The sequence below is a fragment of the Bufo bufo genome, chromosome 2, assembly GCF_905171765.1.
Source record: "Bufo bufo chromosome 2, aBufBuf1.1, whole genome shotgun sequence".
Taxonomy (NCBI): Eukaryota; Metazoa; Chordata; class Amphibia; order Anura; family Bufonidae; genus Bufo; species Bufo bufo.
In genome coordinates this window covers 429,755,804-429,827,892 of record NC_053390.1, presented here as the reverse complement: position 1 = coordinate 429,827,892, position 72,089 = coordinate 429,755,804, and the positions used below count along the sequence as shown (strand labels likewise).

Below are 72,089 nucleotides of genomic sequence, written 5' to 3'. Positions count from 1 at the left end.
TATACAAAGTTGGCATTTGACCAAGATATTTATCTCACCCAGCATGGGTATATGTAAAAAGACACCCCAATACACATTCCTCACCTTCTCCTGAATACAGAGATACCAGATGTGTGACACTTTTTTGCAGCCTAGGTGGGCAAAGGGGCCCATATTCCAAAGAGCACCTTTTGGATTTCACTGGTCATTTTTTACAGAAACTCCTTACCACACATTTGGGCCCCTAGAATGCCAGGGCAGTATAACTACCCCACAAGTGACCCCATTTTGGAAAGAAGAGACCCCAAGGTATTCGCTGATGGGCATAGTGAGTTCATGGAAGTTTCTATTTTTTGTCACAAGTTAGTGGAATATGAGACTTTGTATGAAAAAAAAATCAAAAAAAAATCATCATTTTCCACTAACTTGTGACAAAAAATAAAAAATTCTAGGAACTTGCCATGCCCCTCACGGAATACCTTGGGGTGTCTTCTTTCCAAAATGGGGTCACTTGTGGGGTAGTTATACTGCCCTGGCATTCTAGGGGCCCAAATGTGTGGTAAGGAGTTTGAAATCAAATTCTGTAAAAACTGACCAGTGAAATCCGAAAGGTGCTCTTTTGAATATGGGCCCCTTTGCCCACCTAGGCTGCAAAAAAGTGTCACACATCTGGTATCTCCGTACTCAGGAGAAGTTGGGGAATGTGTTTTGGGGTGTCATTTTACATATACCCATGCTGGGTGAGAGAAATATCTTGGCAAAAGACAACTTTTCCCATTTTTTTTATACAAAGTTGGCATTTGACCAAGATATTTATCTCACCCAGCATGGGTATATGTAAAAAGACACCCCAAAACACATTCCTCAACTTCTCCTGAATACAGAGATACCAGATGTGTGACACTTTTTTGCAGCCTAGGTGGGCAAAGGGGCCCATATTCCAAAGAGCACCTTTCGGATTTCACTGGTCATTTTTTACAGAATTTGATTTCAAACTCCTTACCACACATTTGGGCCCCTAGAATGCCAGGGCAGTATAACTACCCCACAAGTGACCCCATTTTGGAAAGAAGAGACCCCAAGGTATTCGCTGATGGGCATAGTGAGTTCATGGAAGTTTTTATTTTTTGTCACAAGTTAGTGGAATATGAGACTTTGTATGAAAAAAAAATCAAAAAAAAATCATCATTTTCCACTAACTTGTGACAAAAAATAAAAAATTCTAGGAACTTGCCATGCCCCTCACGGAATACCTTGGGGTGTCTTCTTTCCAAAATGGGGTCACTTGTGGGGTAGTTATACTGCCCTGGCATTCTAGGGGCCCAAATGTGTGGTAAGGAGTTTGAAATCAAATTCTGTAAAAACTGACCAGTGAATTTCGAAAGGTGCTCTTTGGAATATGGGCCCCTTTGCCCACCTAGGCTGCAAAAAAGTGTCACACATCTGGTATCTCTGTATTCAGGAGAAGTTGAGGAATGTGTTTTGGGGTGTCTTTTTACATATACCAATGCTGGGTGAGAGAAATATCTTGGTCAAATGCCAACTTTGTATAAAAAAAATGGGAAAAGGCAAAGTTGGCATTTGACCAAGAGATTTATCTCACCCAGCATGGGTATATGTAAAATGACACCCCAAAACATATTCCCCAACTTCTGCTGAATACGGAGATACCACATGTGTGACACTTTTTTGCAGCCTAGGTGGGCAAAGGTGCCCAAATTCCTTTTAGGAGGGCATTTTTAGACATTTGGATACCAGACTTCTTCTCACGCTTTGGGGCCCCTAAAATGCCAGGGCAGTATAAATACCCCACATGTGACCCCATTTTGGAAAGAAGACATCCCAAGGTATTCAATGAGGGGCATGGCGAGTTCATTGAAAAAAAAAAATTTTGGCACAAGTTAGCGGAAATTGATTTTTTTGATTTTTTTCTCACAAAGTCTCCCTTTCCGCTAACTTGGGACAAAAATTTCAATCTTTCATGGACTCAATATGCCCCTCAGCGAATACCTTGGGGTGTCTTCTTTCCAAAATGGTGTTATTTGTGGGGTGTTTGTACTGCCCTGGCATTTGAGGGTCTCCGCAATCATTACATGTATGCCCAGCATTAGGATTTTCTGCTATTCTCCTTATATTGAGCATACGGGTAATGAGATTTTTTTTTTCCGTTCAACCTCTGGGCTGAAAGAAAAAAATGAACGGCACAGATTTCTTCATTCGCATCGATCAATGTGGATGAAAAAATCTCTGCCAAAAAAAGAAAAAGGAGGGGAAAGGCGTCTGCCAGGACATAGGAGCTCCGCCCAACATCCATACCCACTTCAGCTCGTATGCCCTGGCAAACCAGATTTCTCCATTCACATCAATCGATGTGGATGAATAAATCATTGCCGGGATTTTTTTTTTTATATATACAAAGTGTTTGCCAAAGTATATGAACACCGCCACCTCCTCAGCTCATATGCCTCGGCAAACGTATCTTTTACTGCAGAGGAGAAATCTCGTCTTGCAGCGCCGCATACACCGACTTGCGTGTAATCTGACAGCAGCGCAATGCTTCTGTCAGAATGCACATCAGTGCTGCAGCTAGTTGATCGGTTGGTCCACCTGGAAGGTAAAAAAAAACAAAACAAAAAAGAAAAAACCAGGCCGCAAAGCAATAACTTTATTAACTTTAGAACAGAACATATTAACTTTTTTAAACTTTTTTAACTTTTTTACTTACCGGTAATTTTTTTTTTGTTTAGTTTTTTTTACCTTTATAGAGCAAACCTCTCCTTCCCCATGGGACAATGTGCAAAGCGCAAATCGCCCAAAGATGTGGCGAAGTACGTTATGCACTTTATCCCAGGTGAAAGGAGAGGTTTGCAGCAGCTGAGAGTAAAAGGGCCCTAATAGCCCTGTGTGCCTGTCCTGTTAGATGCAATCCCTATGCTAGGTGTACCTGTGTGTGGTACTTCCGGAAACACTCACCAAAGCATAGGGCAGGGTGGTCAGCACAGTCAGGACAGAAATAGCGGGTGTCACGCCTTATTCCACTCCTGCTACAGACACGACATCTTTTTCGGGGTGACGGTTGGGTTGAGGTACCAGGAACGACACTGGGGAAATGTCGCTCGTGTAGACGGCTAACTACACTGGTGGATGGGGCCACGGAACCTCCTGGATATAGGAGGTTCTCGATGATCTCTTCCTGGAATTTGAGGAAGGATCCTGTTCTCCCAGCCTTAATGTAGAGAACAAAACTATTGTAGAGCGCCAATTGAATTAAATATACAGACACCTTCTTATACCAGCGTCTGATTCTGCGGGAAACTAAATACGGAGACAACATCTGGTCATTGAAGTCCACCCCTCCCATGAGCGCATTATAGTCGTGGACACAGAGGGGCTTTTCAATGACACGGGTTGCTCGCTCAATTTGGATTGTCGTGTCTGCGTGAATGGAGGAGAGCATGTAAACGTCACGCTTGTCTCTCCATTTCACCGCGAGCAGTTCTTCGTTACACAAGGCAGCCCTCTCCCCCCTTGCAAGACGGGTGGTTACAAGCCGTTGGGGGAAGCCCACGCGACTAGTTCGCGCGGTGCCACAGGCGCAAATCCGTTCTAGAAACAAATGCGTAAAAGAGGGCCACACTTGTGTAAAAATTGTCCACATAAAGATAGTACCCCTTGCCGAATAAGGGTGACACCAAGTCCCAGACTGTCTTCCCACTGCTCCCCAGGTAGTCAGGGCAACCGACCGGCTCCAGGGTCTGATCTTTTCCCTCATAGATCCGAAATTTGTGGGTATAGCCTGTGGCCCTTTCACAGAGCTTATACAATTTGACCCCATACCGGGCACGCTTGCTTGGGATGTATTGTTTGAAGCCAAGGCGCCCGGTAAAATGTATTAGGGACTCGTCTACGCAGATGTTTTGCTCGGGGGTATACAAATCTGCAAATTTCTGGTTGAAATGGTCTATGAGGGGCCGAATTTTGTGGAGCCGGTCAAAAGCTGGGTGGCCTCTGGGACGGGAGGTGGTGTTGTCGCTAAAATGCAGGAAACGGAGGATGGCCTCAAATCGTGCCCTGGACATAGCAGCAGAGAACATGGGCATGTGATGAATCGGGTTCGTGGACCAATATGACCGCAATTCATGCTTTTTTGTCAGGCCCATGTTGAGGAGAAGGCCCAAAAAAATTTTAAGTTCGGAAACTTGGACTGGTTTCCACCGGAAAGGCTGGGCATAAAAGCTTCCCGGGTTGGCGGATATAAATTGTGTGGCATACTGGTTGGTCTCTGCCACGACTAAGTCCAAGAGCTCCGCAGTCAAGAACAGCTCAAAAAATCCCAGGGCCGAACCGATTTGAGCCGTCTCAACCCGAACTCCAGACTGGGCGGTGAAAGGGGGAACTACAGGTGCGGCTGAAGTTGGTGACTGCCAATCAGGGCTTGCCAGCACCTCTAGGGGCTCTACGGGCCTGTCTGTGCGGTGGCTGCGACGGGGTAACTAGTGCACGTGCCACCGTACCAGCTTCAACTGCCCTTCTGGTGCTCGCCACGTCACCATGTTGTACGGCAGTGCTGGTACTAGGTCCAGGGAGGGCTGCGCTGCTGGTGTATGCCTCACCACGTGATCCGGCAGCGACAGCCCCACTCTGCTGCTCTTGAAGCGGATCCTGCATAACCTGTGGTCTAGCGACACGGGGCCGGGTACGCCTGGTGCTGCCAGGGACCTCAACCTCCTCGTCCGAACTTTGGGTCAGAGAGCCACTGCTTTCCACAGGTTCATATTCTGACCCGCTAGATTCGTCAGATGAGGGTTCCCACTCCTCATCCGACTGGGTCAGAATCCTGTAGGCCTCTTCAGAAGAATACCCTCTGTTTGACATTTTGGACTACTAAATTTAGGGGTATTCCCTGAGACTACCCAAGAAAAAAAGCAAGCCTGTCTTACAAAGGGGAGGCTAGCGAAGTACCGGAGGCCGCTGCGGTTGATAAAAAATATCAAAACTGATTTTTTTATCGCCGCAGTGCGTGTAAAATGAATGTGCAGTGATCAAAAAAATATATATTTTTTGTCACTGCGGTGGGGAGGGCGTGGGTGAACGCACGTGTGGGCGACCGATCAGGCCTGATCGGGCAAACACTGCGTTTTGGGTGGAGGGCAAGCTAAGGTGACACTAATACAATTATAGATCTGACCGTGATCAGTTTTGATCACTTACAGATACTATAAAAGTACAAATGCTGATTAGCGATACGCTAAACAGCGAATAAGTGACTGCGGTGCGGTGGGCTGGGCGCTAACTCACGCTAAACTACCTAACCAAGGGGCCTAAACTATCCCTAAAACCTAACAGCCAATACTAGTGAAAAAAAAAAAGTGACAGTTTACACTGATCACTTTTTTTCCTTTCACTGGTGATTGACAGCGGCGATCAAAGGGGTGATCAAAGGGTTAATTGGGGTGCAGGTGGGTGATCTGGGGCTAAGGTGTAGTGTTTGGTGTACTTACAGTTCAGTCTGCTTCTCTGCTGGATCCAACCGACGAAAAGGACCAGCAGAGAAGCCATATAACAGATCATATTTATTAATATGATCTGTTATATGACTTGTGATTGGATTTTTTGAAAATCGCCAGCCTGCCAGCCAATGATCGTTGCTGGCAGGCTGGTGACGAAATTGTTCTTTAACTTTTGCTGGCCCGCGATGCGCATGCGCGGGCCGGCTCGGAGCGAAATCTCGCGTCTCGCGAGATGACGCGTATATGCGTGATTGTGCGCAGAGCTGCCACCTCCGGAACGCGAATCTGCGTTAGGCGGTCCGGAGGTGGTTAAAGTGGTTTTCTGGGAGTTTTATACTGATGTCCTATCCTCTGGATAGGTCATCAATATCTGATCAGTGGTGGTCTGACATCCGGGACCCTCGCTGATCAGCTGTTTGAGAATGCAACAGACCTTCTCACAGTTTATCAATCAGAGCGCTGTACATTGTATAGAGCTGCGCCTAGGCCATGTGACCAATGAATGTGATGTCACATGGCCTAGGGAAAGCTGAGAGAAAGCTGTGGCACTACTGCCTTCTCAAACAGATGATCGGCGGGGGTCCCGGGTGTAGTGATGAACGAAGAGCCAATAAAAGTCACAAATTTTTGCGCAGTTTAAGCGATTGCGCAAAAATTTGCGACTTTTTCACTCCATTATTCTGACTTGAGCTAATGATAAATCTGGCCCTTTATCTCTAGACCTCCATACATTTCCATGGGATTAAGTGATTTGCTTGTGTGAAGATTGGTGCTTATCTTATTAAACAATACCACAATGGCCCAGTTGACCCAACATCTGGTATTAGCATAATTGAATTGGATCAAAAAATAGATGTTCCTATCACCACACAGCCTCCCAGATTCAGCTGATTCTGTTGACTCTTGGTTTCTCCATCTGGGACGCTGGTCTGGGGCTTGTATCCTGAAAGCCTCTTGCCTTAACTATCAGCCTGGCGTCCACCAGCATGCCACGCAGATAGTAAGACTGTTGTAACCGTCTCTGTGTGGTTGGTGATTGAACCTGCTTGGTCGCTGCATCATAAATTTTGGTGATGCTATGGCTACTGTGTGTTTAATCCATAAAGTCGAGTTCCTATAGAAGCACAGAAAAGCATAGTAAATATGTGGTTGGAAACCAACTGTTTCAGATTGATAGACAAAACCTGCCCTGCTGGGTAAAATATCTGCCCATTAACGGCATATCCATATAAAAAATGTCACATCCGAAAAGAGCGGAGCTCGCCTACTAAAGTGAAAGGAGAGAGCAGCCCAACGTCGGCCACTTCCCCCTTTCCTGGCTGTGTGTGACAGGGTCCCTTTCTTGGAAATTTTGGAAATTTTACTGCAGATTTTGCTGACATTTCACAGTGGATTTCGGTGCGGATTTACCAAAGATCTAACCCTACGCATTGCAAACGGTGAAATATACAGTGGAAATCTGTAGCATAAATTGAACCAATCAGATTCTATCTTTTATTTTGGACAGCCCCTTTGGAAAATGAAATGAGGAATCTGATTGGTTGCTATGGGCAACTAAGCCAGTTCTACTTTACACCAGTTTGATAAATGACCCCCTTAATTCTTCTCTGTACCAATCCTGATTCCTATTCGTTTTAAATGTATACTCTTTGTGGAAGCTTCCATGATGATTTTTTTTAGATGAGGTATTGGTCATTTCAAAGACAATGTATAAGAAACTGGTTATACTAAAATCTTGTTAATGTGATAGTTTGGTCGATCGCTACTTATTGCCACCAAAAGAAAAGTCCACTGGAATCTGTGTAAATTCAGATGTAGCAAATGGACCTGAGGGCATGGGTGTGCATATTACACCTCAAATCTGTCATTACACTCCCTAACTTACTATTGATAGGGCAGCTTTTAAATGCCATAGTGATTAGGGGCCTTTCTAGTGACAAGTATATTGTAGAGTCTCCAGTCAGTCAAGAAAGGGTTAATACTTGGGACCACTGTGGCTGTCTTCACAGTTAAAGTGCATGAGGTAGGTATCAATAATAAGCCCCTGTAGTAACTATGGCAACTGTGCTGCTGATGTCATAGATGCATAGGTCTATGACATAAAGAACCCACAGATGAAGGTCCCATAACAGAAGGAAAAAAGGGCATTTGCCGAGCAATGCTTGATGTGTCTGGAGACCTGGAGCTTCACCATCTGTAGAGGGAGGGAGGGGATGCCCGCCTAGCCAGCCAGATCAGCCCTATCGCCTAACCAGCCAGACCAAGTCCAAAAAGTTGAGAGGTATGCTGACACGTGAATTAGGCTTAAAGGGGTTGTCTCACTTCAGCAAGTGGCATTTCTTATGTAGAGAAAGTAAATACAAGGCACTTACTAATGTAGTGTGATTCACCATATTACCTCCTTTGCTGGCTAGATTCATTTTTCCATTACATTATACACTGCTAGTTTTCATGGTTACGACCACCCTACAATCCATCAGTGGTGGTGGTCGTGCTCGCACACTATAGGAAAAAGCACTAGCCTATGTTAGGTCTTACGGTACCAACCACCAAATATGTAGGTCAGCACTTTTCCCTATAGTGTGCAAGCACGGCCACCACTGATGGATTTCAGGGTGGTCATAACCATGGAACAGAGCAGTGTATAATGTGAAATGTGGAAAAATGAGTCCAGCCAAACGAAGCAATATGAATAATGACAATAAATTAGTAAGTGGTTTGTACTAACTTCCTCTACATAATAAATGCTATTTGCTGAAGTGAGACAACCCCTTTAAGATGACCGTGGTCAGGCCGGGAAATACAAAGAAAAAAGTATACTATTAGACTCTGCCATAGGTGCTATTACACTTCTGCACATGTCTGACCTGGAGGCCTTTGTTAATGGCACTACACAATTTTGTTGCAACGTGCTGACATAGGAAGCCCCTTTCGTCTCTTAAACTCCTTAGATATAACTTCTAAGGGCATCCATCCATTTTTCTTCTGTGAAAGAAAAAAGCTCTTTTTCCCACTTTCCTCTGGCTGGTATTATGATCTGTTCTTTCTTTAGATTCGTCAAAATTCTATATCTTTTTGCCGTAATTCCACTTTTTTCCACTCCATTAGTAAATTTATATATTCTATCTGAATGTTCTTTTCTATATATATCCGAATTCACTGATGACCTAACGGCATTTTTAAGCTGTAGATATTTATAACTATCCTTTTGATGGATCCCAAACTCCCTTTCCAAGGTAACTAGATCCTTCATTTTATCTTGCAATTAAAGTGCCTACATTTTGTATAATTTTAGGATGGGCCCTGGCATTTACCCAGAATTATAATGTACTCAGAGTGGATCCAGAAACATAACTAGGTGGGGAAGAAAAATGGTCACACCCTCTCATTACTACCTTAAATATGTATATCATATGTTCCATAGATGAGGAACATAAAAACACCTAATCACACAGTCAGGTACTAATGTTCATTAACACTACAAAATAACTGTTCATTCTGGGCTTTGAAGTCAACGAGGCGATCCTATCAGTGACTAGGGATGAGCGAATCGACTTCGGATGAAACATCCAAAATCGATTCGCAGAAAACTTAGTTTCAATACTGTATGGAGTGAGCGTTCTGTACAGTATTAGAATTGGCTCCAATGAGCTGAAGTTATTACTTTGCGTAGTCTCGCGAGACTTCGCGTAATAACTTCATAAATTGATTTCTACTGTAAAAAAACATTTCCCGAAGGAAAGGTTTGGTTCCAAAGTACCACTTACATGTTTTTTTACAGTAGAAATCAATTTATGGAGTTATTATGCGAGGTCTCACGAGACTTCGCGAAGCAATAACTTTGCTCCGTACAGTATTCTAACAAAGTTTTATGTGAATCAACTTTGGATGTTTCATCTGAAGTCAATTCGCTCATCCCTATCAGTGACTGACAGCCTTCCCTCTATGACTGTGTATATACTGTACATTTAGCTGTCAATCACTGATAGGACTGCCTCCTTGACTTCAAAACTCAGAATAATCAGGAATTTAAATGATAAATTAAGATATTGGGTTATTTGGAAAGTCAGAGTGCTGGTCACATGACACAGCTGAGTATCAGAAGGAAAGGCGATAACTCACAAATACAGTCACTAGTAAGAAGATTACATTCACTACAGTTTACAGCATGTACCTCTCTAAGGCTACATCCACACGACCATAGTGTTTTGTGGATCCGAAAAACACGGATACTGGCCTGTGTGCGTTCTGCAATTTGCGGACCGCACATGCTGCCGCTATCATAGAAAATGCCTATTCGTGTCCGCAATTGCGGTCAAGAATAGGACATGCTCTATTCTTTTGCAGGGCCATGGAACAGAACTACTTTTATGGCCCCATTAAAATGAATGGGTCCGACCTGTTCTGCAAAATTGCAACAGATGCAGACTCCTTCATACAGTCGTGTGAATGTAGATTTAGGCCTCATGCACACGAACGTATTTTGTTTCCGTGTTCGTTCCATTTTTTTGTGGATAGGATGCAGACCCATTCATTTCAATGGGTCCGCAAAAAATGCGGACAGCACACTGTGTGCTGTCCGCATCAGTATGTCCGTTACGTATCCCCGCAAAAAAAATAGAATGTCTTTTTCTTGTCCGTTTTAGGCATTGTTACGATGGATCCACCAAAAAAAAACGGATGGCATACGGATGTCATCAGTTTTTTTTTGCGGATCCACAATTTGCGGACCGCAAAACACATACGGTCGTGTGCATGTAGCTTTAGTCAGAGAGTAAAACTTTTTGTGGGAGTGCTTCTTTAAGGAGAGACAGCACACTACCAAAGCTGCAGTCTTGTGGCTAAAACCTTTATGTGGAGTCATAATGCCACCTGCTGGTTAAACTAATGAACAGTAATGAATACAACTACAGCATCAGGATTTGAGTCCTGATAGTAGAGATTTTTATTTTACATATGGCAATATTCAAGTGTGTAACGTTTCGGCCCGCAGGCCTTCCTCAGACACTATGCCGCAGTGATGAAGAAGAACAAGATGAGGTAGAACAAGAAGGACGCGGTGCAGGCGTAATTATGTAAAGTCACATGTGTACAGAAGAAGCATCTCTAAACTAGTGAACAGCAATGTAACGGCATACAAGGCAATGCTCCAAACTCCGAACGGAACCTCACGAATAGCTGCTAGCAGACGAATAGGAAACACACCCAAGCGGCTTACACTCCTAGCAATCAGTCTCTAACAGCATACAGTGAATCCCCCCAAGAACGAGACGAGGCTCCGTGTTGAGGGTCAAGCAGCGGTCACCCAGAGCTGTGCGTTTTATTGATCTTATATAACACTGGTACACATCAGTACCACCCACAGGCTTTTGTAAAAAACAACCAATAACCACGTACAATACAGTAAAAGACTCCCACACAAAATCCTCCCCTCTGCCTGTGATATAATTATGGTACAATGGGTTGATGTAATTATCACAGGCAGGAGAATACACAATGTCCTCTGTCCTGGAGACAACCGAGGAGTAAGTCAATTATCTCTCAGGACAAAGGGAAATCGCCAATACACATGTGGAGACAATAGGATAGACATCACCACTCAAACATACAATGTCCCACCCATTACAGTAACATAGACATTTAACATATCCCAAAATGGCACGAATTAGACCAGGGGTTCAAAAGTTAGTAAAAGTCCTTTGTGAACAAAGGAAGCATGGCTGATGAGAGGGCCCATAATCCTGGGGCAAGAGGCTGGCAACCCGGCCCCTCCAAAACCCAGTGGCGAGGTTAGTTTCGCCACAAGCAATAATACAAAAAATATTGCTACATATTTTATTGTTTTTTTGGCTGTTTGTCAATCGTCATTCCAAACATATTACAAGCTAATGCTACAAAATAAAGACAGTCACACAGTTTTGTACAGCAGTTTTCTTGTACCACTGAAACCATTTAAATATATTCTGCATGTTTTGCCCTTAAAGAGGACCTTTCACTTGTAAAAACTATGTGAACTAAGTATGCTGCCATGTAGAGCAGCGCCCGGGGATCTCACTGCACTTACTATTATCCCCGGGCGCCGCTCCGTTCTCCCGTTATAGTAGGCGGGTCTTCCCTTGTCCTGTGGGCGTCTCCTTCTCCTAGGCTGCAGCGCTGGCCAATCGCAGCGCACAGCTCACAGCCTGGGAGGTTTTTTTCTCCCAGGCTGTGAGCTGTGCGCTGCAATTGGCCAGCGCTACAGCCTAGGAGAAGGATACGCCCACAGGACAAGGGAAGACCCGCCTACTATAACTTAAGGAGCAAAGGTACCGGAGGGCATAACGGGAGAACGGAGCGGCGCCCAGGGATAATAGTAAGTGCAGTGAGATCCCCGGGCGTCGCTCTACATGGCAGAATACTTAGTTCACATAGTTTTTACAAGTGAAAGGTCCTCTTTAAGTCAGTCAGCCATGTTGGGAATTTTGCCATGTAGGAAACTTTTCTATTTCTTAGTTTTATTGTTTGATACAACTTAAGCTGGCTATATATGTTAGATGGTTATCCAGTCCTACCAAAATTGACAAATTCAGCGGACAGTAATCTAAAGGGATTGAAGGGATTGTTCAGCTTTTTTTAAATCTGTACCCCAACTAGCTCGATACTTCAATACTTACCTGCTCCCCACCGCTCCTTTCCGGCTCCTTTCACTGGTCTTCCAGTCCTCGTCTGTCAACTTCCCAACGGACCAAAGGCACCACTGCAGCCAATGACTGGCCTCTGTGGTGACCTGTCCCCATGCAGCATGCCACTACTGGATGACATGCCGCTGGGATTTGTCTTTCTTTGTCCATTCGGAAGTTAACAGATGGGGACTGGAAGACCAGGGAGGAGAGCGAAGGAGCCTTAACAGAGAAGTGGGATAAGTATTAATTATCCAATGGGTACAGAATTTAACAGAAAAAGCTGGAGAAATCTTTAATGGCTATGCCCACCCCTCATTTTCCTTATGTTCCTGGTTTACTTGAGGAAATGCTTGACATATGCAAAAAGAATGTCCCTTTGGCATACTTTCGGGCAGTATAACATGGCATACCTTCTCTTGCAGCGGGCACTTGTGGGAGTCGGTGTGGAGGATGGGAGTCGCAGTGCGAATGGGAGTTATAATGGTCTTGTTGTCCTACCTCAGGCCGTTGCTCCCAGGCGTCCATTGCGGTGATAGTGATGGAGTAAATTATAGTGTGGTGAAGGCAATCGCCACTTACAGTCCTGATCAAAAGTTTAAGACCACTTGAAAAATTGCAAAAAAATCATATTTAGCATGGCTGGATCTTAACAAGGTTCCAAGTAGAGCTTCAACATGCAACAACAAGAAATGGGAGTGAGACAAAACATTTTTTGAGCATTCAATTTAATGAAAACAACGAATAAACTGAAACAAGCTGTTTTTCAGCTGATCAAAAGTTCAGGACCACACCTCCAAAAAAAAAACTAAACCCCCCAAAACAGAAATCCAACTTCCAAACATGAACTTAGTAATAAGTAGCTCCGCCGTTATTGTTTATCACTTCCAAAATTCCTTTCAGCATGCTTGATGCAAGCGTTTCCATGAGGTGTGTGGGAACATTTCTCCAAGTGGTGAAGACGGCCGCACGAAGGCCATCTACTGTCTGGAACTGTTGTCCATTTTTGTAAACTTCCCTTGCCATCCATCCCCAAAGGTTCTCAATTGGATTTAGATCAGGGGAACACGCAGGATGGGCCAAAAGAGTGATGTTATTCTCCTGGAAGAAGTCCCTTGTCCTGCGGGCATTGTGTACTGTAGCGTTGTCCTGTTGAAAAACCCAGTCGTTACCACACAGATGAGGGCCCTCAATCATGAAGAATGCTCTCTGCAACATCTGGACATAGCCAGCGGCCGTTTGACTCCCCTGCACTTCCTGAAGCTCCATTGTTCCACTGAAGGAAAAAGCACCCCAGACCATTATGGCGCCCCCTCCACTGTGGTGCGTAGAAAACATCTCAGGTGGGATCTGCTTGTCATGCCAGTAACATTGGAAACCATCAGGATCATCAAGATAAAAAAAAATCTCATCAGAGAATAAAACTTTCTTCCACCTTTGAATGTCCCATGTTTGGTGTTCTCTTGCAAAGTCCAAACGAGCAGTTCTGTGGCGTTCAAGGAGACGAGGTCTTTGAAGACGTTTTTTGTTTTTGAAGCCCTTCAGTCTCAGATGCCATCTGATGGTTATGGGGCTGCAGTCAGCACTAGTAAGGGCCTTAATTTGGGTCGAGGATCATCCAGTGTCTTGACGGACAGCCAATTGGATCCTCCGGCTCAGTGCTGATGAATTTTTTTTTGTTCCATAACCCTCAGCATCATTTAAGAAATTCCAAATGACTGTCTTACTGCGTCCCACCTCAGTAGCGATGGCGCGATGTGAGAGACCCTGCTCATGCAGTTCAACAACCCGACCACGTTCAAAAAGGAAGAGTCTTTTTACCTTTGCCATCACAACGTGTGACTACCTGACAGAAAATGACAATGAATCCACATCTTTGCACAGATTTGCCCTTTTAAAGGCATGTGGTCCTAAAATTTGGATCAGCTGAAAAACAGTCTGTTTCAGTTTAATCGTTACTTGCAAATAATTGAATGCTCAAAAAATGTTTTGTCTCACTCCCATTTCTTCTTGTTGCATGTTGAAGCTCTACTTGGAACCTTGTTAAGATCCAACAATGTAAAATATGATTTTTTGCCATTTTTCAAGTGGTCTTAAACTTTTGATCAGGACTGTATATGGCTATAGCCTCCTCTGCATGTGGTGAGGAAACCGGTTTTGGTATAACGAATTCACGGTACTTTACTGAAACTGGTCAGCAGGTGATCCACACCAGCACTATTCATATGAAATGCAGGCTTTACAGTCGACTCAAGTAATTCCCAAAGGATGTATATGGAGGCTAGCTTCTCTCTCTTACAATCAGACTCGTCAATCTCTCCTTTCCGCGACCTCAAGGGATACACTTTCTTTATCATCAGATATATATACTGTAAGTATATGATATCCACAGAACAAGCAAAAGATAATCACGGCCAGATCCAATGCAGAGGTCCAGGGCACGGAAAAGCGTGGCACTCCAACAAATGCAAACTGAATAAAAAGATCATTCCAGCCTCCGGATAAAACAATGGAATCCTTTATTGAAAAATAGTCATAAAATCCAGGTATGCACAGAAAAACGCACCTCCTGTGACGTGTTTTTCGGATATATATAAAACCCTTAGTCGTAGCTACGACTAAGGATGTTATATACATCCGAAACGCAGATTTTATGATCCGCACCTGGTTTTGGCTCACAATAACTGATCGACATAACTGACTAAAAAACTGAAGTGTGAACTCAGCCTAAGAATTTACAAATTTTTATAGCTTTTGACCTCACAGTGCTTGTCAACGTTTTAGACTTTACATTTGCTAGCTGGTGGTCCCTAAGGACCTATTTACGTTCTTGGATCAAGTACTGTTTTTTCTTTTTAAAACTTCACTTTTATTTTATTATTCTAATAAATTCTGACCTTTTATTCAATTATTCATATTGTTACTATGCTAAAGACGTTTTTAAAACTATCAGTGATGCGGAATGGCTCTATATTCTTTGCTCTTAGTGATATATATTCTTATAGTAGTAAATAGCAATTTCTGCAACCTTCTTAATATGTGGCTCTTTTTTTCTTTTTATTCGTGTGTAACGACTATTAAGAACAGGGGGGATGGCAGGGGGAGGGAGGGTGCATCATCCACTGAAGACGCTGTGTAACAGCGAAACATGTCGGGATGCAGGGTGTGTGAGAGCTAGTTTTTAGGCAGTGATATGCGGGAGAAGCTCTAATAACAGTGCTAATAAAGATACCTCTATAGCAGCAGCGAACCATAGGGCTTAGATCTGAATAGATGCAGTCAGCATAGAAGGCAGTGGCTATAAGGAGTGTATAGGAGATGGAGAGAGACTGATATGAAGCGAGAGGAGGAACGCATCAACAAGATAAATAATAGGTGTTACTACCAGTGCACATGCACAATACATGTCCCTATATAGAAAGGGAATGGTAATAGATAATAGATTGTGACGCTCCTCAAACATATCGTCTCCCTAGAGAGGGTAATATATAACATAACAACTTTCCCTCACCCTCCCTCCCCTCCCCCTGCCCTCCCCCCTGTTCTTAATAGTCGTTACACACGAATAAAAAGAAAAAAAGAGCCACATATTAAGAAGGTTGCAGAAATTGCTATTTACTACTATAAGAATATATATCACTAAGAGCAAAGAATATAGAGCCATTCCGCATCACTGATAGTTTTAAAAACGTCTTTAGCATAGTAACAATATGAATAATTGAATAAAAGGTCAGAATTTATTAGAATAATAAAATAAAAGTGAAGTTTTAAAAAGAAAAAACAGTACTTGATCCAAGAACGTAAATAAAAACTCAGTCTAAGGGCTCATGTACACGAACGTATTTTCTTTACGCTTCCGTTCAGTTTTTTTGCAGACTGTATGCAAAACCATTCACTTTAATTGGTCCGCAAAAACAATGGAATGTACTCCGTGTGCATTCAGTTTCCGTATTTCCGTTCCGCAAAAAAGTAGTGCATCACGGTCCTAGGCCCTATTCAAGTCAATGGGTCCGCAAAAAATATGGAACGCACACAGAACACATCCGTATGTCATCTGTATTTTGCAGATCCATACTGTAGAAATGCTATGCCCAGCCCATATTGCTCATGTGTTTGGGGATTAATAAGTTACTGTTTCCGATCCGCAAAAAACGGATCAAATACGGAAACCATATGGATATGTTTTGTGCAATAACAGAATGGAAGAGGACTTAAATCAGAGGAAAAAAAACTCAGATGCGGAACAACGGATTCGTAAAAAAAAGACCGCAAAACAACGGTCGTGTGCATGAGCCCTAAGATGGATGTTAGAGCAGCAGCCCCATTTGGCAATTAGACAAACAAACAAGTGGAAGTACTGTATCAAAATATCATTTATTATAAAATATAAAGTATGGGGAGACAACAGGATGGCAATGACACCAAAAAACTACCAGTCAACCTGTGCAGTGTAAAACACAGGTAAGTACAACAAAATAAATCAAAGCTTTTAGCTCAAGGATAACCAGGATAGCATGACACAAGAGGGTCGCCACAATAGGACTATGTACACAAGGTACAAGTGACCATACCTGGTGAACCGTGAGCTGTCACACACATACCAAAATGCATAGGTGCCGAGACTGACCAATATAATGATAAATCCTGAATAGGAATCAATATCTAAGTCTCAAAGATAACATGCACCTAGATCTAAGGGACCCACTATGGATATATACGGAGGTACCCTATAGGAAATGTGAGGCTGTACTAATGACAGAACGTACCTGAAGACATGGTAGTGAGGTGGATGTCAGACCCTGAGCGCGAGACCTCGAGGTCTCGCGCTCAGGGTCTGACATCCACCTCACTACCAAACGGCTATTTCCTGGCTGCAGAGAGCCTTTATAGTGGTGTAGAACACTGTGCCTTACAGTAACATGCATAGGGGGTCTGCTGTGGTAGTGAAATAATACTGTAAGTCAGTATGACATGTAGATGACAGGTGTCACTCTTACAATCACTTCACACTTCACTTATTTGGGCAGTTGCGGGGCCAAAACTGACCAAATAACTCAAGAGTGAACTCAGCCTTACAGGTTAATGTTAGCGCCAGGTATAAAGAACCGTGCAGAGGCCCAAGATCCTACTATAAAGTGAAAGAGCGCACTCCTTTTACACCAATTCACTGATTCCACATAGATTTCTACAGAACCTGTTCTATTAAACGCTTATACAAGTAGAGCCCCCCCTCCCCCGACAGAGTGGAGAGGGTGTCAGCAGTAAGTTTGTGTTGACGTCACTGATTATTTTGCCCTTCCCCTGATCCGTCAGAACAATAACCCACAAAAGAAAAAACGGATCCTGTCTGTGGAGCATCCGCCTTCACTCGTTCAGTATTTGGTCAGTAATCCATCAGTATTGCTAAAGCCAAAAATACAGGAGCAGATCCAAAACAGAGATGACACGTGAATGGAATATTTGCATGTCTTCTGTGTTTTGTACCCACTCCTGCTTTTGGCTACCAAATCACAAGCCAATTCTGATGGGGCCATACAGGCCTTACAGCTGCTACACAGACAGGATCCATTGTGCGTTTAATTTTTCCTTCCTTCTGACAGAGCAGAAGAAGGGTCAAATAAATGATGATGTCAGCCAGGCCGAAAGGCAAAATAGTGGCCCAGTCATGAAGTGAGGAGAGTGGGAACAGCATGAGAAGTCCACAGAGTGGCCCTATGACATAGTGGTGAGGTGGAAACAGCATGAGGAGACCACAGAGTTGCCCAATGACAGAGTCTGGAGGTGGCAGGAGCATCAGGAGAAGGCCACAGAGTGGCACAATGACAGTGTCGAGGTGGTAGCAGCATCAGGAGGCCACAGAATGGCACAATGACAGAGTTTGGAGGTGACTGCAGCAGCATCAGGAGGAGGCCACAGGGTGGCACAATGACAGCGTAAAGGTGGCAGCAGCATCAGGAGGCCACAGAGTGGCACAATGACAGAGTGTGGAGGTGGTGACTGCAGCAGCATCAGAAGGAGGCCACAGGGTGTCACAATGACAGTGTGGTGGTGGCAGCAGCAGTATCAGGAGGCCACAGGGTGGCACAATGACAGTGTGGAAGTGGCAGCAGCAGCATAAGGAGGAAGCCACAGGGTGGCACAATGACATTGTGGAGGTGGCAGCAGCATCAGGAGACCTGACTGGTGAGGTGGCAGCAGCATCAGGAGACCACAGAGTGACCCCTAGTGGGTGCCAATGCCAGTACCAGCTGAAGATGGTGGGTAAAAAAAAGGAGCACTTGGCATCAGATGTGTGGCATCAGGCGCGTGGCAGCGTCATAATAGTAGCTGAGGCAGGTAGCCAGAAGAAACTGGTCTCTGTTGTCAAAGTGTTGGTGTGGCACCATTGATGATCTAGTCTGATGCATCAGGCATTGGTGGGTGGAAATCCTGGCTTATCCCCGCCTGATTCATCTTGACAAAGGTCAGTCTCTCCACATTTTGGGCAGGTGAGTTCTTCTTGGGGTAACTATGGCCCCCGCCGCACTAAACACACGCTCTGATGCCACACTACTTGCCGGGCAGGACAGCTTTTCGAGGGCAAAGTCTGCCAGTTGCGGCCACAAATCCAGTTTGGCTGCCCAGTAGTCCAGCGGATCTTCAATGTGGGGTGGCAGGGTGCTGTCCAAGTATGCCACCATCTGCTGGTTCAGGTCCTGCTCCAGGTCTAGCTGCTGCTGGGGAGTAGTTTCTTCACTAGGCGGGTAAAGAAAGCTGCTCATCAGCGACTCTAGACTCAAGTTGCTGCTGATGGAGCTGGAACTGCTCCTACCCCCCCCCAACCTTGCCATAGCAGCCATGGCAGAGAAACGTGGGCACAGACGGCCCCCCCAGTCAGACCTGCGAGAGGATGGACGATGGCGCAGATAGGCAGCGGCCAACTGACTACATAGGATGTCTCTATAGAAGTTCAGTTTGTCCTCCCTCTAAGCAGGTGTAAAAAAAAGCCCCCATTTTGGACCGGTAGCGAGGGTCCAACAAGGTGGAGAGACAGAAGTCATCCCTCTGCCAAATGCTGACAATTTAGCTGTCACTACGCAAGCAAGTGAGCATGCATCGGGCCATTTGTGCAAGTGACTTGGAGGGACTCCCTGCCTTCATCTCCACTGCATACTGCCACGGTGTGTCTAGGTCTTCTGCCTGGTCTTCCTCATCACCCTGTAACTCGTCTGGCTGCTCCTGCTCCTCCTCTCCTATCACCTATCCAATCACCTGTGTATACAAACCACCCATTTCTCTACACATTGCTTGTGCTCCAATGTCCTCCTCCTCCTCCAGTTCAGCCCCCACAGGGCTCATATGACCGTGAGATCTAGGCTCCACGTCTCAAGTCCCCTGACCAGCCAGATTTACCAGTATCTGTTCCAGGTGATGAAGCAGTGGAATGATGTTATTCATCTTGTAGTCCTGGCGACTGACAAATAACGTAGCCTCCTCAAAGGGCCTGAGCCAACGGCAGGTGTCACGCATGAGCTGCCACTGGCTGACATCAAAGTTAGACAGGGGAGTACTCCTGTCCGCTTGGATCATCAAGAAATCATTTATGGCCTCTCTGTTCGCATAATCTGTCCAACATATGGAGGATGGAATTCCAACAGGTGGAAACGTCGCATATCAGCCTATGTTGGGGGATGCCGTTCTGCCGCTGCAGCTCAAGGTGGGTGTACTTTGCGGTGTACGAGTGGCTGAAGTGCATGCAAAGTTTCCTGGACATTTTTAGGATGTCTTGCAGAAGGGTGGAAGACTTCAGGAATAGCTTGACAACCAGATTGAATACGTGTGCCATGCAGAGCGCATGGCTTAGCCCTCCTGGACGCAGCGCCCACACTGTTGTCGGTCACTATGGTTCCGATTTTGAGTTGTCGCGGAGAAAGCCAGGATTCAATTTCTTGATGAAGGCAAACGAGGTGCAGAACAGCGTGACACCGCCGTGCCCTGCCCTGAATTGTCCTTGCAGTGGAGGCTGAGGACACAGTGGAGGATGAGGAGGCAGAGGCGGACATTGTCGCAGGACCAACAGCGTGAGAACGTGGAGGCAGAAGCGGCGTCACCTGGCCAAGTTGCTGGTGTGGCTGTGCAGATTCACCCAGTGGGCCGTAAATTACATGTATTGTCCCTGACCATGGTTACAGGTCCACACATCAGTGCTGCCGTGCACTTTGGCAGACACCGACAGGCTCAAGGACTGGCCCGCCTTCTGTTCTACATACATGTGCAGGGCTGGTACTGCCTTTTTGGCAAAGAAATGACAGCTTGGGACTCTCCATTTCGGCTCAGCACAAGCCATCCGTTCTCTGAAAGGTGCAGGGTCCACGACTTGGAAAGGGAGGGACTGCAGCACCAGCAACTTGGACAGGAGCACATTCAGCTTCTGCGCCGTTGAATAAGTGCACACTGTTGTCTCTTGGCAACCGCTTCGGTGATCGATTGCTGACGGAATGACTGATGAGGAGTAGGAGGAGGAGCAGGAGCATCAGGACCAGCAGATGATGGGAAGGACAGACAGCTTCCTTTCGGCTGAGGTGGTGGAGCCTTGACTGCCACTTTATGGTGACGCTGCATATGTTGATGCAGGGCCGTGGTGCCAACATTGGCACCCTGGCCACGCTTCACCTTCAGGCCACAGATTGTACAAATGGCCATGTTCACCTCCTCTGGTGGCTTAACAAAAAACTGCCACACCTCCGAGTAGGTGATTTTACCCTCAACACTCCGCACTGACTGACTGCTACAGCCGCTGCTTCCGTGAACCCCTGCACCACAACTTTCCGGGCAGGTAGACTCCTGCAAAGTGGGTGGTCTACCTGGGCACGTTTGGCTCCCACCTTCCACTGCTGCCACCCTGCTGACTCCCGGCCACGCTAGTGAGTTGCTGGCTCCGCCGCTGCCTCACAGGCAAGCTGCCACCATCTTCTCCCGATGATGATGATGAAGCCCCTAATTCACCCAGCTCCCAAGTGCGATCAGCTACATCATCATCATCATCATCATCTTCAAGTACTGTCCGCACGTCACTGATGTCCTCCTCAACGGTCAGAAAAGGGAACAGAAAAGGACAGAGGCAAGTTGAGGACAGGTGAGGGCACAGGGCCTGCTCCCGGGCCATGCCAACTAAGGGTTGTGTCTGACGAACCCACCGACTCTTGGCTGGGGGCGTCTGATGTCACTTAGTAGATGACTGAGTCAAGCATTCAAGAACCGCTGGGTTGCTGGTCAAGACACGAACGCTAGATGACACTGGGAGCTCAGGCCTCTCGCTGCGACTCCTGCTGCCACGTCCCCTTACTCTGCTGCGACCTGTGTCTGCACCAGAAACATTTAGGCCTCTGCCACTCCCCTGTGCAGGGCCTGGCACCTATCTGTCTGATAAACTGTTAGATTTACTAAATAAATAAAAAGGAAATTAAAACACCACAAAAAAAGTCTGTAATCTTCTCACTTCACCACACAACGACTAATAAGCCCTTTTTTCCCCACTAATACACGCCACAAAAAGCTTTAGAACATATAACTGCACCGCTGAACGGCAAATAATATATATTTTTTTGCCACTAATACACGCCAAAAAGGGCTTTAGAACATATAATCATACAGTCAGGTCCATAAATATTGGGACATCGACACAATTCTAACATTTTTGGCTCTATACACCACCACAATGGATTTGAAATGAAACAAACAAGACGTGCTTTAATTGCAGACTGTCAGCTTTAATTTGAGGGTATTTACATCCAAATCAGGTGAACGGTGTAGGAATTACAACAGTTTGCATATGTGCCTCCCACTTATTAAGGGACCAAAAGTAATGGGACATAATGATACTCATAAATCAAACTTTCACTTTTTAATACTTGTTGCAAATCCTTTGCAGTCAATTACAGCCTGAAGTCTGGAACACATAGACATCACCAGACACTGGGTTTAATCCCTGGTGATGCTCTGCCAGGCCTCTACTGCAACTGTCTTCAGTTCCTGCTTGTTCTTGGGGCATTTTCCCTTCAGTTTTGTCTTCAGCAAGTGAAATGCATGCTCAATCGGATTCAGGTCAGGTGATTGACTTGGCCATTGCATAACATTCCACTTCTTTCTCTTAAAAAAAATCTTTGGTTGCTTTTGCAGTATGCTTTGGGTCATTGTCCATCTGCACTGTGAAGCGCCGTCCAATGAGTTCTGAAGCATTTGGCTGAATATGAGCTGATAATATTGCCCGAAACACTTCAGAATTCATCCTGCTGCTTTTGTCAGAAGTCACATCATCAATAAATACAAGAGAACCAGTTCCATTGGCAGTCATACATGCCCACGCCATGACACTACCACCACCATGCTTCACTGATGAGGTGGTATGCTTAGGATCATGAGCAGTTCCTTTCCTTCTCCATACTCTTCTCTTCCCATCACTCTGGTACAAGTTGATCTTGGTCTCATCTGTCCATAGGATGTTGTTCCAGAACTGTGAATGCTTTTTTAAATATCGTTTGGCAAACTCTAATCTGGCCTTCCTGTTTTTGAGGCTCACCAATGGTTTACATCTTGTGGTGAACCCTCTGTATTCACTCTGGTGAAGTCTTCTCTTGATTGTTGACTTTGACACACATACACCTACCTCCTGGAGAGTGTTCTTGATCTGGCCCACTGTTGTGAAGGGTGTTTTCTTCACCAGGGAAAGAATTCTTCGGTCATCCATTTCTGTAATCTTCCGGGTCTTTTGGTGTTGCTGAGCTCACCGGTGCGTTCCTTCTTTTTAAGGATGTTCCGAAAAGTTGTTTTGGCCACGCCTAATGTTTTTGCTATCTCTCTGATGGGTTTGTTTTGTTTTTTTCAGCCTAATGATGGCTTGCTTCACTGATCTTGAGAGTTGACAGCAACAGATTCCAAATGCAAATAGCACACTGGACTCTGGACCTTTTATCTGCTCATTGTAATTGGGATAATGAGGGAATAACACACACCTGGCCATGGAACAGCTGAGAAGCCAATTGTCCTATTACTTTTTGGCCCTTAACAAGTGGGAGGCACATATGCAAACTGTTGCAATTCCTACACCGTTCACCTGATTTGGATGTAAATACCCTCAAATTAAAGCTGACAGCCTGCAGTTAAAGCATATCTTGTTCGTTTCATTTCAAATCCATTGTGTTGGTGTATAGAGCCAAAAATGTTAGAATTGTGTTGATGTCCCAATATTTATGGACCTGACTGTATATAATCAGCCCCCAGTCATATATAATTCAGCCCCCAGTCCCCCACTTTGGGGGATGCGTCTTTTGGGGCGAAAAATATGGTATTTTTTTGCCACTAATACATGATAAAAAGGGCTTTAGAACATATGACTGCACCGCTAAACAGCAAATATATATTTTTTTGCCACTAATACACGGCAAAAAAGGCTGTAATTTTCTCACTTCACCCCACAACGTGTTGTGCATTTTCATACGTATACAATATTATCTAATGACATTATAACCAAAAATGTATATATCTCTGTATGGTATATTCAGTTTATAACATATTTTAACTAATGATTTATATAATGTGTTGTCTATGTGTACCAATGTATCGATTTATATATATATATATATATATATATATATATATTATACCATATATTTATCAATTAGGATGTATCCTGTAGAAGGTACAGAAACATTGAAGTAAGTTTCTGTTAATTGGATTTCTGAGAAGAGTTAAAAGTTATTTCAAAACAATAGTTATTCATGGATGTAGATAAGTGAAATATACAAGTTCCGATGCCAAGTATCAAGGCCGTCATATCATTTTTTTTATCAAGTTAACATATATTTTAAAAAGATAGAATAAGACAGTGACTCCAACAAGTCCACGATATAGGTAATTAAAAGTGTCAGGAAAAGACCTTCCTCAATTATGTACAGGGTGGGCCATTTATATGGATACACCTTAATAAACATGGGAATAGTTGGTGATATTAACTTCCTGTTTGTGGCACATTAGTATATGTGAGGGGGGAAACTTTTCAAGATGGGTGGTGACCATGGTGGCCATTTTGAATCCAACTTTGTTTTTTCAATAGGAAGAGGGTCATGTGACACATCAAACTTATTGGGAATTTCACAAGAAAAACAATGGTGTGCTTTTAACGTAACTTTATTCTTTCATGAGTTATTTACAAGTTTCTGACCACTTATAAAATGTGTTCAATGTGCTGCCCATTGTGTTGGATTGTCAATGCAACCCTCTTCTTCCACTCTTCACACACTGATAGCAACACTGCAGGAGAAATGCTAGCACAGGCTTCCAGTATCCGTAGTTTCAGGTGCTGCACATCTCGTATCTTCACAGCATAGACAATTGCCTTCAGATGACCCCAAAGATAAAAGTCTAAGGGGGTCAGATCGGGAGACCTTGGGGGCCATTCAACTGGCCCACGACGACCAATCCACTTTCCAGGAAACTGTTCATCTAGGAATGCTCGGACCTGACACCCATAATGTGGTGGTGCACCATTTTGCTGGAAAAACTCAGGGAACGTGCCAGCTTCAGTGCATAAAGAGGGAAACACATCATCATGTAGCAATTTCGCATATCCAGTGGCCTTGAGGTTTCCATTGATGAAGAATGGCCCCACTATCTTTGTACCCCATATACCACACCATACCATAAATTTTTTTGTTCCAACAGTCTTGGAGGGATCTATCCAATGTGAGTTCGTGTCAGACCAATAGCGGTGGTTTTGTTTGTTAACTTCACCATTCACATAAAAGTTTGCCTCATCACTGAACAAATCTTCTGTGTAAACTGAGGGTCCTGTTCCAATTTTTGTTATGCCCATTCTGCAAATTCAGTGCGCCGATCTGGGTCATCCTTGTTGAGTGTCACGGCTGAGGATGGGGGAAACCCTCAGCCGTGCGATGCCAGGAGATGGTAGGTCGCTACTTGGCCAGGACCACAGAATTAGGGAGCAGGTCACCTCCTATCGCATCCCTAATCTGACCCTGACTCCTAGCTGCATGAGCCGACCTTGATGGTAGGAGGGCTCATGCTCTGGAACCTCGGATCCCAACTAACCCCCCGCAGAACCCTGAGCTAGGAGCTGGGTAGACAGCCCGTTCCTCCTGGACGCGGAGAAACAGGAGTCTAAAGTGGCCAAGCTGCAAGGGGATAGGAACAAGAACAGCCTATGGATATGGCAGGAGAACTACACTAGTTCACACCTACCTGCCACAGCCTTGCTGACTGGATCCCGTGCTCACAGCTGATGTCCACACTATAAATAAATGGACACAGCAAAGACACCTACACACACAGAAACCCAGATCCATAGCTGCATTAAACATGAAAGGAAGACCACATCAACTTAACATCACATATAAACATTTATGACCACAAGGGTGGCCCTCACTGGCAGATGGTATAAGGGACCAGGAGGGTCCCTCCAGCTTACAAAGAAGGCTGGAGTACCCCTCAGCTTCAGGTCTCCACTGAGGCTTTATAGCCCATGTAGCCACACCCACACTCAGACACACCCAGTGTTCACACAGAAAGAAGGGAGTTAACCCTTCCTACACCAGGCAGGGTAGTGAAGCCACTTAAAGGGAAAAGCACATAAACACACTAACCTGTTACCGCCGGCAATGGCATGCGTGGCAACCATGTCCTGAGGAACAGCCAGCAGGCCGAGACACTGCCACCACATGCACACAACACCAGACGTTGCCGCGGACAACTGCAAGTGAAGGGAGGTGTCACAGTGTATACAAACATAACCTCGTGCACAACAAACAGACAAAGTGCATACACAAAACTACACGTTGCCAAAGACAACCGCATGCATGGACAGCGAGCCTGGTGAAACCGCATGCACTTTACAGCTAGCTGCCTAACACCAGCTCAGGCTGCTATACTGCCACATACATTATAAGAACATGTTGCCAACGGCAACCACAAGTGAGGCAACATACAAGCGGCCCTCACCTGTGGTTGAAACAACCACACGAGACCGCAGGCAACAGCATGCGGTTTAGGAGTCACGACCATGACCATGGTCGTGACATTGAGATGCTGCAGTAGCTGGAGTTTGTAAGGGTGCCATTTGTGAGTAGCTAATATCCGCCGAAGGGATGTTCGACTAATGCCACTCTCCAGTGACATGTGGCGAGTGCTACGCTGTGGGCTCTTGCTGAATGAAGCTAGGACAGCCACTGATGTTTCTTCATTAGAGACAGATTTCATGCGTCCACATTTTGGCAAATCCAACACTGAACCAGTTTCACGAAACTTAGCAAGCAGTTTGCTAACTGTAGCATGGGAGATGGGTGGTCTCGTAGGGTGTCTTGCATTGAAATCTGCTGCAATGACCCGGTTACTGCGTTCACCAGACATCAACACAATTTCTATCCGCTCCTCACGTGTTAACCTCGGCGACATGTCAATGGCTGTAAACAAAGAGAAACCATTGTTTTTCTTGTGAAATTCCCAATAAGTTTGATGTGTCACATGACCCTCTTCCTATTGAAAAAACAAAAGTTGGATTCAAAATGGCCGACTTCAAAATGGCCGCCATGGTCACCACCCATCTTGAAAAGTTTCCCTCCTCACATATACTAATGTGCCACAAACAGGAAGTTAATATCACCAACTATTCCCATTTTATTAAGGTGTATCCATATAAATGGCCCACCCTGTATATTAAAAAGGTTGAGGTCATGTGAACATATTATTAGATATTTAGTTTTAATGTTTAAAGTTGTGATGTTCATCTGCAGTACCACTGTGCCATCTGGAGGCAGATGGACAATATTATATTATTTTATCATTTGTTTTATGCCATGTTAGGAGTTAATATGACATCATTGTATTATTAGCATGCGAATACGCCCACCTTACCTGATTGGAAATCCCTAATCTGAAGGGGATGATTCTTAGATAAGGGGGGAATAATTACTCGTGTGCAGAGCAGCAGGGGAGATCCATAGATCCATTGATCCATCCATTCATTCAATCAAGACCAAAAGAAACTCAAAAAGAAAACTTTACCAGAAGAAACTTGGATTATTTTTTGGATTACTAGGAAAGTTCTTGAGAACTGGTCCCATCTGAACTCTGTCTACCTTTGACCCGGTAACGTATATTTGTGTTTACTGCTCGTAATATTAATAAGATATTTCTCTCGGTATATAGCCAAGAGTTCCCATTCTGTGGAAATATATAGTGTTAGGCGACTCCATAATGCTGATTATTCTCTTAGCAAAGATGCATATTGTTAATGGAAGATCTGACATTATTTGAAAAGAGGACTAAAACTCTTAGAAAGTTTTTTTCCATAGTCTGATTGCCGAGCTGAATATTTTATCATATTAATATCATATATTTTTGATTGGTCATAGGAAAACAGAGTCAAGGAATAAGTTATTTTCCTGTGTATCTGTGTTTTATTGCTATAGCCTGTTTGATAAACAGAAGATCCTAAGTTTCTCTTGGTATATGAGTCTGTTTGTGAAAAGTATGACACTGGTTGTCATAAATCACTAAGTCACACTGTGCTAATGAGATAGGGGTGTGTCAGCAACACAATGTAACTCCAAGTCAATCAGACTTCTATGAAATCAAACAGTCCACTTAGGAAGCAACACTGAGTGACAATCAATTTCACATGCTGTTGTGCAAATGGGATAGACAACAGGTGGAAATTATAGGCAATTAGCAAGACACCCCCAATAAAGGAGTGGTTCTGCAGGTGGCGACCACAGACCACTTCTCAGTTCCTATGCTTCCTGGCTGATGTTTTGGTCACTTTTGAATGCTGGCGGTGCTTTCACTCTAGTGGTAGCATGAGATGGAGTCTACAACCCACACAAATGGCTCAGGTAGTGCAGCTTATCCAGGATGGCACATCAATGCGAGCTGTGGCAAGAAGGTTTGCTGTCTGTCAGCGTAGTGTCCAGAGCATGGAGGCGCTACCAGGAGACAGGCCAGTACATCAGGAGACGCGGAGGAGGCCGTAGGAGGGCAACAACCCAGCAGCAGGACCTCTACCTCCGCCTTTCTGCAAGGAGGAACAGGAGGAGCACTGCCAGAGCCCTGCAAAATGACCTCCAGCAGGCCACAAATGTGTATGTGTCTGCTCAAACGGTCAGAAACAGACTCCATGAGGGTGATATGAGGGCCCGACGTCCACAGGTGGGGGTTGTGCTTACAGCCCAACACCGTGCAGGACGTTTGGCATTTGCCAGAGAACACCAAGATTGGCAAATTCGCCACTGGCGCCCTGTGCTCTTCACAGAGGAAAGCAGGTTCACACTGACCACATGTGACAGACGTGACAGAGTCTGGAGACGCCGTGGAAAACGTTCTGCTGCCTGCAACATCCTCCAGCATGACCGGTTTGGCATTGGGTCAGTAATGGTGTGGGGTGGCATTTCTTTGGAGGGCCGCACAGCCCTCCATGTGCTCGCCAGAGGTAGCCTGACTACCATTAGGTACCGAGATGAGATCCTCAGACCCCTTGTGAGACCATATGCTGGTGCGGTTGGCCCTGGGTTCCTCCTAATGCAAGACAATGCTAGACCTCATGTGGCTGGAGTGTGTCAGCAGTTCCTGCAAGATGAAGGCATTGATGCAATAGACTGGCCCGCCCGTTCCCCTGAATCCAATTGAGCACATCTGGGACATCATGTCTCGCTCTATCCACCAACGTCACATTGCACCACAGACTGTCCAGGAGTTGGCAGATGCTTTCCGCCACCTCATCAGGAGCATGCACAGGCGTTGTAGGGAGGTCATACAGGCACGTGGAGGCCACACACACTACTGAGCCTCATTTTGACTTGTTTTAAGGACATTACATCAAAGTTGGATCAGCCTGTAGTGTGTTTTTCCACTTTAATTTTGAGTGTGACTCCAAATCCAGACCTCCATGGGTTGAAAAATTTGATTTCCATTTTTTTTATTTTTGTGTGATTTTGTTGTCAGCACATTCAACTATGTAAAGAACAAAGTATTTCAGAAGAATATTTAATTAATTCAGATCTAGGATGTGTTATTTTTGTGTTCCCTTTATTTTTTTGAGCAGTGTATATGTTTTGCATATACAGTTGTCCCTTTGTTTCACTACTTGCACAAATCAAATTAAGATACTCGATAAAAGAACTTAGAGGCGTTTATGCCCGCCTGAAGGATCATATAATTTTGTTTTATACATATTATTTTTTTTATCCTTTCTTTTATATAAAGATTCTTTTTATATAGAAGATATATGACAAACGGCAAATACTTTTTTTGTGCCACTAATACACGCAAAAAAGTGCTTTAGAACATATGACTGCACCGCTGAACAGCAAATATATATTTTTTTGCCACTAATACACGCCAAAAAGGGCTGTAATTTTCTCACTTCACCACACAACGGCAAATACTTTTTTTGTGCCACTAATAAATGCAAAAAAGTGCACCGCTGAACGGCAAATAGGCCCTTACTTTTTCCACTAATACACACAACAAAAGGCTTTAGAACATATAACTGCACCGCTGAATGGCAAATAGGCCCTTACTTTTTTTCATTTATACACCCCACAAAAAGCTTTAGAACATGTAACTGCACTGCTGAACGGCAAATAATATATATTATTTTGCCACAAATACACGCCAAAAAGGGCTGTAATTTTAGCACTTAACCACACAATGGCTTATAAGTAGGGATGAGCGAACCCGAACTGTATAGTTCGGGTTTGTACGGAATTTTGGGGTGTCCGTGACACAGACCCGAACATTTTCGTAAAAGTCGGGTTCGGGTTCGGTGTTCGGCGCTTTCTTGGCGCTTTTTTAAAGGCTGCAAAGCAGCCAATCAACAAGCGTCATACTACTTGCCCCAAGAGGCCATCACAGCCATGCCTACTATTGGCATGGCTGTGATTGGCCAGTGCAGCATGTGACCCAGCCTCTATATAAGCTTGGGTCACGTAGCGCTGCACGTCACTCTGCTGTTACAAGTGTAGGGAGAGGTTGCAGCTGCGACGTTAGGGCGAGATTAGGCAGTGATTAACTCCTCCAAAACACTTAAGACAGTGATCGATCTACAGCTGTGGATCATTGAACTGCTGCTATTCAATTGCTCACTGTTTTTAGGCTGCCCAGAGCGTTTTTCAGTCACTTTTTTCTGGGGTGATCGGCGGCCATTTTGTGGCTTGTGGTGCGCCAGCACAAGCTGCCACCAAGTCCATTTAACCATCAATAGTGTGGTTATTTAAATCTATCCCTAAAAGGGTATATTAGATTCAAGGTGCTGATAGGGTCATTCTCAATAAATTCACACACACGCTACTGTGCATATCCAAGTCTAATTCTGTCCGTAAACGTATACCTGTCACCCAGCGCCTAAATAATAGGCCTCAAATTTATATTCAGCTAAATCTGTGGCTATTGCTGTAGCTGCTCAAGTTATTTTGTGTCCGTCAAAGCACAGTTTTTGTTCTGGGTTTAAATACAATTCCCAACCTAGCAATTTTCTAAATTAGTGGTTTCTGCTGTATCAGGCCTACTTTAAATCTATCCCTAAAAGGGTATATTAGATTCAAGGTGCTGATAGGGTCATTCTCAATAACTTCACACACACGCTACTGTGCATATCCAAGTCTAATTCTGTCCGTAAACGTATACCTGTCACCCAGCGCCTAAATAATAGGCCTCAAATTTATATTCAGCTAAATCTGTCATAACTGCTGTGCCTGTATTAGTGTAATACGGTACCTAAATAGATAGCCAGATAGTGTTAGGTGTCTGTAAAAAAAGGCCTGAATTTGAATTCAATACATTGGGCCAAATAATATTTTTCTTATTGTGGTGAACGGTAACAATGAGGAAAACATCTAGTAAGGGACGCGGACATGGTCGTGGTGGTGTTAGTGGACCCTCTGGTGCTGGGAGAGGACGTGGCCGTTCTGCCACAGCCACACGTCCTAGTGTACCAACTACCTCAGGTCCCAGGAGCCGCCAGAATTTACAGCCATATTTGGTGGGGCCCAATGCCGTTCTAAGGATGGTAAGGCCTGAGCAGGTACAGGCATTAGTCAATTGGGTGGCCGACAGTGGATCCAGCACGTTCACATTATCTCCCACCCAGTCTTCTGCAGAAAGCGCACAGATGGCGCACGAAAACCAAGCCCATCAGTCTGTCACATCACCCCCATGCATATCAAGTTATGCAGCAGTCTCTTATGCGGTTTGAAGACTCTGCTGGCAGGGTTTCCCAAGGGCATCCACCTAGCCCTTCCCCAGCGGTGGAAGACATAGAATGCACTAACGCACAACCACTTATGTTTTCTGATGATGAGGACATGGGAATACCACTTCAGCACGTCTCTGATGATGATGAAACACAGGTTCCAACTGCTGCGTCTTTCTGCAGTGTGCAGACTGAACAGGAGGTCAGGGATGAAGACGATGCAGGGGACGATGAGGTCCTAGACCCCACATGGAATAATGGTCGTGCCACTGACTTTCACAGTTCGGAGGAAGAGGCAGTGGTGAGACCGAGCCAACAGCGTAGCAAAAGACAAAGAGGGAGCAGTGGGCAAAAGCAGAACACCCGCCGCCAAGAGACTCCGCCTGCTACTGACCGCCGCCATCTGGGACCGAGCACCCCAAAGGCAGCTTCAAGGAGTTCCCTGGCATGGCACTTCTTCAAACAATGTGCTGACGACAAGACCCGAGTGGTTTGCACGCTGTGCCATCAGAGCCTGAAGCGAGGCATTAACGTTCTGAACCTTAGCACAACCTGCATGACCAGGCACCTGCATGCAAAGCATGAACTGCAGTGGAGTAAACACCTTAAAAACAAGGAAGTCACTCAGGCTCCCCCTGCTACCTCTTCTGCTGCTGCCGCCTCGGCCTCTTCCTCCGCCTCTGGAGGAACGTTGGCACCTGCCGCCCAGCAAACATGGGATGTACCACCAAGCATCTCAACCATGTCACACGGCAGCGTTCAGCTCTCCATCTCACAAACATTTGAGAGAAAGCGTAAATTCCCACCTAGCCACCCTCGATCCCTGGCCCTGAATGCCAGCATTTCTAAAGTACTGGCCTATGAAATGCTGTCATTTAGGCTGGTGGACAAAGACAGCTTCAAACATCTAATGTCACTTGCTGTCCCACAGTATGTTGTTCCCAGCCGGCACTACTTCTCCAAGAGAGCCGTGCCTTCCCTGCACAACCAAGTATCCGATAAAATCAAGTGTGCACTGCGCAACGCCATCTGTGGCAAGGTCCACCTAACCACAGATACGTGGACCAGTAAGCACGGCCAGGGACGCTATATCTCCCTAACTGCACACTGGGTAAATGTAGTGGCGGAGAGTTGTTTGGCGCACGTCCTTCCGCCGCCAAGGATTGCAGGGCAACATTCTTTGCCTCCTGTCTCCTCCTCCTCCTACTCAGCTTCCTCCTCCTCTTCTTCCACCTGCTCATCCAGTCAGCCACACACCTTCACCACCAACTTCAGCACAGCCCGGGGTAAACGTCAGCAGGCCATTCTGAAACTCATATGTTTGGGGGACAGGCCCCACACCGCACAGGAGTTGTGGCGGGTATAGAACAACAGACCAACGAGTGGTTGCTGCCGGTGAGCCTCAAGCCCGGCCTGGTGGTGTGCGATAATAGGCGAAATCTCGTTGCAGCTCTGGGACTAGCCGATTTGACGCACATCCCTTGCCTGGCGCATGTGCTGAATTTGGTGGTGCAGAAGTTCATTCGCAACTACCCCGACATGTCAGAGCTGCTGCATAAAGTGCGGGCCGTCTGTTCGCGCTTCCGGCGTTCACATCCTGCCACTGCTCGCCTGTCTGCGCTACAGCGTAACTTCGGCCTTCCCGCTCACCGCCTCATATGCGACGTGCCCACCAGGTGGAACTCCACCTTGCACATGCTGGAGAGACTGTGCGAGCAGCAGCAGGCCATAGTGGGAACAGCACCACTTCACCACCAATGACTGGGCCTCCATGCGAGACCTGTGTGCCCTGTTGAGCTGTTTCGGGTACTCCACCAACATGGCCAGTGGCGATGACGCCGTTATCAGCGTTACAATACCACTTCTATGTCTCCTTGAGAAAACACTTAGGGCGATGATGGAAGAGGAGGTGGCCCAGGAGGAGGAGGAGGAAGAGGGGTCATTTGCTGTCATTTTTAGCACTTTCAGGCCAGTCTCTTCGAAGTGACTCAGAGGGAGGTTTTTTGCAACAGCAGAGGCCAGGTACAAATGTGGCCAGACAGGGCCCACTACTGGAGGACGAGGATGAGGAGGAGGTGGAGGAGGATGAGGATGAAGCATGTTCACAGCGGGGTGGCACCCAACGCAGCTCGGGCCCATCACTGGTGCGTGGCTGGGGGGAAATGCAGGACGATGACGATACGCCTCCTACAGAGGACAGCTTGTCCTTACCTCTGGGCAGCCTGGCACACATGAGCGACTACATGCTGCAGTGCCTGCGCAACGACAGCAGAGTTGCCCACATTTTAACGTGTGCGGACTACTGGGTTGCCACCCTGCTGGATCCACGGTACAAAGACAATGTGCCCACCTTACTTCCTGCACTGGAGCGTGATAGGAAGATGCGCGAGCACAAGCGCACGTTGGTAGACACGCTACTGAGAGCATTCCCAAATGTCACAGGGGAACAAGTGGAAGCCCAAGGCGAAGGCAGAGGAGGAGCAAGAGGTCGCCAACGCAGCTGTGTCACGGCCAGCTCCTCTGAGGGCAGGGTTAGCATGGCAGAGATGTGGAAAAGTTTTGTCACCACGCCACAGCTAACTGCACCACCACCTGATACGGAACGTGTTAGCAGGAGGCAACATTTCACTAACATGGTGGAACAGTACGTGTGCACACCCCTCCACGTACTGACTGATGGTTCGGCCCCATTCAACTTCTGGGTCTCCAAATTGTCCACGTGGCCAGAGCTAGCCTTTTATGCCTTGGAGGTGCTGGCCTGCCCGGCGGCCAGCGTTTTGTCTGAACATGTATTCAGCATGGCAGGGGGCGTCATTACAGACAAACGCAGCCGCCTGTCTACAGCCAATGTGGACAAGCTGACGTTCATAAAAATGAACCAGGCATGGATCCCACAGGACCTGTCCATCCCTTGTGCAGATTAGACATTAACTACCTCCCCTTAACCATATATTATTGTACTCCAGGGCACTTCCTCATTCAATCCTATTTTTATTTTCATTTTACCATTATATTGCGGGGCAACCCAAAGTTGAATGAACCTCTCCTCTGTCTGGGTGCCGGGGCCTAAAAATATCTGACAGTGGCCTGTTCCAGTGGTGGGTGACATGAAGCCTGATTCTCTGCTATGACATGAAGACTGATTCTCTGCTGAGTCGCTGACATGAAGCCTGAATCTCTGTTATGGGACCTCTCTCCTCTGTCTGGGTGCCGGGGCCTAAATTATATGACAATGGACTGTTCCAATGTTGGGTGACGTGAAGCATGATTCTCTGCTATGACATGAAGACTGATTCTCTGCTGACATGAAGCCAGATTCTCTGCTATGGGACCTCTCTCCTCTGCCTGGGTCTAAATATCTGACAATGAACTGTTCCAGTGGTGGGTGACGTGAAGCCTGATTCTCTTCTATGACATGAAGCCTGATTCTCTGCTATGACATGAAGCCAGATTTTATATTATGGGACCTCTCTCCTCTGCCTGGGTCTAAATATCTGACAATGGACTGTTCCAGTGGTGGGTTACGTGAAGACTGATTCTCTGCTGACATGAAGCCAGATTCTCTGCTATGGGACCTCTCTCCTCTGTCTGGGTGCTGGGGCCTAAATATCTGACAATGGACTGTTCCAGTGGTGGGTGACGTGAAGCCTGATTCTCTGCTATGACATGAAGACTGATTCTCTGCTATGACATGAAGACTGATTCTATATTATGGGACCTCTCTCCTCTGCCTGGGTGCCGGGGCCTATATATCTGACAATGGACTGTTCCAGTTTTGGGTGACATGAAGCCTGATTCTCTGCTGACATGAAGCCTGATTCTCTGCTATGGGACCTCTCTCCAATTGATATTGGTTAATTTTTATTTATTTTATTTTAATTTTAATTCATTTCCCTATCCACATTTGTTTGCAGGGGATTTAACTACATTTTGCTGGGTTCGGGACGAAGTTCGGGTCGGGTTCGGATCCCGAACATTTCCGGGAAGTTCAGGTGTTCGCTCAACTCTATTAATAAGCCCACCCCCCCACTCCCCACTAATACAAGCCAAAAAATGCTTTAGAACATGTAACTGCACCGCACAAGGGCAAATAAGACGTAGAAATATTTCCTTGTAATAAACCCTGTTAATGGCTGTATCAAACAGCACTTGCACCCCAATAACAAGAACGGTCTGCTGGAATTACAGAGCTGTATAATGGCAATTTGGATACCCAGTCAGTGCAGCAAGGTGTAATAGGATTGTTCCTATTACCCAGGCTGTAAACTCCCCTACTGAACCCTGTTCTGCTTCAATACTGTGGAATGATTCCTGCCTATCCTTTCCCTGAGCTTCTATTCAGCAAAATAAAAGTTTGAAAGTCTTTTCCACCACTGTCCCTAGCGCCTGCTGACGTCTCTCCCTGCACTAAGTACACTGGAAAATGGCTGAATCCAAGATGGCTAAGGCTATTTATAGGGCTGTGACATCAAAGGGGCTTGCTGGCTGCTGATTAGCTGCATGCATGGCATTGTGGGTGATCCCTCGTTCCTTGCTCCATGTCCTAACACGTGCGGCAGCCATTTTTCGGAAAAAATGTGATTCGTTACCACAAAGCTTAAGGAAATTCGGATATGAAATTCGGATCGAATTTCACTTCGTCAACTTCGATTCGCTCATCTCTAGTAATCATCATCTTTGTTGTTGCGGAGGTATTGTTTTATTTTATTTTATATCTTACTTAGATATTTCTACCATATGTTAATTTATGCGAAAGTTGATTAGTTAAATATGGGCCTTATAAGGCAGCGGGACATGCTTGACAAAGAGGGCATGTCCCCCGAAACGCTGCAAAGCTGAATGCTGCTCCGATGCTTCTGAATTGTGCTCACTGGGACACTGAGGGAGTGCACATGGACTTGAATCCACGTGGATGCTGCAGTCTAGATATGAAATGAATTGATAGAGTGATGAAATATAATGTATTTGTTGTTTTAAAATGAAAAAAAGAATCTATTAAGAATAAATGAATATCAGTTTGTGGAATACACACTTTCATGCATTCATACTGGTCAAATATTACATATGCTCAGAAACTAGTAAATCATTACAATAATTGGCCACTGTAAATGGATACACATGGTCTCATTTGCTGATCTTTCAAAAATAGGTATAATAAAAAAAAAAAAAAAAAAAGCGTGATGCTGAGTGACAAGCGAGTTTAATGCGATAAACTCGCAGCATGTGTCAGTGAGAGGTCCCGTTCTGACCTCCCCTCCTCTGACAGGATCGCAGGGCATTATACTGATTTATAATGCTGTGTGACCCTGAGAGTCCTGGAATCTATTTTATTACACCGACATAACGCTCAGTTTAATTCAGTATATACCGGTTCTGCATGTTCACACAGCATCAAGGGGAGGTCAGAACAGGACCTCTCACTGACACATGCTGAGAGTTTATCGCATTGAACCTGCTCGTGTGTGCCTGGCCTTACTCTTCTATAAATGCCCCTTTTCATGAGCAAACACACAGGAGGGGAGAGCTGCATTTACATGCAGTGATCACCTCCACTGTATCGAGATCACTCTTCCCCCATACAAATTTATTGTTTCTGGGCAGCAGATCGTTGTTTGGACAGCATGCGCTGCTGCCTAGAAATGATGAATTGAGTGACAACACAGGCGATGCTTTCACCTGATGAATAAGCTTGTTTATTCGTTCTTTGTTTGATTGCCAGCATCATTACACAGGGCAATGATCAGGAACAAGTGTTCTTTCATGATAATTGTCCCAATCATTGGCGAAAGTAAAGTGATTATAAAGGGGTTGTCTCACTTCAGCAAATCGCATTTATCATGTAGACTAAATTAATACAAAGCACTTACTAATGTATTGTGATTGTCCATATTGCTGGCGTCATTCATTTTTCCATCACATTACACATGCCCTTTTTCCATGCCCTGCAATCCATCAGCGTTTGCCGTGCTTGCATATTATAGAAAACAAAACAGCCTATGTGTACTTCCATGGTCCTGGAAGTACACATAGGCTGTTTCCTATATTGTGTAAGCATGGTTACCTCTGATGGATTGTACGGTGGCCGTAACCATGGAAACGACTAGTGTACATTGTGATGGAAAAATGAATGAAGCCAGCAAAGGAAACAATATGGCTAATAAAAATACATTAGTAAGTGGCTTCTATTAACTTTCTCTACATGATAAATACCATTTGCTGAAGTGAGACAACCCCTTTTAGTGAACAAAACTTGGGAACTTATACAACCTGGAATCCAGGATATGACTTGAGATACCCAACTGTGTTTAGGCCCCTTTATACAGGACAATGATCGGGGCAAATTTCAGAAAGGAGTGTTACTAGGAATGCTCATTCCTGATAACTGCCCTGTCTAAAGTTGCCATAGCTGGTACGTTCACCTAAATCTGTGATGGCTAACCTCCGGCACTCCAGCTGTGGTAAAACTACGACTCCCAAGATGTATACTTGCTTGGCTGTTCTCAGAACTCCATAGAAATGAATGGAGCATGCTGGGAGTCATAGTTTCACCACAACTGGAGTGCCAGAGGTTAGCCATCACTTACCTAAATCATTGTTTTTTGTGCAGAAAATCATCCTGTGTAATCAGGGATCTCCTGACCAGAAACTAGATTCTCTATGGATTCTTTATCAGCAGTGGTCCCTCATCCCCATACAGCGGAGATGTAGCCCTCACCTTCTCTGCCGAGCAGGCAATTGTCAGGAACAAACAGATCGTTCCCGACAATTGCCTGCTGCGTCAGTCGATGTAAAGGGGCCCTTAGTGATCAGTCTGTGATTACCATACAATACACCGCTACCCAATGAATGCATTGCAAACAAACGTCACATCGACAATACTGCAGTGCACTAGAAAATATTTTTTTATTTAACAGCTGACAAAGATAATATTGAACATTAGGACACACAAACAAATTATATATATATATATTTATTAAGAAGAAGAGTTATCAGCTAACCAGACTGGAAATAAAAACTTATGAAAAAAGTGCGTCTTCGTTACTTTCAGTGCATTATGTCTCTTTGGTGAGGTCATATCTTATGTCTGACCCTGAGTTATTAATAAACAGTCTATATCCAGAATTGAGTGTTTCGGCCCAGTTACACAAGATAAGAGGTGCTGATTATTTTGCTGCTGACCATCTGACAAACCAGCTTGTTTGTCAGGTGATTGAGTCTATAATGTGGCACCAAAAATCCTTGTTGTTCATCCCCATACAGCAGAGATCATTACCACATGCAAATGCAGCTAACTGGTGGGCAATGATCAGGAGTTAACATTACTCATTTCTGATCCCTGCCTGCTCTTTAGGCCCATGTAAAAGGGCCCTTTAGTTGGTAATGAACTGTAAATCTAGGCATGCAGAGGCTGATCCTGTGGTTTGGCTTTTTTGGATAAGGCCTCTTGTACATGGCAGAGCCATGTGCAGGAAGCTGTACGGCGATTCCCCAGAGCTTCATACTAGAGATCCACAGGAATTCTGTGTGCCACCTCATGATGCTCCACATTCAACTGGATTATCGTTTTATTCCCCTAATGCTTTTACAGAAGAACAGCTACTTAAAGGGGTTCTCCGGGAATTAGGAAAGTGAAAATACTTAAATATTACTTTATTATAAATATATTCCCAAATACATTTCATTAGTTAGAATGGCTCGTTTTGGCTAGGGAGCAATCATTAGGAGAAATAAAATGGCCACCGTCCTAGTAGTACAGACAAAACATGTTCTAATCACACAGGAGACCACTAAGCTAAAGAGATGCCTTTACCACCTCTCTGCTCTGCTTGTCAGGGATTATGATCCTGAATACAGCTTAATGTGATCCTCAGCTGGATCTCTGTAGGAATGGAGTTCATGAGGAGACATGAAGTACAGAGAGAATGGACAGGACAGACTGTGGTAATGGAGACTGCATACAAGTGCTGCTGCTCATTGGCCACATCCCCACACCCTCTCTGTACTTCATGTCTCCTCATCAACTCCATTCCCACAGAGATTCAGCTGAAGATCATATTAAACTGTATTCGTGATCATAATCCCTGACAAGTAGAGCAGAGAGGAGGCTGAGGCAGCTCTTTACCTCAGTGTCCTGAAGTAACTTGTCCTCCTGTGTAATTAGGACAGTTTGAGTGTAATAGGATGGCGGACATTTTATTTCTGCTAATGATTGCTCCTCAGACAAAACAAGCCATTATAACTAATGAAAGGTATTTGGGAATATATTTATAATCAAATAATATTTAAGTATTTTCATTAATTCCTGGAGAACCCCTTTAATACAGCATCCAGTGGAACATGTTTTTGAACACTACAGAAAAAAAAAAAAGTATGACGTCTGTATAAAGTGGATGCCCTATTACAATATCATACGACAGATGTTGTGCAAAAATTGTAATATAGTCAAGCACGTGAGGTTTAGGGTAGCGTTTTTAAACATCACTGCATAGTAACCCTCTCTGCCTTTCTACAGACTGCAGCTGCTGCTTTGTGATATTCAAAGTAGGAAACCAAATTATCAGATTTTGATGGTTTAATAAACAAAAGGGCAAGTGGAAAGCATAGATTTTCTGCTGCCATTTTTTCTGTCCTACTCCATATCCCATACCACCACCGCAATCCTAGACTGTATTGTACAACATAGTAGATTATGGCTTGTCTTGAACATCTCAGCAATCAAGCCATTATTTGCAGTACCCAAGACTCCTGAGACCTGTTTAAAGATACAGAAATTATCAGTCCGCTAGACATTAACTGCAGTCTATTAGTTCTCCAGAAACCAGTGACATCATTGAGAACTATGAACTGGCAGTGATGCAGGAGAAGGAGAACCAGAAAATGGACTGCTGCAATATGTGATCACCTTCAGTATACAATATCCACCACCCTTAATTATAACACATTGTGTTCTGACCCATTATTAAAAAGAAGCTATTTAGTCAAGACAACCTCTCGAAATATTCTCTCGCATTAGTGAGAACCAGAAAATTGAGAGGTCTGCACCCTTGGGCACTAACAGTCATGGCCCCTGACCAGCCACCATAGTTAAAAATGCACTACTGTCAGGTTAACATAATACATTTGGGCAGTATTTATCTCATGTAGCCCATGTTTTCTGCAGACTTTACCTTTAAATTTTAAAGAATCAATCGCAGGGCCCCTTCTGGCTATGACACCTTGGGCTTCGCCCTAATGGTCAGTCCAGCCCTATTGAGGACTCCCAGCAGTGTTGCTATGTATTCTGGGGGATCGCAAGCATTCAGTGAAAATGAATGGATGCTCATATCAATGTAATGTTTCATTTTCCCTCCAGCACTGGTGCAGGGGTAATGAGCATTTACATTATGGACATCATCTGACCTCGGTTCCATCATCTTTGGCAGGGACCTTTAAATTTAAAACGTAGGTATCCAAACAGGACACCCCAGTTTATACTGAGTGATAGTACTGGTGTCGGACAAATAGAGTTATTGGATTTCAGAGTTTTCTAAGAGCAGATGTGCAAGAAATTCTTTGGTGTCCTGAATCCCAGAGGAAACCTCAGAGCCCTCCTTTGTCACGTATGTTCCAATTAGAAATAACTTCCTCTTTTCACAGATCTCTGACAGTGCCAGGGCATCGTGAATCTCGGGGATGTGATGTGCAGTTTCCAAATCCTACAGAGAAAACAGAAAAGGTGTTTGGATATTACAGTTATCAACCGCCAACACAGAGCCTTCAATATAGCAAAATGCTGCAATGTATTACTGCATAAAATGTCTCAATATCAAAGAATCCTGGACATAATAAATTGCCAGATTATGCAAATAAGATGGTTGTTTGTGGCTAGTAAGCGGCATTTCCTAATTGCTTAATAATGTCTATAGAAAAACGTTAACCTGTAGGTGGTGTATACAGTACTGACACAAAAGTGTCTCAATCTTAGGCCTCATGCACACGACCGTATGTCGTCAATGTGCATTCCGTATTTTGCGGAACAGAACATCTGGCCCCTAATAGAACAGTCCTATCCTTGTACGCAATGCGGACAATAATAGGACAGGTTCTATTTTTTGCGGAACGAAAATACGGACATACAGAAACGGAATGCATACAGAGTACCTTCCGTTTTTTTTTGCGGACCCATTGAAATGAATAGTTCCGCATACGGTCCACAAAAAAAACAAAATGGAAGAGACACTGAAAGAGAATATGTTTGTGTGCATGAGCCCTTAGGCTACATTCACATCTGCATTGTTAATTCTGGTTTTAAGATCCCGCAGAGGATCTCAAAACTGGAATCAAACAGATCCATGTGTATCGACAGGATCCAGTTGTATTAAATCAAAACTAAACAAACCGGATCTGGTATGAAAATCATTGTAAGTCAACGGGCGCCTGACCTGTTTTCTTCGCCAACCGGACACAAAACAGCAGCTTGCAGCAATTTTGTGTCCTGCATCATGATCAGTTTTTTCCCCATTGACAATGAATGGGGACAAAACTGAATAGTTTAATTCTGGCTTTGAAAACGCAGATGTGAAAGTAGCCTAATCCAGATTTATCATCCAGTGTGAGCCACTTTGATACATTTGTTGCATCTTTAGACTGTCTAGTCTAAGATTACACTGTCTAAATATTAAGAGAGGATAAGAAACTGAGGTCTCATAGTGTCTAAGGCCACATGTCACCATTATACCTCTGACGTACTGACAATTCATTTTTCCCACTTAAAGGGAACCTGCCACATTGGAAATGCTTTGAAATCTATGCACGGTGTATTATAGAGCATGAGGAGCTGAGCAAATCAATATATAGTTTTGTGGGAAAAAAATATTCACATGACAGTGAATCTGCAAAACAGACACTGGCCACGTGCACCCCGCATTGCAATGTCCACCCATTGACTTCAAAGGGTCTGTGATCCGCATGTTGCGGCCAAAGATTGGACTTGTCCTATCTTTTGTGGCGCAACCACACGGACCCAGAAGCAACAGCCATCTGTGTATGACTGTGCATATAGAGCTGTCAATCACCAAGCAGGTCTACCCACACGGCTCCTAAACGCAGAACGAGCAGAGATTCAGATTCATAAATTACAAAAATTATACTGTCATTTGCCACAAAACTCTGAATCAATCTGCTCCGCTCCTTCTGCTCCCTAACATACCGCTGGCAGATCGGACCCCAAGTTCAATGTGACAGGTTTCTCTTATAATTCTCCATACTATGAGCTAGTTATATCAAATATTTAAAATAAACGGGCACATTTATAACAGCATGCACCATCAATCAATACCTGTTTATTAGCAAGTACCAGAAGAGGAAGTACAGAGTCTTGTTGGATTAATTGATGAAGATGTCTTTTGGCGAGTGGAAGACGACCATGATCAGCAGAATCCACCACAAAAATAACAGCAAAGGCTCTAGCGAGGTACATTTTCCAGTAAGGACGAAGCTGCTCACTTCCCCCAACTGTAGATGAAAAAGAAAATCCCTTGGCTTGGAGTGCAAATGTTAATGAAGACTGCCCCCAAAATTCCCATACAAAGTCAGCCTATGTATCCTGTGCTTCCATCAGAAAAACTGTAATATGTGTCCACCAGAGACCGGAATATTACACTGTGAGTGCTGACAAATATGGTGGAATATGTTGGCACCATTAAACAACGGGAAATAAATGCACTGAGGTGCTAGCCGATATAACGGATCTATAGAGCAAATATAAGTCTAATGATTTAGTTAGACTGACGTCAAAGGAAGGAGTGGGAACTGTATAATCCCTATGTAGGGGATACTGTATATAGTTAGCTATTGAGGTCATTATGAATTTAAGGGCTGTTAAGAGGAATTGATTTAACTATTAAAAAAGCCCTCTCTGTTAGGACTCATTCAGACGGCCATATGTTGCTTTCCGCATCTGATCCGCTTTTTTTATGGATTAGATGTGGACCCATTCACTTCCACGGCCCCGCAAAGCAAATAAAAACACGTCCTATACTTGTCAGTGAAAATCGGGATGTGGTCCTATTGAAGTCTATAGGTCAGCAAAAATGTGGAATGCAATCCGCTTTTTTGCCGACATGCTGAACTAACCGCAAGAAAAGAGATCCGTAATTTTGCAGACCGCAAAAAACATACAGCCATCTGAATGAGCCTTTAGTGCAGGCATGGCCAACCTGTGGCTCACCAGCTGTTGTAAAACTACAATTCTCACCATGCCCTGCTGTAGGCTGATAGCTGTTGGCCGTCTGGGCATGTTGGAAGTTGTAGTTTTGCAACATCTTGAGAGCCTCAGGTTGGCCATCCCTGCTTTAGTGTGAAGCCACTCTGTCTTAGGCTACTTTCAAACTAGCGGCAGGACGTATCCGACAGGCTGTTCACCCTGTCGGATGCGTCCTGCCGCTATTTCGCCGTGCCGCCGCTCCGTCCCCATTGACGATAATTGTGACGGGGGTGGAGCTCCGGTGCAGCACGGCGAGAGGCCACAGGACTAAAAAGTTGGACATGCAGTACTTTTAGTCCGGCGGCTTTTCGCCGTGCACTGCTGTGCTGCGCCGGAGCTCCGCCCCCGTCCCAATTATAGTCAATGGGGACGGAGCGGCGGCACGGCGAAATAGCGGCAGGACGGATCCGACAGGGTGAACAGCCTGTCGGATCCGTCCTGCCGCTAGTGTGAAAGTAGCCTAAGCAGGAAACTGAATAGTTGCCCAAGCTGAAGGGGAGCATACTGTAGCTTTGGCTACAGAATCAACTAAATCTTAAAACTTACTTTCCAAATAGTCCATTTTGGAATTGCCGTTGCTGACACACATCGCATTTACTCCTTCTGTGGGTGTTGTAATACGTTTTCCTTTATTGGCGGCAATAGAGTTCAAGATGCTTGTCTTCCCGGCTCCATCCAGACCGAGCACTAAAACCTGCTTGCATGGTGCATGCTTTTCCTAACAAAGAAGCAAAGCAGATTGTAGTCAGCATAGAGAAAGCTCTTACAACACATGTAACAGATACTGCTGCTCATATTGATGACCTATTCTCAGGATCATTGAGGGTCCCACACCCGGCACCCCCGCCGATCAGCTGTTCCCTGCAGCGTTTGAAGCTGGAACTAGCACTCTGAATGGAGCAAGAAGCTGAGCTCTATTCAAGGTGTAGTGGCCATGCCAGATTACTGCAGATCATCTCCCTTTCACTTTAATGGTAGCTGAGCTGCAGTAATCTGGCACTGCTACTAGAACAGAGATTTGCTGTCTGCTCTATTCAGAGTGCTAGTTCCAGCACCAGAGGCTGCAGGGAAATGCAGATTGATGGGGGTGCAGGGTGTCGGGCTGTCACTGATTGGATAGTATGACCTATATAAGGAGCCTGGAAAACCCCTTTAAATCACATCAATGTACAGATTGGGCATTGTAGCAATTACACAAACCTGCACCTAGAATGTAAAGTGAACTGCTGAGCCCCTACGCCAATACTGCAGATTCTCTCTTAATGATGGTCAGGCGCAACCTGGAGTAGGTTTACAGTACCCTGTGTGTGACCATTTAACAATCCGTCCACCGTCAGAGAACTAAAACATGAAATAAAACACATATCGACCTGCGACATCATCATCTTACCACTACCTACATGTCAGTATACGTAACTGCATCTGTGGGATGGGGATGAACTTCCATCGCACTTTTAATGGATTTTAACCATCGAGTGACAGCTGTAGTCTAAAGCTGTAAGTTGACTTGTATGCTATCTTGTGCACTGCAGCTGTCACTAAAATAAATCAAACTCACTAGGTGTACCCCAGCCTTACTCTATGCTTTTTAACCCCTTCTCCCTCTACGCATTTTGGGCTTTAGTGAACAAGCAATTTTATCCATCGTTGCCTTATTTTTCGTCTGTGTAGCCGTATGAGTGCTTGTTTTTTGCAGGACAAGTTGTAGTTTTTATTGGTGCCATTTTGTGGTACACACACTTACTAACTATTATTAAAGGGGCTTTTCGACATTTTACTACTGATGACCTATCCTCACGATCGGTCATCAGTATCTGATCAGTTCGGGTCCGACACCCCGGACTCCCACCAATCGGCTGTTGAAGAAGGCAGAGGTGCTCGCAGTAGCACCGCGTCCTTCTCTCAGCTTTTCCTAGGTCAGTGATGACGCGTTTCTTTGGTCACATGGCCTAGGTGCAGCTCAGCTCCATTAAAGTGAATGGGGCTGAGCTCATTACCAAGCACAACCGCTATACAGTGTATGGCTATGTGGTTGCAAACATGGAAAAGGCCGTGCTGCTGCCTGTTCAAACAGCTGATTGGCGGGGGTTCTGGGTGTTGGACCCCCACTGATCAGATACTGATGACCTATCTTAAAGGGCTTCTGTCACCCCACTAAACTGTTTTTTGTGTACTTATAATCCCTATACTGCGATTTATCCATACATAATGTAATCATTTTGGTTCAGTAGATTCTGCTAAAAACGTACTTTTATAATATGTAAATTACCCGTCTACCAGCAAGTAGCAAGCGAGCGTCCTCCTCTCAGTGCGCCTGCGCCAACTGAAGACAGGTACGGCGCAGGCGCCAGATTTTGAATGCAAACAGGGCCAGCAGAGAAAGATCCTGTCCGCTGGCCCTGTCAATCAACATGAGGAGGGGGCGTTTTTATGATAGGAGGATGCGGCTGCTACCAGCAAGTAGCCACCCTACTTGCTGGTAGACGGGTAATTTACATATTATAAAAGTACGTTTTTAGCAGAATCTACTGAACCAAAATGATTAATCACATTATGTATGGATAAATCGCAGTATAGGGATTATAAGTACACACAAAAAAAAAAAAAAATGTTGTTTAGTGGGGAGACAGAAGCCCTTTAAGTAAAAAGTCAGAAGATCCTTTTAACTCTTTCTCAGGTGAATGGGGAAAAAACCCCACTGAGTTTTCATTTTTCAGCATAAATAACACAACACAATAACAGTTCTAACAGTATTAATACAGGGATACCATTTGGTCAATTAGGATTACCCTTATTATTATTTTCCAAATGCCAGAATAATATGAGAGAGAGAGAGAGAGAGAGAGAAAGAGAGAGAGAGAGAGAGAATGAGAGAGAGAATGAGAGAGAGAATGAGAGAGAGAATGAGAGAGAGAATGAGAGAGAGAATGAGAGAGAGAATGAGAGAGAGAATGAGAGAGAGAATGAGAGAGAGAATGAGAGAGAGAATGAGAGAATGAGAGAGAGAGAGAATATGAGAGAGAGAGAATATGAGAGAGAGAGAGAAAATATGAGAGAGAGAGAGAGAATATTTTAAGGCATTTTTATTACTTTCTGCAATGTCAAAAGTTTACATACACTAAGATTACTATGCCTATAAACAAATTCTGGACTGCCCATATTATGATGTCATGTGTTTGGTCCGCATACGATCCAGATTTTTTGCGGATTGGATGCGAACCCAATATTTCAATAGAAGTCTGTTCTGCGACCCCCACCGGATGTTTTCATCCCTGTAGGAGACCAGCAGCAGCGCAGGGAGCGGGGTAAGTATATTCCCACTGAGGGGCCCTGCACATGGGGGGGCTGTTGTAGATACTGGATAACCCCTTTAAACAACAGAGAGGATAGAGTCAATGTATAGCAGTATACTAGTTGGTGTCATTGGGCTGCAGTCATTCCGTGAGACTCTGTACTGCACATCAACATTTAAAGCTACAGTACTCATCTTGTCTTAATGTGCATTTGCCATCTGCCAGCCCAATTTAAAAAAAATAAAATAAATAAAAAAGAATCACAATCAAAGACACAAATCTTCAAGTACATTAATCCTGGTGCCAACAGTGTACTGGTTGATATATTTTTCTGCATCATAGTTGCACAGGACTATTCTAAATTTAAAATAAAATAAAACATATTGCAACGTTTCTTTAAAAAAAAAAACAATCAATCTCAGTTGCTCACAGACTAGTGTACCTGACCTGAAATATTTGATTTACCAGACAGAATTATGTTCCACAAGTGTGGAAAACATTACATTTGTGAAAATGAATGAGGCATTGATCTGTGAGTATTTGCATACAACTCCACTTGATGCCAATTAATTAGCCTTAATTCTACGTGGCATTGATTCAACAAGGTGCTGATAGCATTCTTTAGAAATGTTGGCCCATATTGATAGGATAGCATCTATCAGTTGATGGAGATTTGAGGGATGCACATCCAGGGCACGAAGCTCCCGTTCCACCACATCCCAAAGATGCTCTACTGGGTTGAGATCTGGTGACTGTGGGGCCATTTTAGTACAGTGAACTCATTGTCATGTTCAAGAAACCAATTTGAAATGATTCGAGCTTTGTGACATGGTGCATTATCCTGCTGGAAGTAGCCATCAGAGGATGGATACATGTTCTCATTCTGTTTACGCCAAATTCGGACTCTACCATTTGAATGTCTCAACAGAAATCGAGACTCATCAGACCAGGCAACATTTTTTCCAGTCTTCAACAGTCCAATTTTGGTGAGCTTGTGCAAATTGTAGCCTCTTTTTCCTATTTGTAGTGGAGAGGAGTGGTAACCGGTGGGGTCTTCTGCTGTTGTAGCCCATCCGCCTCAAGGTTGTGCGTGTTGTGGCTTCACAAATGCTTTGCTGCATACCTCGGTTGTAACGAGTGGTTATTTCAGTCAACGTTGCTCTTTTATCAGCTTGAATCAGTCGGCCCATTCTCCTCTGACCTCTAGCATCCACAAGGCATTTTTGCCCACAGGACTGCCGCATTCTGGATGTTTTTCCCTTTTCACACCATTCTTTGTAAACCCTAGAAATGGTTGTGCGTGAAAATCCCAGTAACTGAGCAGATTGTGAAATACTCAGACTGGCCCGTCTGGCACCAACAACCATGCCACGTTCAAAATTGCTTAAATCACCTTTCTTTCCCATTCTGACATTCAGTTTGGAGTTCAGGAGATTGTCTTGACCAGGACCACATCCCTAAATGCATTGAAGCAACTGCCATGTGATTGGTTGACTAGATAATTGCATTAATGAGAAATAGAACAGGTGTTCCTAATAATTCTTTAGGTGAGTGTATGTCATTGTCACTTTGACATTACTAATGCTGTCCTCGCGTTAAAGACCTTGAAAGGGGTTTAGATAAAGTCCTAGGAGACCTCACAGTGTCTATACATGACTTTTCTGGGCAATCTAAGCACTTTTAATTTGGATCAAATTATTTGTAGCTGAATCCAATCTTACAACCTATTTGTTTGAATCGGAGTCAAACGAATTTCAAGAAATGTGCTCATCTGTATTGCTGAGCCTTGTTACCCTGGGACAATTTCATAAGGCACTGTGCACATCTGCATCGGACATTGCATATTTCTGTTCTGTTCCACTAACAGAACAACAGAATGGAAGCCCGAGATGGACACCATGGCACCTGAAAGACAAAATATTGACTACTGCTGGAGGATACTGCAATGTGATACTGAGCACTTCAACCTCTGAGTGGTCTTCCAAAATCCCTGAACACGCAGTTTCAATAATAACAATATATTAATAAATCTGTGTATGTTCACCTCTGGGGTCAGATTTACAGAATTACCTGTCATAAATTCCATATAGACTTCAGCTACTCATCCCACAAGCATTCATTAAATTGGTTCCTACCACCAACCTTTATGACATGTTAAATAAATATATTGTCATTGGGGTCTGATCACTGAGACCTCCACAAATTCGTGAATAGTGTAACAGGTTACACAATTTACTGGTATGAAATACATAAATAAAAGTCATAATAAATGCATATGTAATGTAAGTAAGAATGGTTAACACCAGGTCTGCACACATTCGTAAAATAAATCCATTCAGGAGACCAAAACATAAGGAGCACCATCAATATTGAGAAACAGACAAGACATTACCATACTTTTCTTCATTCCTTCTCGTGTGAGTTCATGCCCAAATTACTGGCTCTCATGTCCACAACAATAGCAAGGCTCAAGTGGAAACAAGAGGTAGAAAGCAAATGTGGTGACGTGGCTAATGGGAGCCGTCATTAATAAGATTTGGCAGTTAATGCAGTTAAATCTAATCCAACTGTGACCTAAAAGCAAACACATCTTTACCTACCTTGGTATACACTGTGCATCATGTTAGCAAAAGAAAACAACAGGTAAAAGCATGGTTGGTGAATTATCAAAGATGACAGATAGACAGGCAGTTAGCTATAGGCAGGCAGATAGATATGACTAAACAAGACAAAGGCAGCAGCATGGTCATACAGGTGTAGTGGGTGCTATCATGGTCCACTGTATGATCCAAAAATCAGAAAAACAAGGCAGCACTCCAAAGAACGGTGAATAGGGTGTTGGACCCACATTATCCCCCAGCAATGTATCAGCCCAGCACAATGAGGGCTTAGTCAAGGCTCAACAAAGACCTCATTGTGCTGGGCTGATACATTGCTGAGGAATAAATCTGGTCCAACACCCTATTCACTGTTCTTTGGAGTGCTGCCTTGTTTTTCTGATTTTGGATAAGATAGGAGATGGATAGAAAGGTAAATAGTAATATTAGATAAGATAGATAAATAGATATGAGAAACTGGACAACGGTGTGTTCTCGTTATGTGAAGTTATCCTCTAACCACAAGACATAGGAGATAACTATTAGATTATTTGGGGTCCTACCCCTGGAATCCTCACTGACCACGAGAACGGGACCCCATAGCGCATGGAGAGTACAGCGCTCAGCTATCTCGGCAAATGAATGGAGAGGCTGCGCACATGCCCAACCTGCTGCTTCATTCTTTTCGTGGGGCTCCACAGGGTATAGGGTCCCCATTCTTGTAATTGGTGCTGGTCCCAGTGGTAGGACCCCCACTGGCCTAATGGTTAGGGATAACGTCAAATAACTCAAATATCCCTTTAAGCAGTGACATGCTCAGGGTATTTCTCTAGACCAGAACAGAAAAGAGCTTAGTGATGGAAGTGATGCTGGTGGACAGGGACATGTGATCCGAGTTTGCATCTTGCGATACGCCTGAGGGCAAAGTGGGTTTGATGGATCAAAGGGTCAATTCACACATCCGTAGTGTATTGCGGATCCGCAATACACCCGGCCGGCACCCCCATAGAACTGCCTATTCTTGTCCGCAATTGCAGACAAGAACAGGACATGTTCTATTTTTTTCCGGAGCCACGGACCCGGAAATCAGGGGCGCTCTCCGGAAATGCAGAAGCGGACAGCACACTGTGTGCTGTCCACATCCATTCCTGCCCCATAGAGAATGAATAGGTCTGCACCTGTTGCACAATTTGCGGAACGGATGCGGACCCATTCTAAAGACGTGTGAATGGACCCCAAGTCAGTTTTTCCTGGACAACCCTGTTTAAATTATCAAGTTGTTCAGTGTGAAACTGGAACAGTATAAAAAAATAAAACTTATTTCCCTATTCACAAAAAAAAAATTTTAATTCCGCAGTCATTTATATGTAAACCAAAATAATCAGAAGTGAAAAGAAATACCTCTCAGGGAGCGTTGACATCACCGTTTAGCTTTCCATTCTTCTGATCCATCAGAAGAATAAAAAAAAAATAATAAAAAAAAATCCTGTAAAAAAAAAAAAAGAATATCATCAGTTATGCACATTTGGCATTCGTTTGAGCCGTATCTCTGAGATCTGTTTTTTAGACAGAATAAAAAAGTCCTGCATGCAACACTTTTTTTTCCTTCTAAAATATAGTGGATCTCAGACGGATATGGCTCAAACGGATGCCAAATGTGCAAAACTGATGCTCAGGATCTGCTTTTTTTTCTTTTTCTGACAGACCAGAAGAATGGAAAAATAATGGTGATGTGAACTTGGCCTTACAGAAATGGCAACAAGAAAATAAATGGCTGCTGAAATGCAGAGGCAAACAAAAAAAATAAAAAATTAGCTGGTCATTAAAGAGGGCCTACCATCAATTTATTATTTCAGAAAAGAAATAAAAGTAATAATAATAAAAAATAAAAAAAAAATAATACAAAAACATTTAAAATGGCATGTGCACTGTATGTAAATAACCCGACTCCGTTCAGAACATTGGTCCGAATTTCTGGGTTAGAGCTCATAAACCTATTTTTTTCCATCTCCATTCCGGGTTTTTTGGCGGCCCGTATGCAGAACTATTCACTTTAATGGGGCTGTAAAAAAAACTAAAATTACTCAAGTGTGCATTCCGTGACCGTATGGCCGTTGCCCAAAAAACATGTTCTATTATTGTCCGTATTGCGGACTATGATAGGACTGTTATATTATGGGCCGGACGTTCCGCAAAATGCGGAATGCACACGGCTGGTATCCGTATTTTGCGGACTGCAAAACATCCAACGGTCAGGTGTATAAGCCCTTAGGAAGAATACGATCATGCCTCTGGTGCCATACAGCATCATAGAGCTCATGTCTCACACTGGCAATACTTGGCTGCTGTGATTTGGAAAAGATTTTCCCGCTGCTCATTGCATTCACTATGGACAGCAACCTCACAGCGATGTTTTGCAGTGTGACAAAATGTATTGGGAAAAGTGTCTGACCCACAAAAAGTGCAAATCAGACGTGTATCTATGTCAAATGCAGTTATGCAAATGAAGCCAAACTGGTAAAACTGTGGATACACATACAGGTGAAACTCGAAAAATTAGAATATCGTTCAAAAGGCCATTTATTTCAGTAATGCAAATTAAAAGGAAGTGCATTAATGCAGCTTAAAATTAGAATTTTGTGAAAAGGTTCAATATTCTAGGCTCAAAGTGTCACACTCTAGTCAACTAAATAATCCATATCCCCTGAGCATAGGGGACCTCAAAATAGTGACTTTGGGGTTTCATAAGCTGTAAGCCATAGTCATCCAAATTATACCAAATAAAGGCTTGTAATATCTCGCTTTGCATGTAATGAGTCTATCTCATATGTTAGTTTCACCTTAGGTTGCATTACTGAAATAAATGAACTTTGCACAATATTCTAATTTTTTCGAGTTTTACCTGTAAAGCATGAGTGTTAACCCTGCTACAGCCGTACCTGCAGCCACCACTAGGGGCAGCTAAGTATATATGAAATACATCTACAATAGAACTAAATAGTTCTATAAATTCTTATGCGTCAAGCTCCCCCTAGTGCAGTGCCTCTCAAATAGTGGGGCGCGAGGCTCCGTAAAGGGGGGCTTGTTTGACCTCGGCAAACACTGTCATATTGGATGTCCAGATCGGATTATCCGACTCACTCGCAAGCGGCGTCCCACACGGCGTCGGTTGCCTAGCAACTCTACGGCTGGAAAGAGGGAGCAGCGCGGCGCGATCACTGGAGATTGTCCCAGCGCAGCCCCAGTAGCAGCCCGACGCGGAGGACCACGTGACCGCCAACGCACGTGACACATGCAGAGGACCCGTGGAGACATACAGGAATCAATACGCCGGTTCCTAGTGCCACTCACAGAGGAGAAAGAGCAGGACGCCGGCATGTCATCAAGGCAGAGTCGCAAAGATACATCCGCAGCATCACCAGGTGGGAAAACAAGAGCTGAAGCACAGAAAGAACATAAAGAGCAGGGGTCGAGGAGAGGAGGTAGGACAAACACAAAATCTGATAATAAAACTGAAAAGGGGAAAAGAAATAGTAACCAGGGGATGGAGGAGGAAAAAGTATACAAACTAGAAGGCAGTACCCTGGATGATGCTCTATCCTGATTGGCCAAACCCGCCCGTGTGACTTTTAGACCCGGAAATCGGTCCTCTGTACAGAAAAACGCCTGAAAGAAAGGAGTTGAACACACATAAAAGGGGACACCGCCGATTCAGCCAAAAAAGGTCAGTGTTCTGATGAAAAGGCTTTAATTATGCTTTGAAACGCGTCAACGCGACCTGTAGGGGGCATTCATCCATCTATGCCTTATTGCCATTGCTCCACAACTGATGTAAGTGTGGCTCATTTTTATGCTTTTAATCTTTGTATTTTACAAACTTATTTTTTTATTCTCTTATACGTTAATAAGGATACAGTGTTATGCAGAGGTGTACTTATTACAATTTTATAGACAAATGATACTATTTACAGTCGCGCGGGGGGCGCAAAATGTTTTCTTCTTCCTAGGGGGGGCATGACAGAAAATAATTGAGAAGCACTGCCCTAGTGGCAGCTGCAGAAAAACATTTGACTGTCTCAGAAAACAATAGAAGCAGCTCAGTGTTGAACCCCCTTCTACCTCACAACCCATAGCAGTCAAGTGGTCAGCCTCCGTGAGAGGCAGACTACTGCTTGCTGCCAAAACAACCCTATTCAGATGAATGAAATGGATCTTCAGTCGCAGAAATTTCTGAAACAAAATCTGTCGCATGCGAATCCAACCTTAAAGGGGTAATCCCATCTCAGACGTTGATGTCCTATTGCTAGGGTTTATACCATCAATGTCAGATAGGTGAGGGTCCCCGCTCCTGTCTCCAGAATAGGCCCCCCCAAAGTAAAAGAGTGCACAGTGCAAGCGCGGCCAACCTCCATTCATAGCTATTTGAGTTCCAAAATAGCCAAGCACCGGCAGCCGTATAGTGGTGTATGGAGAGGTGGCCGTGTATGCACTGCGTACTCTCCAATCACTATTCGGGACTTACGAAAATAGCCAAGCGCACTCGCTTCCATGCACTCATTCACTTTGGGGGCCCCATTCTGGAGATAGGAGGGGGAGAAGGTCCAGGGGTGAGATATTGATGGCGTATATTGGCGATATGCCATCGATGTCTGATATGGGTATGACCCTTTAAGGCAGGCATCCTCAAACTGCGGCCCTCCAGCTGTTGTAAAACTACAACTCCCACAATGCCCTGCTGTAGGCTGATACCTGTAGGCTGTTCGGGCATGCTGGGAGTTGTAGTTTTGCAACAGCTGGAGGGCCACAGTTTGAGGATGCTTGCTTTAAGGTATGCCTACACGTGGCAGATCTGCAGATTTTCCACCACAGAATTGAGTGTTGAAAAATCTGCAGTGGATTAAAGTAGTAGGAAAGTAGATGAGATTTTCACAAATCTCATCCACACGCTGTACTTTCTGAAAGAAAATGCACATATAACGACACTGTAAAGGGGGAGTATTAATCACCAATATTTATGCAAATATCGGTAATTAATATTCATAAATAGGAGGAGCCATCTAGTGATAACTCCGCCCATTTATGCCTTTATATAATAATAACAATACTTTCGCTATGCTCTACACTGATCACTTATGCTAACTGCATGCGCCTTACTAACTCGCTACCGCTAACAAGTACACGCTACACGAAAGGGTATAAATATAACAGTATTTATTACACCAAGCAATACACTAACAATACACTATGTACGCAGTACACTACAATACACTACGCACGCAGTGCACTACAATACAGCACTAAATATACCATCCTAAACTACACTACCCATTCCCAATTCTACCCATCAACTAACTATACAATTCACACATTCTAATATATGAACCCACCCCACCTGACTATTCACTATCCCTACGGGGTATGACGAAGGGTTAAAAGGATTTGTTTGCAGAGCAGAAGCATGCTCTACAGGACCAGGGTAACCACTAGGGGTTAATCAGGGTTAGGGTTCCAGGGGTCAGTAGGGGATCAGGGGATATAGGGTTAACCAGTGATCAGGGTAATAAAGGGTTAATCAGGGGAGGTGGTGTGGATAGGGGTGGATCAGGGGTTCACACAGGGACCAGGGGTAACCAGGGGAGACCAGGGGTAACCAGGGGAGACCAGGGGTGACCAGGGGTTAGGATAAAGGGGGTGATACTTAAGGTTTTGTTGCTCGTTCGTCCAGGGGGGAGGTCCGGTCGGGCGCTCTGCTCTGAGCGCAGGAAAGGCTGCAGGGGTCGGGTCCGGTGGAGCGCAGGATGCGCTGCCCTTTCAGGGGGTGGGGGCCCCGATCCTAACTGCGGCCATGAGCGCCGATTGCGCTCTCCTAGATGAAGGGGGGGGTCAGGTCAGCTGCCACGTGGGAGGCCCTGACTCCCGGAGCGCAGGACGCGCTCCTCTTCCAGGTGGGGGCCAGATGAAGAACCCGGAGTGCCGGGGCCGCCGGATATTTATCCCCCGGCGGCCCGCACTCCCGCGCCACCAGGGGGCGCACGCGCGCCCCCATCATCCACGTGGGCCGGCGCAGTGATATGACGTCACTGCGCCGGCCAGCACATCGGGGACGTGCTGCAGACAGGCGGGAGAAGCCTTTGATCTCCCGCCTGCTGCACCTCGCATTCCGGACAGTGCGATAGTAATCGCACTGTCGGAATGCACATAATAGAAGGAGGAGAGGCTTCTCCCCTTCTTCTATCATGTGTAATTATCTCCAGCAGCGCTGAGGATGATTACAACAAAGGGCTCAGATTCTGTTGAATCTGAGCTCTTTGTATCCATCAGGATGACCGGACCCTTGTCTGGTCATTCTGATGTAATTAGCCAGATTGCATCGGTGTGAATTCTTGGGGCACATTCACACCGATGCACCTGGTTTCAGTTGTAGGAGGGGGGGGGATATATATAATATACATGCGTATTGATGCTTGGGGCACATCCATACACATGTATACATTAATCATATCTAAGGGGGATTATATAAGGGGAGCCCCTACACTATAAGGGGGCACAAGCCCCTACACTATCAGGGGGCACAAGCCCCTACATTATCAGGGGACACAAGCCCCTACATTATCAGGGGACACAAGCCCCTACATTATCAGGGGACACAAGCCCCTACATTATCAGGGGACACATATTTCCCACAGGGGCCAGCATGAGCCCCTGGGGATCACCATGGGCAGACGTGCACAGATGCTGGGCACATCTGTGCACATCGTCCCATGATGCTATGTCTCATGTATGCACATATATACCATACATGCCCGCACGTGTTTGCAGGCATGCATGGATATATATGCATACATCTCAACCGTTCCTCAACAGACACACTGCGGATTTTAAATCTGCAGCAACTTATGTTGCGGATATCACCCTTTGAAATGCAGAGGGTGAAACCATTTTGTGGGGATTTTGCTGTTGTGGAATTCTGGGAGATCCGCTGAAGATCTTCAGGAAATCAGCTCCATTTATCTAAATTATACAGTTGTGTTCAAAATAATAGCAGTGTGCTTAAAAAAGTGAATAAAGCTCAAAATCCTTCTAATAGCTTGTATTTCCATACACACAAATGCATTGGGAACACTACACATTCTATTCCAAATCAAAACATGAAGACAAATATATCAAATTTGTGTTGTTCCTCAAAAAAAAAAAAATTGAAGAAAAGTGAATATTAGACTGTTCAAAAAAAATAGTGGTGTTTGTATTCTTCTTTACAAACTCAAACATTCACTATATAAACTGAAAAATGTTTGAGGATTTTGCTTTCCTTTGAATCACTTCTAATATTTAGTTGTATAAGCACTGTTTCTGAGAACTGCTGTACATCTGTGTTGCATGGAGTCAACCAACTTCTGGCCCCTGTGAACCGGTATTCCAGCCCAGGATGATTGGACTACATTCCACAGTTCTTCTCTATTTCTTGGTTTTGTCTCAGAAACTGCATTTGTGATGTCACCCCACAAGTTTTCTATTGGATTAAGATCCGGGGATTGATCCGGAGATCAATCTTGTTGGTCTGGAACCAAGATGTTGCACGTTTACTGGTGTGTTTGGGGTCGTTGTCTTGTTGGAACACCCATTTCAAGGGCATTTCCTCTTTAGCATAAGGCAGCATGACCTCTTCAAGTATTCTGATGTATTCAAACTGATCCATGATCCCTGGTATGCGATAAATAGGCCCAACACCTTAGTATGAGAAACATCCCCATATGATGATGCTTGCGCCACCATGCTTCACTGTCTTCAGTGTACTGTTGGCTTAAATTCACTTTGGGGGTCGTCTGACAAACTGTCTCCGGCCACTAGACCCAAAAGAAAAATCTTACTTTCATCAGTCCACAAAATGTCTCTTTAGGCCAGTCAATGTGCTCTTTGGCAAATTGTAACCTCTTCAGCATGTCTTTTTTTCAACAGTGGGACTTTGCGGGGGCTTCTTACAGATAGCTTGGCTTCACATAGGCGTCTTCTAATTGTAACAGTACTCACATGTATGGCACGATTGTATATACCTTGTTATTTATGTTTGCAGAGTGCTGTTGCATTGTTTTTTTTTGCTTTTGTGCTTTCAGCCATGTTGATGTGCTCCTGTGCACTGGGATGTGCTGAGTGACTCCTACTTTTATTTTCTTTACAGATAGGGTCAGGCAGTTGGAGGGTCAGAGTCAGGAAATAGGGAGGGATCTGTACCCAGGCAGAATAGATAAAGTGGATTAGCACTCACTTTTTGATGCTAACAAATCTTCACTTTATTTCCATAAACAGAATAAAAGCAAATGACACATTTTGGCTAAACAGCCTTTATGAAACAAGCCAAAACGCGTCACATCCGCCTGCATTCTTCTTATGGCAATAAAGTGAAGATTTATTAGCATCAAAAAGTGAGTGCTGATCCACTAATACTTGGATGTATGGGCCTGCAACCCATGATACGAGCGAGCACCACCTTCTCCCAGACTGATTATTTCTACAAATTGTACAGAGGCAGACAAATGGAAAAGAAAATCTTTGCAGGAACCAGTAAACTAGAATTACCTACAGGAAGAGGTCTTAAGTACTATAGGCTGGAGAAGATTAAAAAGTGTCCGTATGCTGGCCCTCCAAGAGCTGGGGAGCGTGGGCACCTGTTAAGGGAAATATGGCTTTCAGCCAGAACCTCATCCTGATGACCACACAAATATGCCTAATAATTGGACCCAGTGGTATTCACCCATTCAGTATGGCCCGTAGCATTGTGTCCCTTGTTAGCATATCCTAGGCAGTTGAACAACATCCTCTTGACCAAGAGATGGGGGGAGATATTTGGGTGGTCACAGGGTGGAGTCGATGGTGGGGGGCTGGGACACAGCAAGATATAGGTGAAAGTTAGGAGTGAGGCAGAGGCTTCTCTTCCTGGACACCGATGGATGCAGGAGCAAGCTAAGTTATGTGGGCGTATGTGGGTATGTATATAGGTATAATATCCCAGTAGACTTTATATGTGTACATATAGATATTTGCAGTCTGCAATTGTATTACCAGTTAGATTATATATGCTGTTTATGCATGAGTCTCTATATGTACATGTACTAATGGTCAGGTACTGGAAGTGAAGAGTAGATCCAGTAGACTGTATATTAGTGGACTCTGGATATACTGTATATATATATATATATATATATATATATATATATATATATATATATATATATATATATATATATACACACACACATTATTAGCCACATTTGCTTAGCATCCAGGGTGGGCAGGAACTGAGGTGGCTGTGTGTGGTGGTGTCCTCTATGTATTGTGTTATCTGTATCTTTATGTATAATGTCCATTGCTTTGTCATCTCTATGTTATCAGTAAACTATATTTATATATAAGTATCTGCAAGGGTTGTGTGTTGTTCCTGAGATATATGAAGGACTGGAAGAGGTGTAATTTTACACAGGATATTTGGGTTGTATGGGAAACAAAGGCAATTTGCTAGGAATAGAATAGAAGGGATGGAAAACGGAGATATACATAAATCTCCTATTTCCAAGAGACAAAAATCCCCTCTTCAGCACCCTGGAGAGATTGGGGGGATTCCGCATAGAAATTCCCATTGAAATCAATAAAATGTCAAAAACCACATCAAAATCTACACCAAAACATGCTTCAAACAGAAATCTGCATTTAAGAAAATTCTAGGAATTTGGATGCGGATTCTGTGCTTAAATTTTCAACACAGCCGTGTGAACATACCATAACAGAATTTTCAAATCCACAACTTATTGCAGAATTACCATAGATGTCCACAGCAGATTTCACCCGGGCATGATTTGTTTTGCCATGATTTAGCAGAGCAGGCACAGCAGGAGCGCTGCATAGTACATTGCTACTCCTGCCTGTGCCCGCTCCAGCCTGGTACAGCACATCTATGCCAGGCTTTAGCCGAGCCCAGCTGGTACAGTTAGGTGCAGAGATATGCGCTCACTGCGGCTCTGGTGGAATCTGTAGTGGGTACGGATTAAAAAATGTGATAGACACCCGGACTTCAGTTGTCTATTTCACATGGAAAACACACAAAAAATTTAAGTAAATTTCAAAAAATAATTACCTGTCAATAGTTCTTAATAAAGTTTTTCTAAAGTTTAGGTACACTTTGAGCATTTGGGGGGAAATTTATCAAACTGGTGAAATCTGATTGGTTGCTATGGTCAACTAAGCCAGTTCTACTTTACCCCAGTTTGATAAATCTTACAACGGTGTGTGCAGAAGTACAAATGTATGTCCTGAACTCCTTAGTTAACCCCTTAGTGACCACAGATATGTGTTTTTATGGCGGTCACTAAGGGGCCTTAGGCTGGGCATGAGAGCCGCGGCCCTGCTCTAATATGCCGCGGGCGCCCGCCGCATGTAAAGTGGTGACAGAGGGAGCGGACTCCCTCTCTCTCCCATCGACACCCCGCAAATGCTATCACGGGGTGCCGATGTAGGCCCTGGTCCCGGCTGTAGTAATTTCCAGCAGGCTGCGTCTCTCTGGCGCAGCCTGCTGGTCAATGTTAAAATAGCATTGCAATTAAAATGCAATACATTATAGGGATAGTGCATTGCATTTTAAAAGCAATCAAAATACTATCTGTTATAGTCCCCTTGTGGGACTATTAAGTGGTAAAAAAAAAGAAAAAAAAACATAAAATAAAAATATTCCATTAAAAAAATTACACATTTTTTTTCATTGCAAATACGCTTTTCAATGAAAAAAATAGTGGAAAAAAAAAATCTCTCCCGTATATTTAGTATTGCCGCGTCCGTAACAACCCGGACTACATAAATATCACATAAATTATCCCCTACGGTGAACGCTGTAAAAAAATAAAAAAATAAAAATAAAGACAGAATCTCTAATTTATTCTTAGTTGCCACCGAAAAAACGTAATAACAAGCGATCAAAAAGAGCTATTTATTCCAAAATGATACCAATGAAAGATACAAGTCGTCCGGCAAAAATCAAGCCCTCACGCAACTCCATAGAAAGAAAAATAAAAAAGTTATGGGTCTTGGGAAGCTGCAATGTAAGAACATATTTTTCTTTTAAAAAAAGGGGTTTTATTGCAAAAAAGTAGTAAAACCTAAAAAAAACTATATGTATTTGGTATCACTGTAATCGTACTGACCCAGAGAATAAAGATATTATGAAAAACGCAGTGGCAGTATTGCTGTTTTTCCTATTTCCCTCTCAGAAAGAGTTAATAAAAATTAATCAGAAAGTTATGTGTACCCCAAAATACAACTACAACTTGTCCTGCAAAAAACAAGCCCTCATAAAGCCATATAGACGGAAAAATAAAAAAGTTATAGGTCTTGGAGCAAGACGATGAAAAAAGGAAGAAAAACGCTTGGTCACTAAGGGCCACAACAGGCTGGTCACTAAGAGGTTAAAGGGGTTCTGCACTTTGTTTAAACTGATGACCTATCCTCTGGATAGATCATCAGCATCTGATCGGCGGGGGTCCGACACCCGGGACCCCCGCCGATCAGCTGTTTGAGAAGGCAGCAGCGCTGGCAGTAGCTCCGTGACCTTCTCTCAGTTTCCCTCGGGCTCAGTGATGTCACGACTAGTATCACTGGCCTGGGCACGGCTATGCTCTGTTCACTTGAATGGAGCTTAGCCGCGCCCAGGCCAGTGATACTAGTCGTGACGTCACTGGGCCTGCGGTATACAGCGAGAAGGCCGCGGCACTACTGCCAGCACCGCTGCCTTCTCAAACAGCTGATCGGCGGAGGTCCTGGGTGTCGGACCCCCGCCGATCAGATGCTGATGATCTATCTAGAGGATAGGTCATTGGTTTAAAAGAAGTTGAGTGCGCTTAAAAGTAGGATAGTGAAGAGCTGCACTCTCAGTAACTTTCAAAACTTGGTATCCACCCTTGGAAAACTCCTGCAAGTTCAGCGTACAATGTTCAGGTTCTCTAAGGCCTCTTTCACACGGGCGTTGCGGAAGAATGTGCGGGTGCGTTCCGGGAACACCCGCGATTTTTCCGCGCGAGTGCAAAACATTGCAATGCGTTTTGCACTCGCGTGAGAAAAATCGCGCGTGTTTGGTACCCAAACCCGAACTTCTTCACAGAAGTTCGGGCTTGGGATCGGGGTTGTGTAGATTGTATTATTTCCCCTTATAACATGGTTATAAGGGAAAATAATAGCATTCTAAATACAGAATGCAAAGTAAAACATCGCTGGAGGGGTTAAAAAAAAATAAAAAAATAATTTAACTCACCTTAGTCCACTTGTTCGCGGCCCGGCATCTTCTTCTGTCTCCATCTGATCTCTGTGCAGCAACAGGACCTGTGGTGACGTCATTCCGGTCATCACATGGTCCGTCACATGATCTTTTACCATGGTGATTCACCATGGTAAAAGATCATGTGACGGACCATGTGATGACCGGAGTGACGTCATCAAAGGTCCTTGACCTATAATTAATGCTCACCACAGGTCCTATTCAGTAAAGGGGACAGAAGTGATACCGGGCTACGCGATCAAGTGGATTAAGGGGAGTTAAATGATTTTTTTATTTTTTTTTTAACCCCTCAAGCGCTGTTTTACTATGCATTCTGTATTCAGAATGCTATTATTTTCCCTTATAACCATGTTATAAGGGAAAATAATAATGATCGGGTCTCCATCCTGATCGTCTCCTAGCAACCATGCGTGAAAATCGTACCGCATCCGCACTTGCTTGCGGATGCTTGCGATTTTCACGCAACCCCATTCATTTCTATGGGGCTTGCGTTACGTGAAAAACGCACAAAGAGGAGCATGCTGCGATTTTCACGCAACGCACAAGTGATGCGTGAAAATCACCTCTCATGTGAACAGCCCCATAGAAATGAATGGGTCAGGATTCCGTGCGGATGCAATGCGTTCACCTCCCGCAACGCATCCGCGCGGAAAACTCGCTCGTGTGAAAGGGGCCTAAGAATTCCACTACCACGGACTATAACTTGAATTCTTAGATAACCCCAACCTTGTACGCCCAACTTCCAACACAAGTTCGCTCAACACTAGTTCCTATTTTTTAGCTTTCAGAACACTGCCTTCCAGATCTAGTCAAGTAGGGCTACCAGAAAGGCTACCTGCACATGTTGTAGAATACGTGCAGTTTTTTTAGTGCAAATTCCTGTGTGGAAAAACAGCAGCGTAGTACAGTACCAGCAAAGTGCATAAGAATACACAAATGTCATGTAAGCTTATGTCCAGATCCTCAGCATGTCACTTATGTTTGCGGTTTTAAGCCTCATTCACACGTCAGTATTTTGGTCAGTGATTTCCATCAGTGACTGTGAGCCAAAACCAGGAGTGGAGCCTCCACAGAGATAAGGTATAAGGGAAAGATCTGCACCTGTTCTGTGTGTAGAGCCGCACCTGCTATTGGCTTATAATCACTGATGAAAATCACTGACCGAACACTGACATGTGACTGCAGCATTAGCTGTGGATTTCACCCTTTTCCAGTGAAGGGTCAGATCTGCTGCAAAACCGCATCTAATCCGTAACAAAATCAGCTGCTAGAAATTGTGGATTTTGGTGCAGAAACTAACATAAATCCACACGGAAAATTGTGTGGATCTTATGTGCGCTCACCTGCACTCGTGTGCAGGTCGCTTAGTGTAAGGCCTCAAGCATACAACCGTTGTTTTGGTCCGCATCCGAGCCGCAGTATTTGCGGCTTGGATGCAGACCCATTCGCTTCAAGGGGGCCGCAAAAGATCCGTTGCTCGTTCTGTGGTCCGCAAAAAAAAAAATATATAACCTGTCCTATTCTTGTTCCTTTTGTGGACAAGAATAGGCAGTTATATTAATGGCTGTACGCACCGTTCCGCAAATTGCGAAACGCATACGGACGCTATCCAGTCGTGTGCATGAGGCTTAAGTATCAGTTTCTTCTTACCTTATGCTCTATTTCAGCAGATGACAAGGAGTCGCCGATTCCCTTTTCCACAGGAGGATCTACAGATGATCTGGGTGCATGCTCTTCCGCAGCCACAGAAGTGACGGGAGCTGCTGCGCTCTTCTCTTCCGCAGCCACAGAAGTGACGGGAGCTGCTGCGCTCTTCTCTTCCGCAGCCACAGAAGTGACGGGAGCTGCTGCGCTCTTCTCTTCCGCAGCCACAGAAGTGACGGGAGCTGCTGCGCTCTTCTCTTCCGCAGCCACAGAAGTGACGGGAGCTGCTGCGCTCTTCTCTTCCGCAGCCACAGAAGTGACGGGAGCTGCTGCGCTCTTCTCTTCCGCAGCCACAGAAGTGACGGGAGCTGCTGCGCTCTTCTCTTCCGCAGCCACAGAAGTGACGGGAGCTGCTGCGCTCTTCTCTTCCGCAGCCTTTGAAGTGACTGGAGGTGCTGCGCTCTTCTCTTCCGCAGCCTTTGAAGTGACTGGAGGTGCTGCGCTCTTCTCTTCCACAGACATAGAAGTGACTGGAGCTGCTGCGCTCTTCTCTTCCACAGACATAGAAGTGACTGGAGCTGCTGCGCTCTTCTCTTTCACAGACATAGAAGTGACGGGAGCTGCTGCGCTCTTCTCTTCCGCAGCCTTAGAAGTGACTGGAGGTGCTGCGCTCTTCTCTTCCGCAGCCTTAGAAGTGACTGGAGGTGCTGCGCTCTTCTCTTCCGCAGCCTTAGAAGTGACTGGAGGTGCTGCGCTCTTCTCTTCCGCAGCCTTAGAAGTGACTGGAGCTGCTGCGCTCTTCTCTTCCGCAGCCTTAGAAGTGACTGGAGCTGCTGCGCTCTTCTCTTCCGCAGCCTTAGAAGTGACTGGAGGTGCTGCGCTCTTCTCTTCCGCAGCCTTAGAAGTGACTGGAGCTGCTGCGCTCTTCTCTTCCGCAGCCTTAGAAGTGACTGGAGCTGCTGCGCTCTTCTCTTCCGCAGCCTTAGAAGTGACTGGAGCTGCTGCGCTCTTCTCTTCCGCAGCCTTAGAAGTGACGGGAGCTGCTGCGCTCTTCTCTTCCGCAGCCTTAGAAGTGACTGGAGGTGCTGCGCTCTTCTCTTCCGCAGCCTTAGAAGTGACTGGAGGTGCTGCGCTCTTCTCTTCCGCAGCCTTAGAAGTGACTGGAGCTGCTGCGCTCTTCTCTTCTGCAGCCTTAGAAGTGACTGGAGGTGCTGCGCTCTTCTCTTCCGCAGCCTTAGAAGTGACTGGAGGTGCTGCGCTCTTCTCTTCCGCAGCCTTAGAAGTGACTGGAGGTGCTGCGCTCTTCTCTTCCGCAGCCTTAGAAGTGACTGGAGGTGCTGCGCTCTTCTCTTCCGCAGCCTTAGAAGTGACTGGAGGTGCTGCGCTCTTCTCTTCCGCAGCCTTAGAAGTGACTGGAGGTGCTGCGCTCTTCTCTTCCGCAGCCTTAGAAGGTACTGGAGGTGCTGCGCTCTTCTCTTCCGCAGCCTTAGAAGTGACTGGAGGTGCTGCGCTCTTCTCTTCCGCAGCCTTAGAAGTGACTGGAGCTGCTGCGCTCTTCTCCTTCTGACACACAGGTGAGGTGCCCGGAGGTGCTGCGCTCTTCTCCTTCTGACACACAGGTGAGGTGCCCGGAGGTGCTGCGCTCTTCTCCTTCTGACACACAGGTGAGGTGCCCGGAGGTGCTGCGCTCTTCTCCTTCTGACACACAGGTGAGGTGCCCGGAGGTGCTGCGCTCTTCTCCTTCTGACACACAGGTGAGGTGCCCGGAGGTGCTGCGCTCTTCTCCTTCTGACACACAGGTGAGGTGCCCGGAGGTGCCTGCCCATCACTCCCTAGTGAGCTCGTTCCGCCCTCTACATTATGCAGGGGAGATACTTCTTCAGCTGTGCCTGCCCTGAACTCTTGCCTTCCGTCCTCATGCTGCCCACCTATTCTGAAGGCACCTGCTTCTTCACCCTGAGGTGACCCAACCTCCACATTTCCTTCCTCCTCCACCCGCAGAGTCTCCCCGTGCTCTGCACTCTGTTGCCTCCTAGTAGACAGATACCTCCAGGTCGCCAGGGCCACCCCTCCTGTAGCAGCTAGCAAAGCAGCCGGCAGACCCATGCTCCGGAGGACCGACATCTTCCCTCAGCCTGAGGAGAAATCCAGCGGAATAGACAGGTCTACATTGGAGTGCTATAACTGAGGGAAGACAATGTGACGGCTGAAGGACCTTTGATGATGTCATGATCATGTGACCAGTCACATGTGTGGGAGGAGTCACCGGGCTGGTTGCAGGAATGCCTTGGAGTGAAACTTCATTCCATAACTCTGAATGGGTTTGTTTCTGCAGCAATGATTCAAATAAATGGGGCACTGTGAGAAAAGTCTGTCAGGTGTGAATATACCCTTATACAGTTTAGGGTCCAGCTCCACGGTGACATCAAGGGGTATGGCTACAACTGAAATAATGTCTGGTCGCAGTGCAACATGTTGCGACTGTGAAGTGAAAGTCGCAGAAAAATGTGGCTTGGGTGGATTATGTGACTGTCACATCGCAGCATGTCGCATTGCGACACCATTGTAATGCATCACATGTAATGTCGTGCGCCAGATGGATCAAATGTCATGATTTTTTTTATAAATGTGGTGCATCTTCTTGATATGTTACTCCGCCTTCTATGCCATCCCTTTAAGACAATTTTTAGGGTATTTTTTTTTTTTTTTACAAAGTTGCAGTTGATAAATCTGCCCAGGTAACAAAGGCCACTTTAAAAAGTTGTCTGTGTATGGGCTGATTCACATGACCGGTCCTGGAAACGCTCCCTGTGTGTCAGCCGCATCTCCTCTGACCTGAGCTATCATAGTGATTTATGGTACAGTCAGTTCGTATCTGATTGTGGGTCTACATGATGATGTGAGTACAGTACAATAGACCCCATATCAGATAGGAACCGATGTTGTCATAAATCACTATGCTGCAGTCAGTTCTGGTCCGGGAGATGCGGCCGACACATGGATTGTGTTTCCCAGACTGATCATGTGAATTAGCCCTATGGCAGATACAGTCTCTTCAGCAGAGCTGTGTGTTGTATGTGTAACCTCCTCACAGCAAGGGTGTGTCACACAACACGCACACAAGAGCTATGACAGGGTAGTGCCAGGGCCGGGACAAGGTATTTCAGTGCTCTAGGCGGAGCAGGCAAAGTGCGCCACCCTTCTCCTCCCTCCTCTCTCCTGAATCAATTTAAAGTGACCCTACTTTCTAAGGGTACAGCGACATGGACAGGTTTCTGCATGCAGTTTTGGAAGCAAAAATCAGAAGTGGATCATAATAGGAGAGAAGGTATACAGGACAGATATGACATCGCTTCTTTTTTTATTCAGTCCTGGTTTTTGCTACCAAAACCACATGCAGAAACCTGATTGTGTGGCCGAATCCATGGATGGATGTCTTTGGTCAGGGGTGTGCAGCCCTCTCTGCCACATAAGAAGACACCAGTATTACTATATAGTACATACATGGGGGACTATTACAGATTTTGCAATCCCAAATTTAGGGTATTTTCACACTTGCGGCAGGACGGATCCGACAGGCTGTTCACCATGTCGGATCCGTCCTGCGGCTGTTTCGCCGTGCCCCCGGGCCGCCGCTCCGTCCCCATTGACTATAATGGGGATGGGGGCGGAGCTCCGGCGCAGCACGGCGGTGCACGGCTTAAGGCCGCCGGACTAAAATTACTGCATGTCAGGTTTTTTAGTCCGGCGGCTTTCTCCGTGCACCGCCGTGCTGCGCCGGAGCTCCGCCCCCATCCCCATTATAGTCAATGGGGACGGAGCGGGGGCACGGCGAACAGCCACAGGACGGATCCGACATGGTAAACAGCATGTCGGATCCGTCCTGCCGCAAGTGTGAAACTAGCCTTATACAAACTTCAGATAAGCCCCCAAATTCATACAGACCACTGTCATCCTGCTGCTACTCCCAATACAGTGCCCGCTGTGCTCACCCATGTCCACAAAAGCTATACTGTCAGAAATAACAGTGCCAAACAGATAGTCCCGCCATAATAATAGTGCGCCCTGACTGCCCTCATTAGTAATAGTGCCCCCCCAGTAGTAATAATACTCCCCAAGAGTGCCCCCATTAGTATCAATGCCCTCAATAATGTGCACAATAATAATAGTGCCCCTACAGTTATCCCAGTAGTAATAATATAATATAGTGACCACAGTATTTTATAAAGCCCCTCCTGCAGTGTCGCCTGTAGTTCTACTGTCCCCCATGGAGTTAAAACTCCCCTGTAGTGCCCCCTATATTATAATGCCCCCTGTAGAGCCAGCATATAATACTCCTCCATGGCCACTGTAGTGCCAGTATATATAAAATTCCTCCCTGTAGTGCCAGTATATATATAATACCCCCATAGTGCCAGTAGATATATATATATATATATATAGACGGAAAAGGACAGCACATCCAATAGCACAAAAAATAAATTTATTCGGCCACAGTGGCACAGTGAGGCGACGTTTCGGCTCAAATTACAGAGCCTTTCTCAAGCGCTTGAGAAAGGCTCTGTAATTTGAGCCGAAACGTCGCCTCACTGTGCCACTGTGGCCCAATAAATTTATTTTTTGTGCTATTGGATGTGCTGTCCTTTTCCCTCTATATCTGAGGGTAAGCAGTGAATGTAAGCAGTGAATTCCCTGGACATAGCACCCGTTGTTTATTTTGAGAATTGGTGCTGCCATACGTTCCCTATATATATAGTGGTGATGTGTACAGTATAAGTGCTGGGAGGCGTGTATATCCCACCCAGATACCTCAGCTGGGTGAGAGAACTGAAATCCAGAAAGCTGCAGTGGTTTCAGCAAAGTGTAGTTTGCTGAGACAGTTTTGTCTAGATGTTGTTCTGGGCTAGATTTCATGTGGACTGACTGTGGGTACTTGACACTGGACTTCAGGCATTTTGGCATTTCCCTCTCCCCAGTCTTCCTCCAGACTCTGGCACCTTGATTTCCGAATGACATGCAAAATTTGCTTTCATCCAAAAAAAGTACTTTGGACCACTGAGCAACAGTCCAGTGCTGCTTCTCTGTAGCCCAGGTCAGGCGCTTCTGCCGCTGTTTCTGGTTCAAAAGTGGCTTGACCTGGGAAATGCGGCACCTGTAGCCCATTTCCTGCACACGCCTGTACACGGTGGCTCTGGATGTTTCTACTCCAAGGTCTGGAATCGGTCCTTCTTCACAATCTTCCTCAGAGTCCGGTCACCTCTTCTCGTTGTGCAGCGTTTTCTGCCACACTTTTTCCTTCCCACAGACTTCCCACTGAGGTGCCTTGATACAGCACTCTGGGAACAGCCTATTCGTTCAGAAATTTCTTTCTGTGTCTTACCCTCTTGCTTGAGGGTGTCAATGATGGCCTTCTGGACAGCAGTCAGGTCGGCAGTCTTACCCATGATTGCGGTTTTGAGTAATGAACCAGGCTGGGAGTTTTTAAAAGCCTCAGGAATCTTTTGCAGGTGTTTAGAGTTAATTAGTTGATTCAGATGATTAGGTTAACAGCTCGTTTAGAGAACCTTTTCATGATATGCTAATTTTTTGAGATAGGAATTTGGGGTTTTCATGAGCTGTATGCCAAAATCATCAATATTAAAACAAGAAAAGGCTTGAACTACTTCAGTTGTGTGTAATGAATCTAAAATATATGAAAGTCTAATGTTTATCAGTACATTACAGAAAATAATGAACTTTATCACAATATGCAAATTTTTTTAGAAGGACCTGTACAGTCCTGATCAAAAGTTTAAGACCACTTGAAAAATGACAAAAAAAATCATATTTAGCATGGCTGGATCTTAACAAGGTTCCAAGTAGAGCTTCAACATGCAACAAGAAGAAATGGAAGTGAGACAAAACATTTTTTGAGCATTCAATTTAACCACCTCCGGACCGCCTAACGCAGATTCGCGTTCCGGAGGTGGCAGCCCTGCGCAGAGTCACGCATATATGCGTCATCTCGCGATGGCCGAGATTTCCTGTGAACGCGCGCACACAGGCGCGCGCGCTCACAGGAACGGAAGGTAAGAGAGATGATCTCCAGCCTGCCAGCGGCGATCGTTCGCTGGCAGGCTGGAGATGTGTTTTTTTTAACCCCTAACAGGTATATTAGACGCTGTTTTAATAACAGCGTCTAATATACCTGCTACCTGGTCCTCTGGTGGTCCCCTTTGTTTGGATCGACCACCAGAGGACACAGGTAGCTCAGTAAAGTAGCACCAAGCACCACTACACAACACTACACCCCCCCCCCCCGTCACTTATTAACCCCTTATTAGCCCCTGATCACCCCATATAGACTCCCTGATCACCCCCCTGTCATTGATTACCCCCCTGTCATTGATCACACCCCTGTAAAGCTCCATTCAGATGTCCGCATGATTTTTACGGATCCACTGATAGACTGATCGGATCCGCAAAACGCATACGGACGTCTGAATAAAGCCTTACAGGGGCGTGATCAATGACTGTGGTGATCACCCCATATAGACTCCCTGATTACCCCCCTGTCATTGATTACCCCCCTGTCATTGATCACACCCCTGTAAAGCTCCATTAAGATGTCCGCATGATTTTTACGGATCCACTGATAGATGGATCGGATCCGCAAAACGCATACGGACATCTGAATGGAGCCTTACAGGGGCGTGATCAATGACTGTGGTGATCACCCCATATAGACTCCCTGATCACCCCCCTGTCATTGATTACCCCCCTGTAAGATCCATTCAGATGTCCGCATGATTTTTACGGATCCACTGATAGACTGATCGGATCCGCAAAACGCATACGGACGTCTGAATAAAGCCTTACAGGGGCGTGATCAATGACTGTGGTGATCACCCCATATAGACTCCCTGATCACCCCCCTGTCATTGATTACCCCCCTGTCATTGATCACACCCCTGTAAAGCTCCATTCAGATGTCCGCATGATTTTTACGGATCCACTGATAGATGGATCGGATCCGCAAAACGCATACGGACATCTGAATGGAGCCTTACAGGGGCGTGATCAATGACTGTGGTGATCACCCCATATAGACTCCCTGATCACCCCCCTGTCATTGATTACCCCCCTGTAAGATCCATTCAGATGTCCGCATGATTTTTACGGATCCACTAATAGATGGATCGGATCCGCAAAACGCATACGGACGTCTGAATAAAGCCTTACAGGGGCGTGATCAATGACTGTGGTGATCACCCCATATAGACTCCCTGATCACCCCCCTGTCATTGATCACACCCCTGTAAAGCTCCATTCAGATGTCCGCATGATTTTTACGGATCCACTGATAGACTGATCGGATCCGCAAAACGCATACGGACATCTGAATGGAGCCTTACAGGGGCGTGATCAATGACTGTGGTGATCACCCCATATAGACTCCCTGATCACCCCCCTGTCATTGATTACCCCCCTGTAAGATCCATTCAGATGTCCGCATGATTTTTACGGATCCACTGATAGATGGATCGGATCCGCAAAACGCATACAGACGTCTGAATAAAGCCTTACAGGGGCGTGATCAATGACTGTGGTGATCACCCCATATAGACTCCCTGATCACCCCCCTGTCATTGATTACCCCCCTGTCATTGATCACACCCCTGTAAAGCTCCATTCAGATGTCTGCATGATTTTTACGGATCCACTGATAGACTGATCGGATCCGCAAAACGCATACGGACATCTGAATGGAGCCTTACAGGGGCGTGATCAATGACTGTGGTGATCACCCCATATAGACTCCCTGATCACCCCCCTGTCATTGATTACCCCCCTGTAAGATCCATTCAGATGTCCGCATGATTTTTACGGATCCACTGATAGATGGATCGGATCCGCAAAACGCATACGGACATCTGAATGGAGCCTTACAGGGGCGTGATCAATGACTGTGGTGATCACCCCATATAGACTCCCTGATCACCCCCCTGTCATTGATTACCCCCCTGTAAGATCCATTCAGATGTCCGCATGATTTTTACGGATCCACTGATAGACTGATCGGATCCGCAAAACGCATACGGACGTCTGAATAAAGCCTTACAGGGGCGTGATCAATGACTGTGCTGATCACCCCATATAGACTCCCTGATCACCCCCCTGTCATTGATTACCCCCCTGTCATTGATCACACCCCTGTAAAGCTCCATTCAGATGTCCGCATGATTTTTACGGATCCACTGATAGATGGATCGGATCCGCAAAACGCATACGGACATCTGAATGGAGCCTTACAGGGCGTGATCAATGACTGTGGTGATCACCCCATATAGACTCCCTGATCACCCCCCTGTCATTGATTACCCCCCCTGTCATTGATCACCCCCCCTGTCATTGATCACCCCCCCTGTCATTGATCACCCCCCCTGTCAGGCTGCATTCAGATGTCCGTATGATTTTTACGGATCCACGGATACATGGATCGGATCCGCAAAACACATACGGACATCTGAATGGAGCCTTATAGGGGGGTGATCAATGACAGGGGGGTGATCACCCCATATAGACTCCCTGATCACCCCCCTGTCATTGATCACCCCCTGTCATTGATCACCC

General features: G+C 45.1%; 1 protein-coding gene across 2 annotated transcripts; it reads right to left on the bottom strand.

The window, feature by feature from the left end:
* Nucleotides 1–40,017: 40,017 nt before the first annotated feature.
* On the bottom strand, nt 40,018–65,692 carry ARL9 (ADP ribosylation factor like GTPase 9). Of its 2 annotated transcripts, none has more exons than XM_040417390.1 (4): nt 63,483–65,692; nt 44,176–44,347; nt 42,703–42,878; nt 40,018–41,080 (listed from the first exon to the last, which is right to left on the bottom strand). In XM_040417390.1, exons 1-4 carry the CDS (start codon nt 65,598–65,600, stop codon nt 40,892–40,894), a joined length of 2,655 nt encoding a protein of 884 aa, XP_040273324.1. In that variant the 5' UTR covers nt 65,601–65,692; the 3' UTR covers nt 40,018–40,891. The 2 variants fall into 2 exon arrangements, with proteins under 2 accessions (XP_040273324.1, XP_040273325.1); XM_040417391.1 differs by having other exon boundaries at nt 65,524–65,692.
* Nucleotides 65,693–72,089: the final 6,397 nt, after the last annotated feature.

Coding starts and splice junctions, on each gene's coding strand:
- ARL9 (XM_040417390.1), bottom strand. CDS start 65,600: ATGTCGGTCCTCCGGAGCATGGGTCTGCCGGCTGCTTTGCTAGCTGCT. Junction 44,348..63,482: donor CTGCTGAAATAGAGCATAAG/GTAAGAAGAAAC, acceptor CTTCTTTGTTAG/GAAAAGCATGCACCATGCAA. Junction 42,879..44,175: donor CAAAATGGACTATTTGGAAA/GTAAGTTTTAAG, acceptor TTTCATCTACAG/TTGGGGGAAGTGAGCAGCTT.